This window comes from Cryptomeria japonica, chromosome 9 (assembly GCF_030272615.1).
Source record: "Cryptomeria japonica chromosome 9, Sugi_1.0, whole genome shotgun sequence".
Classification (NCBI taxonomy): domain Eukaryota; kingdom Viridiplantae; phylum Streptophyta; class Pinopsida; order Cupressales; family Cupressaceae; genus Cryptomeria; species Cryptomeria japonica.
This window is the reverse complement of record NC_081413.1, coordinates 736,961,607-737,033,695: the sequence shown is the minus strand read 5'-3', so window position 1 is coordinate 737,033,695 and position 72,089 is coordinate 736,961,607. Positions and strand designations below refer to the sequence as shown.

The window sequence follows — 72,089 nt, the reverse complement described above, 5'->3', positions numbered from 1 at the left end:
GTACAAGTTTTATTTTTAGAGAAATTAAGTCTCCTTCGGTTACATTGCAGCTATAATAAACTAAACAGGAAGATGTTATTCAATTCCGTTCTACGCCTGAGAGAGTTGAATCGAGACCCTTAATAGGAAATAAGTTGAGGAGATCTCATCTAGCTCTGAATCTTCGAAAGAGGAGGAAGAACCTCCAACTCAACTTGTTTGAAGGTCTACAAGACTTAGACAATCATCTGAAAGGTAATTCACCGGATGATTGGAGATGTATTTTTTCTTTGAATACTGATGTGGATGAACCTAGATCTATAGAAGAGGCATTATGAATGATGCAGAATACTAGAAGATTGCTATGGAAGAAGAAATAGCAACTTTGAAAAAGAATGATACATGGGATCTTGTACCATTGCCTGAAGGATGAAATCATGTTGGTTGCAAATGGGTATTCAAGAAAAAGATTGGTTTAGATGAAATCATTAAGAAGTATAAAGCAAGGTTAGTTGCAAAAGGCTACTCTTAGGTTGAGGGTGTTGATTATGGTGAGATATTTTCTCTTGTTGCAAAAATGGCATCCATTAGATTTTTGTTGTTTATTGTTGTTGCTTATGATTTAGAGGTTGAGCAAATGGATGCGAAAATTGTTTTCCTTCATGGTGATTTGGAGGATATTCATATGACACAAGTAGAGCACTATATGGTAAAAGGTAAAAGTAATTTGGTCTGTAAATTAAAGAAATCTTTGTATTGCCTCAAATAGAGTCCTAAGATGTGGTACCAGAAATTTGATACATGTGTTAAGTTTGGGATTTGAACATTCTAAATTAGATCACTATGTTTATTATAAATCTGATGGTCATCATTTCCTGTACATTGCATTAAATGTTGATGATATTTTATTCATTGGTAAAGGGAAAGGTATGATTTCATAACTAAAGTCTCAGCTTGTTGCTAAATTTGAAATGAAAGATCATGGTCCAGCAAAACACATTCTTGGGATGGAAATTAAAAGAGAGAGAGTGAACAAAAAGATATGGCTAAGCCAAAGTAAGTATGTGAATTCAATTTTACAGAGGTTCAACATGTAGGATTGTAGACTATTGTGTGTTCCTTTTATAGTTGGAACAAAATTATCTATTTCAGATTGTCCTACATCCACATCGGAGATGGAAGACATGAGCAAAGTGCCTTACCAGAGTGCAGTTGGAAGTTTGATGTATGCTATGGTCTATACTAGACTAGACATTGCCCAAGCAGTGGGAGTTCTTTCCAGATATATGTCTAATCCTAGTAGAGTTCATTGGGATGATATCAAAAGAGTCTTCAGATATTTGAAGGGTACCTGAGAGTATTCTTTGTGTTATCATGGTAATTTGGTTGGAGACGTTATTTCCATTGATATTCATGGTTATGTGGATTCGGACTGGGTAGGTGATATTGATAGTATAAGATCCATCTGTGCTTATATCTTTGCTTTATTTGGTGGTGCAATTAGTTGGATGAGTAAGCGGCAAGCTATGGTCGCTTTGTCCACTATAGAAGCAGAGTATATGCCAGCTACTCATGCTTGTAAAGAAGTCATTTGGATTAAGAGACTGTGTTCAGATATTGGAATAAAACAAGGTGCAGTGATAGTTATTGTAACAATTAGAGTGTGATATGCCTAGCTAAGAACCCGACATTTCATACCTGGACCAAGCACGTTGATGTTCAGTATCATTTTGTCAGAGATATGGTCGAAGATGGTAAGGTGAAGTTGGTTAAGGTAGAAACTTTGATGAATGTTGCACATTCTTTAACCAATGTTGTGAGCACTGAGAAGTTCAGATGGTGTTCGAAGTCTATAGGCCTCATGACCCCTAGCAATTAATTTATTGTGTTGATACTCCTTATGCTCTTGCAAGGTGTTCGATAAGTGGGAGAATTTTGCGAAAAACAATGTCTCAACCTTGCATTTACATGAGGTTACTATTTATAGTAAGTTTTCATTTGAGCACGTGCAAAATTCCCCCCAAAGCTTCTGGTTGGCTAGATGAGCATTCTGGTAAAGTTTCATCGCAAGATCACAACTAGTTTTGAAGATATGAAAGTTTCTATTTTTGGAGGCGTGCGAGTTTAAATTTAATTTTTAGGACTTTAGAGGCTCTGAAATGTCTTGAAAAGTGGGCATAAACTATTTAGTTGTTTGCGAGGTGATATAGCACTTCGCGAGCTTTATGGCGCTTCAAACAGTTCGCCAATCAAACACACAGTTCACAAGTTATGGCCTCCGAAAGTTTGTACTCTTGAAATAGGAAATATAAAATGCATCGGACACATAAATGAACTGTAAAGGGAAGGACACGTATTGATGTGTTTTTTAACATGTCATAGGGCATCTAGATAGGAGATAAGGTCGGCTCCACTTTATTGGGTGGTTTTAGCCCATGGTTTTGTAATACGATTTCTTGTATTGTATCTCCTATATGTGAGGTGCATGAGATAGAGGTTGTGTGTAAGGGTCTTATGGCTATTGAGTTACCTCTGAATCTTTGATTAGTGGTACTCTTGTGAAGATCTTGATCTACAAGTATATTGTAATTTGTTGTTGATTGCAGAATAATATATTGGGTGGCTTTTGGAGTGTGGGATTTTTCTTTCGAAAGGGTTTTCCCTATGTAAATCAATGTGTTTTGGTATGCATGTTGTTGTGTCTATTTTTGCTAAGTTTTAGTAACTGTTGTAACGATCTGTAAAAGTTTTTGCATTACCCCTCTCAAGGTTAGTGTAGGAAGTTGTTTTGCTACTTAACTTCCTTACAAGGATGACTCATTTCGTTTAAATCTTTTATTAAGGAATATTAGTTTTCTCCTCCTTATGAGGATTTTTCCATATTGCACACACATCGCATAAATGGTGGCATTCATAGAGATGGGAGTTACTTTGTAGCTCCTCTCCTTATCTCTATTTAAGAAATGCTTCTCCTCTCATTCTTCATATAAGATATCATTATAATAAGATTCTTGTTAAGCGCTCTCTCTCTCTCTCTCTCTCTCTCTCTCTCTCTCTCTCTCTCTCTCTCTCTCTCTCTCTCTCTCTCTCCTTAGGCTGTTGTCATTCATTCATTATCTATAAGAGGTTTTTTCTTTGCTTTTTCCCCTTTCAAAAGCTCTTGTGTCTCCTCTCTTTTTGGGTGCTTTCTCAACTCAAGTTGTTCTTCATCTTGATAACTTTTCTTCAATCAAAAAACTTCTTGGATTATTATTTCATTTCTTGCTCTTATTTTCCTTTCAGTATATTTTAATTATATTCATTTACAACTTATCATTTATTTCTTGATGCTTGTCAAAAGGGGGTCACAACTCCAATTTGTGCACCTACACTTTAGTTGAAGGAAGAGAGGAAATGAATGATTGAGGATAATAATCAACTTGTGAAAGTGATCGTTCACTTATATGCCATTGTATATTTCATTTTTTCTATAGTAATATGTATATTTTTTTATTGTATTAGGTAGACATATAAAAAAATTAAAGAGAAGATCAAATCACCAATTTTGAAAGCAATAAACATTGATTACATCTACATATGCTCGACATCCCAATCCATAGGGATAATATTATTATGGCTTTTTGTATGTCTATATGACATTTTTTTTACCAACATATAACATTGTATGGCTACATGACTTTGTTATAAGCCTATATAGATGGTTTTTTCATATATTATTATTTTACTGACATATAACATTGCAAGTCTATATGATTTTTTTATGTATGCATATATGTTTTACCAATGATGCTTATATTTTCTATAAAATGAGGGCTTGAGGAAGTGGTTTTCTACATACAGATCTTTGTCTTTGATTAAAATCTGTGAATAGATTCAAATTGGATAAACAGAAAGTGTTAGATCAGAATATAATTAATGTTTCAAAAAATCACAGCAAATGGTTGATATGTTTGTGGAAAACATTACTACGTACAGCAGATGGCCACGGAGCTGGCATGATTCCTTGATCAATTTTTTCTTGTCAACAATATACAGAAGAATATCCTTGTCTTTATCATGTTGTAATCAGACTTAGACAATCACAGATATTATATTTGTGATCAATGATTTGATAATGAATAACATCCATTACTTCTACCAACATAAGACAATTATAGAAAGCCAGCACAATGGGAGAATGAAAAGCCATGATGAAAAGGAAGTTGGAAGTAGTTGGTAGTTAGAGTTGTTGCAGTTTGTTGTTTGTTGCATCTTCTATATAAGAACTTTTAAATATGTGAGTCTAAAAGGAAAAAAACTTGTGAAATGTTGAAGTCCGATGAGTAAGATTTGAAAGAGTTTAAGCAAAGTTCATTATAACGAACATGGAGTGAAATACTTGATGAGGAAGACAGAGGCTTGAAAGATCATATGCAGCGTGAAAGCTTGTAGACAAGGGCATAAATTATAGACAATAAGCAACAAGTTTTAATGTCTCGAGTATTGAAGTTTCCATTAGCATTTCAGTACTAAACTCACAGTTTTATCACAGTACTGTTTCAGTTTTAAGATGTCATAGCAACTAAAGTTTTTATGAGGAATTGTGATCAGGCATTTAGTGAAATATTATTTTCAGTTTGCTTGCAGTATATTGGATGTGGTTTTGTATGTTCAGTTTGGCTGTTTGGATATATCATTTTGCAGACCTTCAAGGGCAACTTATATCTTTGCTTCAGTACATTCTTGTTTGCAGACTTTTAAAGAATATTTGACTTCCTTATCAGTATGTAATCATGCAAATTTACTTGGACATCAGATTAATCTTCAATACCTTTGATTGAGTTGGTGTTCATATAGATAGGAGTTTGGTGACTCCTTAGGGTTGGTTCCATTAAACTTTGTTATTGAAGTTTCAATCGTGAGGTTGGATTAGGACAATAGATCCTAGTAGCGTTCTCACTGTGGTTTTCTCATCTTGAGTTTCCACGTAAATCTTGTGCATTGTTATTGTGCATCTCTTTTGTTTTTCACATTGAATCTCTTTAAAATTTTAAGTTGTTTGAGAGTTAATTAGATAAGGATTGAAGTTTTATTTACTATTGATTCCCGCCCCCCCCACCTCCCCCCATCAGTAGTAAACTTGTGTTCTACAACTATGACCACATTACATAACATATATGCATCATGGGAGCATGCATGAACAAAACTAAACCTCTAATTCAAAATTTCAACATGCAACTTGTTAGCATATGTATTAGTCAACATACCATCACAAATAGGGAAGAAAAATATACACTCAATGAGGTGGGTGGGAGGATATAGGATAACCCCCCACCCAACGGCCCCTTCAAATAGTAGGGGCTCGTAACCCTTCATAACTATGCCCCGCCCATCCCCCTATTATAGTTTAGTTATAGTGGGGCCCCGCCCTACCTCTATCCTATTTTCAGGTAGTGGGGGTTCAATAGGGCCCTGGGGACCCTACCCCTACTATTATAAAGGGTAAAAGCCCTATCCTAGGTTATTCTAGCAGTCTAATTAATAACGGTGGGGCGGGGGGGTGGGGTTATAGTGGGGGTTCAATAGGGATAAACTAAAACTAAACACCAACTAGGGGGGGTTGGGGTTGGGGTGGGTGGGGAGATTAGGGCGCCGCCAGCCATAATATCAATCAAGTTGGTGAGTCGTGTGATGGGAGACCTCCCCGCACAGTTCGGAGAGCACTTACTTCAATTCGAGTGGGGTGCACCACCGCATCGACCATGGGTAACAGAGCTCGCTCGATTCGGTTCAACCCGGAATTCACTTTCAACCCTATATTTGATAGCCCGGCCATAGTGATGTTAATTATGGTTACCATACATGATGTAATCCACCACTTTACCATTTACCCACTCTTGACACCTTCACCATGCATACCATTAAAGAGCTTATAACGATTAGTAGACATGGGGAATGAACTAAGGACTCCAATAGCATTCACCCACCCACTTTGATCAGTTGGCATAGTTGATTCAGCCCCATGATGCATATGACATAAAATGTGGCATTTGGCACATCTAGATTTCTCTAAAATGATGTTGTTTAGCAAGAATGCATTCATTATTGGCATGATCGAATGGTGTTGAGAAGATAAAAATTAAGATAGGTTATTCTGGAGAGACCCCAAATCCACCTATAAGTCTAGAAGACACATTTGTAGGCTCCACAAACTCTGAGAAATGCTCCACTTGTAGAGTAGGAAAAATGAACTTCTAGAATAATAATCCCTCGAGAGCTTGAATTTTTAGTATACACTCAAATAAATCAGAGGTAACACTACCTTAAACTTTATCCTTCTTTTAATATAGAGATAATTGTAACAATGAGGTTTTAAAAAAAAATCTTATTATTATGTGAACAAAAGAAAAATTAAATTGAAATAACTACAAAAACATAACACACAAGCAACATACATTTTTTGGACAGTTGGACTAGCTCTTTTCTAGAGACGGCATGCCACACAAATGACAACACAACACACTGTCATCTAGCATGAACAAAAAATAGAACTATCACAATAAATGGTTGTGCAAACCCTGCATGAATTTTAAGGAATAACAATACTAAAATGTGACAAAATAAAGAGTAGTAATAGCTAAATATTCAAATAGACTAAATACAAAATAAAAACAAGGGAGGAGAGATCACCCAAGAACCAAAAGAGAGATTCTGCTAAATTTGCACACAAAAGACCAAATAGAAGGTTGGGGTAGTTATTTAGAGGCTTGTCTTAGTCAAACCCCCATTTTGGAGATTCCACCTTCACAGATAGCCAAATCAAATAGAGATAAAATGACATGAAAAGACACAAAAGAAATCCATATGCTTCTACAAAATACAATACAATAAGACTGTAAATATTTCTTCAAATATACAATTTACCAATCTTATATAGCAAAGGAAGATAATTTTCAAAAGAGAAAATTTATCTCCACACCCCACAATAGAGAGAGAGAGAGAGAGAGAGAGAGAGAGAGAGAGAGAGAGAGAGAGAGAGAGAGAGAGAGAGAGAGAGAGAGAGAGAGAGAGAGAGAGAGAGAGAGAGAGAGAGAGAGAGAGAGAGAGAGAGAGAGAGAGAGATGTCATTTAAAGCTTCAAGAGAGAGAAAATGGCTAACCATGCATGAGAAGTTGACAGAGAGAGAGCTATTGGAGAGAATCTTGTGTTCAAAATAAAAGTTCAAATATCAATTTAGTGGGTCTATATTCACCTATGGTGCTCAGCTTAGCTGATAGGCCGGTGAAATTGGGAAGCATAACACTCCAATGATCAATTGAGTTGCACATTTTTTAGAGACTCTAGTGCATTGTGCAGACGTCTGCACGTAGCGCATTCATTCAGGGAAAATTAGACTCACAGGCCAAGGATCATCCCACTTTGTTAGAAAGAAGTATATATGATTAAACTATTATTTAATTACATAATTATCCTTTGTAGAGCTAAGGGGAGTTTTATGTGATGTGAAATTGCAGGGTATGCAATTTACTACATCACATCATGTAGGGTTGAAAATTGCATACCCCTTTGCAAGTTCACCTACAATTTTGTATCCACTTTCTTTTTCATTCTCCTAGCATTTGAGTAGGCCCATTTTAGCCCTTGCATCAGCCTTTTCCCTCTCAAAATGCTCAAGATAACTTTTTAGCAGCCATCCTTCAACTTTTGTTTCATTTTAACAGTGTGTTTCTCTTGGCACCTGATATTTTTTAGCGTGATTCATCTAGACACTAGCATGTCGCAAGGACGTCCACGCGTTGTGCATTCATCCCGCAACATCTTAATGTTCAAATGTCGATTTTGCACATTTTGACACTTGTCACCTATCTTGGTTGGTGGAAACGACTTAGAATCTTCTAAACAGCTCACTAGCCCTCTTTTCCCTCCTCTTCTCTCATATTAAATCAATCTTTTCTTTTCATTCAAGCTGTCCAGTTCCTCCATACAATCTCTCTTGGTTCTCTTGAATCTCACCACTTTCCCTTTGTCTTGCTCTTGCTACAACAGTCTCTAGTTTGCTACATCACTCTCAAGCTCTCACAATAATCCTTTGCAATTCTCTTGGCTTTCTCAAGGCTCTTTGGTAATAGCTTTCTATCATTTTATCTATCTCATCCTTGAGCATCTTGGGATTTATCACATCCCCTATCTAATTGATCATTTTATCATTCTAGTTATTTGTCTTTTGATATATCTATCTATCTGGGTTGTCAGTGGAGGTGGAAACACCAAAATGGGGGTCTGACTAAGAAAGGCCTCTAAACACAACCCCCAACATTTTTCCTCTTCTTTATGTGTGCAAGTTTATTAGAAGCATTTGAACTCACGAGGGTTTTCTTTTGCTTTATTTATTTCAGTTATATTTATTTCTATTTGTATTTATCATCTAGTATTTGCTGCTACATTTCTAACTTTTGGATTTTGTAGGTTAATCAAAACACGGAGTCGAGTTTTAGTGTTTCTAAGTCTTTTATGTTCGCAGTATGTACGAGACTACAGCATGTCATGTAGACATATGTGCATCGCGCCGATGTCGTTGACCGAGACGCTCAAACTTAGACCAAATATTTTTTGTGTCTACTCTTTCAATTTCTCTAATTAGATATATTCACCAGTTTCACTAGTTGGAGATATTTGAATGTATGTTGTGAAATTGGCTCTCAAGGGAACATAGTTCTTCCCTTTGCAGGGTCACTTTTGCACCATTACATTTTGGTGAACCCAACGTGAACACTTCTTCTGTATTATTTTTAAATCATTCTTTATCATTCCTGCAATCATTCAATGGTTCCCCTTAAAAAAAGGACAATTTATAATCTTTCCCCTTCTTCCCAAACAAAAATCGGAGCACTAACCTAAACCCCATTCCATGTCATCAATTTTTAAATGATACGTCGACCTTCAATCAACCTCTATATGCATTGTTTCTTAATTTTAGTTTACTATTTTCAACATGCATTTGTTATCTTCTTTTATTAGTTTTATTTCTAATTTTATTGAAAGTACTAACGATGTTCCTTTTCATGCATGTGATGGTGACTTAGCTTTGTCTATGTCACTTTGTCTTTGATCCCTCTTGTAAAATTTCTTCTGTCTCAGAAGATACTTTGTTGCAAGAGAATGAAATCATTAATACCTTTCTTAATGTTACTCTACCTTTTCTTCATTCCAATGCACTTTCTTCAAGAGTTGATGCATTAATGGATGATGAATCTCATGTTACATCTAATCTCCCACAGGTCGATGTTGAGAAAGTTCCATCAATTATTTCTTCTACAAGTTATATTGATTCTATAAACCTTATTGTTGTCTCTACTACCCCTAGCAGACCTAAGAGACCAATCATTTGTATGATTGCAACTAGTCCTTCTCCAAAGAAGCTAATTTCTATTTGTGGTGTTCCTTCTAAAAGTGACCCACCGGATCTTTTAATGAGATACAAACAGTCTAAGGCTCCTTCTCATAGAATGGTAGCCCACACTTATAACACTAGTAGAAATAAGCAAAATGTTGATCACTCAAATAATTATTTACCACCTTCTCAACCAGACTTCCTCAAGCCTCTAAGCCTTCAATTAAGCAACCTAGTGATTATGATCTCATTGAGAAAATTCATGTTACTCCCGCTAAGATCTCACTTTGGGATTTTCTTCAAACTGCTCCAATTTATCAACGTATGCTTCATAAAGCTCTTCAGAAGATCATATTGCCTTCTTCTACTAGGCCTTCGGATGAAATGCGTTGATGGATCATATTCGTGTAGCTTCACTAAATATTACATTCTATCCACATGAACTCCCACCTTTAGAAATAAGAAATCACGTAGATCCATTAATGATAATCATGTATGTTAATTGTGTCAGTATTAGACGAACTCTCATTGATACTGGCTCAACACTCAATGTTTGCAATCTAGACCTATTGCCCAAAATCGAAGTGGATTTGAATTCTCTTTCAGCATCTTCTATGTTCAGTCGTGGTTTTGATAATATTGATAAAATCGCTTTGGTCACTGTTACCTTGCCTATACAAATTGGACCAAATACTATTCCAACCCTAGTTCATGTTATGTCAGAGCCTTTATCGCATAACCTTCTCTTGGGTATACCTTGGATTCATGCTTTAGGATCGGTTAGTTCTACCCTTCGTGGTTCTATTAAGTTTATTGCTAACATTCATGTAGTTACAATCAAGGTTGATCCTGACGCTATGCACTTATGTCAAATCACAGTAGTTGGTCATGCCTCGGTTAAACCTACCTTTCAAAATTATATTCCATATTTATCTTCCAATATGTCGACAACTATTCGCATGGACCCTCCTAAGAGGAAACCCATGAGAAGGTTGTCCCTAAACAAGATCTTCCTAAAGTAGAAAGTCCTAAGTCTACTTGCACCCCATCTCCTTCTTCTCAATCAAATGCATTTCTTGGTGATGATTGGGGCTTCTTAGACTTTACAAGCTCCTTCATTGGCGAATATAAAGTCAACCCTATCCACCTTAACTTTTCAAAAGTATCATTCACACCCGCTATCAAAGATAATTATTCTTTTGTATCGCAGGATCATATGAACACCATTGGCTATACCATTAAAGGTGATCCTCCCCCTTTGGAGGAGTTGCAATCACGTTATGGTCTAAGATTCAATAATGCTTCCAAGTATGGATATAGAGGACATGGTCTTTGGGCACATGGGTCAAGGAGTTAAGGTTCCTTTGGAATCAAAACTATTCTCTTTTGCGGTGGGTTTTGGTTGCAAAGCTTCTCCTTTGTCTTCATCCCCTCCATTGTCAAATGTTCCTATGTCTTCTTCTTCTTGTGAGCAATCAAACTCTTCTCCACAAGAGAAAGGATTGCTTCTGGCTCCTCATTGACTCCTCATTCTTTATCTAATCAAGAGCTTATTATTTTTAGGCTTCTTAAAACCCGCTTGATTACTCGTCCTCCTCCTACACATAAGAAGTTTAATAAGGATAATAAAACATCATTCTTTCTATGCATACCATCAAGTGCTTGGTCATTCCACTAGTGAATGTGAGGCCTTGAGAGATAAGATACAACAGCTTTATCAACCACGTGACATTAATTCTTCATCTATTGATGCACATTCTTCTTCTTCTTTTCACAACAAGTGATATTGAGGTTACCTCTATCTTGTCCTTTACATATTTCATTTATTTATGCATTCTTAGCATATCTCTTTTTCACCCATAGAGGTGCATGTCTATCTCTCGCCCACTATGGTGACTATCTTTTTGTTGCCCGATGCGGCAAGTATCTATATTTGCCCTTTGTGGCCCTTATCAAAATTGATCTTATCTATAGTGGTCTCCCTCCATAGCAAGGTTGGTCCTACATAACTTCTATTTATCTCTATCAATATTGGCTCTCTTTCATAAGCGAAGTTGGTTCTACTAGGCATCTTATCTTTTTGTAGTGGCTTTCCTTCATAGCAAGGTTTGTTCTACTTATCTTTGATCACCTAGCATCTTATCTTTGATCACCTAGCATAACACAACTTGCTAGACTGTGATCTCTCTTTTTAATCATTACTATCTACATGATCGCTAGCTATAGAGCAAGCTAGTGTCTAGTTCATGTACTATCTCTTCGACATTTATTGCTTCTCTAAATTTTGGTTGCATTCTTTCTTGAAGCAATTGATCATTTCTTTCTTCTCTCCTTTTTAGAATTCCTCTATGTGTGGTTTCTCGTATTTTGGGGACGATGCATAGTATTTAGACAACCTTTTATAATCGAGGTCTCTTTCACTTTTCTAACTCAAAACTTTTAGTTTACTTGTGTGTGTTATCCATGTTCTTATATGTATATCTATACGTTTATCATTATCTAACCCCATCATCTTTTTCACTTTCTAACCTTGTCTTGTGTAGATTTTTCTATCTAATGCATTTGTTTTGTAGGTCTTCAACTTGTGGGAATGCTTCCTTGCCTTGAAGATTTGTCTGCTTGCTCTATAGTATCCTTTTGGAATCATGGTGTTATTTATGTTCAATAGATTTTATTTAGCGTGCATATTCATGTTGATTTATAAGCTTACTAAAGGGGGGAAAATGTAGGGTCAAAAATTGCATACCCCTTTGCAAGTTCACCTACAATTTTGTATCCACTTTAGTTTTTGTTCCCCTAGAATTTGATTAGGCTCATTTCAGCCCTTGCATCAGCCTTTTCCCTCTCAGGATTCTCAGGACACCTTTTCAGCATCCATCCTTCAACTTTTGTTTCATGTTAACTGCATGTTTCTCTTGGCACCTGTCATTTTTTAGCTTGATTCGTCTAGACACTAGTGTGTCGTGCAGACGTCCATGCATCGCGCATTCGTCTCACGACATCTTAATGTTCAAATGTCGGTTCTGTGCATTTTCACACTTGTCACCTATCTTGGTCTATGGAAACAGCTTAGAATCTTCTAAACGGCTCACTAGCCCTCTTTTCCCTCCTCTTCTCTCATTTTAAATCTATCTTTTCTTTTCATTCAAGCTTTGTAGTTCCTCCATACAATCTCTCTTGGTTCTCTTGAATCTCACAACTTTCTCTCTCTCATTCTCTTGCTCTTGCTACAGTAGTCTCTAGTTTGCTACAACACTCTCAAGCTCTCACAATAAGCCTTCGCAACTATCTTGGCTTTCTCAAGCCTCTTTGGCAATATCTTTCTATCATTTTATGTATCTCATCCTTGATCATCTTTAGATTTAACGCATCCCCTATCTACTTGATCATTTTATCATTCTATCTATTTGTCTTTTGATCTATCTATCTATCTGGGTTATCTGTGGAGGTGGAAACACCTAAAGCGAGGTCTGACTGAGGTGGGCCTCTAAACACAACCCCCAACATTTTTCCTCTTCTTCATGTGTGCAGGTTTTTCTAGAAGCATTTGAATGCACGACGGTTTGAATATAATTTCTATGTGTATTTATCATATAGTATTTGTTGCTACATCTCTAACTATTGGATTTTGTAGGTTAATCAAAACATAGAGTCTGGTTTTAGTGTTTCTAAGTCTTTTTGGTTCACAATTCGTACGAGACTACACCACACCATGCAGACATTTGTGCGTCATGTTGGTGTCCTTGACCGAGACACTCAAACTTAGACCGAATACTCTTAGTGTATGCTCTTTCAATCTCTAATTAGATATCTTCACTAGTTTCACTAGTTGGAGATATCTAAATGTATGTTGCAGGGTCACTTTTGCACCATTACACACCATCGTAGATTGCTAGTTTTTTCTATAAGGGCTCTTAAGAGACTAGCCCAAAATAATGTATCCTAGAGGGATTAAGAGATCTAACGAATTAACCAAGGCATTCACTTGCCCACCCCGATATGGTGGTGTATTTAGTTTGGCCCTATGATACATGAAGCATAAAATATGCTCATTAGCACATTAAAATATTCTCAAATGATATTTTTTTGTAAGAATGGATTATTTATTGGCATGGTTGGTTAAATGGTTTCAATATGACAGATTAAGAGAGGTTCTTACAAAAAGCCAAAAATTCAACTATAGGTCTAGGCAAAACATTCAAAGGTGTCACAAACTTTAACAATCTCTCTATAATAAATTGACAATATTTTGCTCTTAAAGCTCTTAAGAGACTACCACAAAAATATATAGCTTGGAAGGATTCAGAAACCCAATGAATGAATCAAGGATTTCAATAGTTTTCTCCCACCCTTATGATAAGATTCACTCCTAAATCCTAGCACCTAGAATTGAGAATATTCCTTAAATGCGTCAATAGTCAAATATAACCAGCACCATAATGTTCAACCTCATTATGAATGCACATGACAACTAATCCTAAGATTCAAGGAGAATCTAAATAATAAATTATTTCTCTAGTTATACTCTAGGAATCCAAGTACACCCTCCAAGAGTATTGAAGATACATAAAATGTGTATAGGATCTAATACAATTAATGATACCTATGTTTACATTAGTCACTTACTAAATAGTCTATATTTGTTACTAATATGTTGAATTTGTTTAATTTAGTTGAACAATATTATCAACTTATTTTTAAGCTAAAGGAGTTATTGATGGTAGAACAAGATAATTTATGTAATGGGTCCTAGAGTTTGAAAAACACATGTGGACCTAGAGAGGGCTATGGTGTAATGTGTAGAGATTGCTTATAGGTGTGTTGAATGAAAAATATTTATTACAAGTGCATCATTCCTCAATGGAATTAATACCCCAAGAAAATGCATTGTCATCCTATTTATCATTTTCATCTATCCATCAATTTAGGGATGGAATGTGGTTTACTTCTTTAAACCAAAGTGCTTACTAAAATTTACTCATAAAATTTGTTCTCTATTAGAAATGATAATTTATAGGATTCCAAAGTGAATCTAGACATGTTGAAAGCACAGTTGAGTTGTTTCTAGTGTTGAGATTATTTTCTTGCAAGGAATCAAAATTACCATCTTTGAGAATATATCAACTTCAAAAACACAATCATTACCATGTTTGGTTGTAGGTTATTCTGAGAGGAATTTTATGGAAATGGATTCAAAAAGTCTATTTAGAGTAAGTAGACATGTGCACAAACCTTATATATTGATTGATTTGGTAATTGCATATGCAACACGAGACAATATATTTGGTTAAATATGACCTAAGGTGTGTCCAAAAGAAGTATTTCTACAACATTAAAAAGGTCTTTTCAACTAGGATTTCCTATAACCTTGTTAAAATAATCCTCCAATAGTAGCTTTTTGTCTCTATGCATCATGTAGAACACATAGGCGCCCAAACTAGTATAGAAGTCCATCATGCAAGTTGAATTTTAGAACTAATTTTCCACGTAACAACTATTGATCGATCTCTATCAAATCCTTGTTTATAAGACTATAATTTTAACCAAGCACTAACTTTGTATCTACGTGCATTAAGAACAAAAAGGATATCTTGAAATACTAAACAATTAAAACAATCTACAAATAGATTGGCACTTATATTCTTATGTTTTATGTTCAAATAGAATTTATATAGATAACAAGACCATTTAAGATGTTTCTCTTGCTTTAACCTATGTTTAACTTGAAAGAAAAGAAATTTGTGATTTGTCTTTGTGAGATTTTGCCAAGATCAAGGGCACAATGAAAAGTATTAAAATAGAGACAAAAGAATGACAACAACAAACTGTATTCTCATCAATATGAAAATTATCAACTGGATTCATCAATACAATGAATATAGGCCTGCTTATATAGGCAAGGCCATATGGATGTACGAGCACAAAATTATGACATGTGGCTCAATGAGAAACAAGGGTAGGTAAGAAATACTAGGGGTAGGTAGGAGAAATAATATAATATTCCACAAGAGGTGGATGACCCAATGTGGAGTGTAACAACAAAACAAGACCACAAAGGGTGGAATTTCTCCTACAAGCTCTATTCCTATGTGCACACTTCCCTAAGTGTCTCAAATCCAAACTACGAAGAGATGCATTATCCTAAGTTAACTTAAATAAAGTGTAATAATATCCATAATGAATATTTATTTACAGCAACAGTCTTGATTGAAGTCCCAAGCTAAGTTAATACTTCAAATGTTGGCGTGCCTAAACAACTGAATAAAGATTGTGATCGTGTGTTGGGTATTCTTATGGTTGCAATGGATGTCTTGTTGTGGTAATAAATTGGGTGACCATGTTGAGTGAACAACGTTTGGATTTCTATTCTTCAAATGATCGTGCAACTAACAAGATGAACTTTGCTTCAATGCTACCTTTAGTAACTTAGTCCAACAATAAGTCTCATGAGAAAAAACAAATGCAAATATCTTTTATAAGTTTCTAATCCCAAGAATCTATAGAGCTCCATGAGATTGTTTGCTTATGGTCATTCTTGGATGACTTGAATCTTGGTTAAGTTGACATGAAATCTCATTAATCTATAATGTATCCAAATTTTCGTAACTCCCTTTTGGAAAATAAACATTTCCCCATTTTTGCATATAACATGTTTTGACCAAGTGTCAAACACTTCTCTATATGACATATATGTCAATCTCATGTTTTGTTGAAAACTAAGATTGTCATCAATGTTGACTATAACAAATATAGCGGTGAATGGCCTAAAAATATCATCCATCATTTGCATGGATGTATTAAGCACATAAATATACTGAGAGGATGATGAATCAATATATGCCAATTCCAAATTAATACATTAATTACCGTTAATTTTTTCTTCAAGCATCACAACTTACCTCAACATCAATTCATCAATATTAGAATTTACCATTCTTTCCTTAACTATTGAGCACATTATCAAATGAAGAACATAAACATACATCCCCATAAATAAGTACCAAATTTACATGAAAACTCAGAAGGGAAAAATCACAGTGAGAATAGTTGCTTGGATCTACTACCCAAATCCAGCCTCAGAAAAGTTATAATAAAGAACTTACAATGTTTAGTGGGTACCAACCTAATGGAGACACCAATCCCCACATATGTTTGTAGGCACCAACCTACAAGCGACACCAATTCCCCAACCCAAGATCTAAGCACCAACTTAGCATTTGAGACACTAACTCAAATACAAAAAAATTTACAAAAGATATGTCATGCGGGTCTTCAAGGTTGAACCCTCAACAAATTCCTGATCTGATCTTCTTTAGAACATCCTCACATACATGAGATCTTAAATTGAGTTTGGATATTGACTTGACAGTTTGCACAAATTTTGCCAGTTAGCAATTTTTCTCATACATTCTAAATCACACACTCACATTAGAAAAAATTTGATCAACAATATATATGCATCCCGATAATGATTACCACTTCATGTTAGCCTGGAACACATTTAATAATATCCACAACTCAGCCATATGTGAATTCATCAATCAAACATGTAATCTGTTAGGTCTTAAAGCCCACATGTTACTCCAAGAGTGAGGAAATGTTGTGTCATCCAACACACACTTTAGCGGACCCAATAAACATCTACTTGCTTCTTCCAATCATATTTGTTTAGTGCAATACTTCTGCAATACTTCGAACTAAGAACAAGTCTCAATGAGGATAATGTCGACCTTAACTTTCCTTCTTGAACTCCACCTTTGAAACTTAAATAGATTTTCTTTTGCGTATAGCCTTACTTATCATCCAAACCACAAGCCACAAAACATCACTAAGGTAGAATGTGGCACAAGTTATCAGTGCATATACATAGGTTCTAGGACACTGGCCTCAAAAACATTATGCAGAAACTGTATGATCCCTACTAACAACCGAAACATGATTAAGATGATTCTACTGACATACTACAAAAGATATATCCAAAATAGTTTGACTTGTCGGCCAATAATATGATTTTTTCTCCATTGTCGACCAACTGATATCCCATCATTAGAAGTTTCTTGCTAAGAGTAGGACCACTTGAATGTGTGCCACAAATACCTTCGCGAAGCTCTTGGTTGATGGAACAAGCATGTCCTTAAGTGATAATTTTGGAACTACTTTTGTTATGTGTCATCTCCTACCACCAACATCTACAAGAGTATTTCTTGGATTTGCTTCATCGATCGTGCATTGATGGTAAAGATATAATTTCCCAAGCAAAATATCCCATACATTTAAATGGACAACACAAAGGATTGTATCTTATAAAAACATGATATTGTACACCAATTAACACTTCCAAATGAAATGTTTCTTATAGGGCACTTTGAACCATCTAATTGACTATGGTTGTGGGTGAGGCATCATTGATAAAATTCAATATTTTAAAAAATTGAAGATAAATTTTGCTACTTCGACATCTTTTGTCAATGATTGATCAAGTGTTCAGTTACTCACACATGGGGTAATCTTTATATTCCTTTGTCTACAAGAGAAGAAGAGGTGTTTACAAAACCCACCATACCACTAGGTAGAAATTATGTGATATGCTTACCCTTCTTTTGTGTTGTGAAGAAGAGGTGTTTACAAAACCCACCATACCACTAGGTACAAATTATGTGATATGCTTACCCTTCTTTTGTGTTGTGGTGCATGTACCCAGTACTAAACATTATGCAATTTGCAAGTCTTAGAGTTGTGAATTATACACCACTTTCTAATCTTGGATTACTTATTCTAGTCATTTTCTAATGGCTTTTGTTTCTTTTACGGATGGAAACGAGGTTCACCCTCTAGTTTAAATGTCACTTTGATTTTTTCGACTAGGTTTTGGTCTAGATTGAAAATCTAGCCTTCACCGTCTCCTTTGCTTTAAATTTACAAGAAAATCTATAGGCCTCCCTAGTTGAAGAAATGTATAAGAAATCTATTGCTAATTGGATATGTGATTTCAAGCATAACCTATAAATTAAAACAAGGTTTTGCTATGAATATTGAATACCTACTTTGGATGGCAGAGTATGAAACGTATGGGTGTTATGCTAAGTACAATAAACAATGAAAGCAAAGAAGACACTCGACAACCCATTTAGTGTATTATATATCTCGTCATCATACAAAATGGCGATATACAATAATATGTAAAGAGGGAAGAAGATAAAATGCCAATTGGATCCAATTCGTCTTCATCAGAAGTGCGCTGTAAATAGATGTTTAATTTGAATACTTTTGCAGAAAACATTCACACTGCCAAGGTTAACACTAACTCCAGTTTCAAACTTGCACCAAAACAAGAAAGGCATAATGGATGCACTGTGGCTTAGAGATTATAAAGGTGCCTATCACTCAATGTTTTGTAATTAAAAACAAAAAATCAAGTCAAATATAATTCACTTCCCACATCAATGCATCAGTAAATTAGCTCCAGAAAGCAGTGATTCAACAAGATGTTTGAACTTTAGCGTCATCCACGCTGCAAAACCAGGTATATACCATATATCTATATAATATAAACTGAAACCGCAAATAAGATTGATGCCACACAACTAAATAAATTTTAAATAATATGCAGATTCTACAGCACACACTCTGAAAGTCATCTTCACATGTTGTGCAAACTCAGGTACAAAAGCACTGCAAAATCTATCAACATTTGATATGGCACCGGCTTCTTAACAAAGCAAGAAAGTACAAATCGAAAAATCATAGTAAAGACCACATCTCAATTTCCATTTATAATTTAGCCCACATTTCTTTATATAGCGTACGGCCTGCAAAATTATGCAGTGCCATCATAGCAGTCATATATCATCCTGTAACACCAGAAGCAATGTCATAGTTCCCACGAAATGAATATGTCCACAAACGACAACCCAAACCCCAGATTCTGATCCAATAATAGTACATTCCCTTGTGTAAAAGTCATGGTTAGCAAACAATCAATGCTTCGAACATTATTTGACAGAAACCATCCTTGTCATGTGGGCTTTGTAATAATGATGTAATTAGGTTATAAATCACTAATTACATCATGATCAGACACTACGGAATCAACACTACTGTACTAAAGCATGCGTGCAAGTAGACTGAAAGGACTTCAACATCGCAGCGATGGCTCTCAAAATGGCCAGCAAAATCCCTACCAGTTACAAGAATACAAGGATGTACCTGAAGTTATTTTACATGCTGTCAAGTTGGGCCAAACACTCGTGCAAAGACTCCTCATCCATAAAGAGGTTAAAATTTTGAGAATGTTAGAGCACATTTCACCAGTTCAATATCTCAAGACAGGGCAAAACCCAAAATCTGAAGCCCAACAAAAATATTTTGCCACAACTGGCACCACTGGGAAGAACACTTGTAGTTTGCTTCTTTTATGTTTTAAAAAAGATCAGATACCCCCACCGCCTGAATGGTGCAGTCATACAATATAAGCAGTTGCAACCTGGCAAGTCCTGCTGCCCGAAATTGGTGAAAGCCTCATTCAGGACCACAGGCACCCTAAGAAGGCCAAACACAAAGACCAGTCGCTATTCCTTCACGACATTGCATATAAATAACATTCTACCGATGCCTCTGATTCGGAGGAACTTGTTGCTGTGCCTGCTGCTGCTGGGCTTGCTGGTTCAGTGGGTGGGCATACTGAGTAAATGGTTGTGAGTACAGATTAAGTGGCCCCTGAAAATATAGGAAAAGATGACAACCTTTCTATGTACCAAAATTATTTTGTTTATACGTTATCATATAACAATTCATAAATACAGAATGCTGACTACAACTTGAAATCAATTGCTTCTCACCTGTGACTGAAGTGGTCCAGCTAAGCCAAAGTGAGACTGTGATGACTCATCCTGTGAGCGATCATTAAAACCTACCTGAGTAAAGAGGCCCTGAGACCCATGTGGCATATAGTCCTGTACAAGATAATATCAACATTCAAACTTCTACAAAATCTCAGCATTGTGTTATACATATTTTGAAGTAGATAAACATAGTAAATCGTGACAGATGGAATAGTCCACAGCCTAATCAAAGAGTTCCTTAGTGCAAGAAATGCATGCAAACTAAAAATAGGATAATTTGAGATACAGCACGCGGCACAGAGAGTGTTTGAGAATTTAGAATCATGATAAAATGAATAATCCAAGGCTTAATCAAGGAGCTGCAAATATCAACAAAGCGCATACCCAAACTGATAATGGAACAATCATATATCAAGCAGCATCATAAGGCAAAAATAAATAGACACGTTAGCAGACCCTAAAGCTACCCAAGGCATAAATCATATACAAGAAAAGGTAGGATTCTCTCCGTACAACATCTGATGTGTTTAATATCGTGTTGAACATATGGTAGAAAAACCATTGATCTTCTTGAATGTGTAAATGCCAGGGCAAACACAAAACAAACAATACCACATCACTTTCCTTAGTTCCCAATCGTTGTGCTATTATCACTTTAATCATCTAGCATTTGCAGAAATGTTCAAAAAACATAACCTACCGGGTTTGCAAATTTCAAAGTTCAAAAACCATAGCTACCAGGTTTGAAAAATTCAAGGTTCAAAAACTATAGTTACCAGGTTTGATAAATTCAAGGTTCAAAAACTATAGTTACCAGGTTCGAAAAACTTCATTTGTTCAGGAGTTCCAAAAGAACTAGAAATCAAGAATCTTTAAAATAAAGTAAAGGCTGAATAGACAAGTGTGCCTGGTACAAAAAATCTGGATCCAATTGGATTTGAACCAAAACCATTTGGATCTGATAATTATGTAAAAAACACAACATTTGACACCTTAACATGCAGTGCCAATTGACATCAAAGACAACATGACATGAATACAACACACTTCACACCACGACATATGCCTTAATTTCATTACCTATTTAACAGTCATTTTGACCTGATGAGAGTGGGGGCAAGAGAACTTGAGCAATCTTCAAATTGTAGGTAGTAAATAGCATAGTTTGTAAGCCTATTGTGCAATCGCCTATAGAATTTCCATGTTCTAAGCCACAAAACATTAGATGCTTCCAAAAATTTAAATAGATGGTGGTTGATTTCAACCAAAGAATAATATTCCTTGGAATCAATGTCCAATAATATGGTTATCAGCTAGAAACCAAACCATTCAGCAGACAGGCAAACCATGGAAAGTATGCACTAGCTTCTAAATTTGGCCTCACCTGACTCCCTCAACACGCACAAAATACTTCCAAACATGTTACAGATGTAATATAAACAAACAACAGTGCCTAAACATTCTCCTTGAGGCATCCTATAATAAAAAAGCTACAAAAGAGAAGTCTGCAGATGCAAAATATCAGAGATAAGATATCCAATGAAAATTTAAATCTACTGATCAAGATAATGACTTGCCTGAGAAATGAAGTCATTTCCAGTATTCGATACTGAGTACCCACTCTGAGAATTCTGATTCATAAAGTCTCCAGGGAAGGCACCTTGCGTGTTTTGAGTGACATACTCAACACCATATCCACCTTGGGATGCCTATATAAAAAATATACAGTAAGATTGCAGTTTGAAAAGAATATTCAGTTACAAGCCTGTAAATTCACAAAATATTACCCAGGTAAAATCTAATAGCCATCACCTGAGTATTGAAGTCCGCTACGTTGTAAGCCACATGAGATCCTTGACTCTTGAAATCATCCCCAAGAAAATCCTGTACAAAAGTTCTTCACATCAATTTTGTAATTTTCAATTTGGCAAATATACAACACAGAAAAATCTTTCTACTTGTTTTGTTACAAATCACTTGTTGACGTCATTAGTTTAAGCCATGATAGATATGCTCAAATGGTACCTGAGACATATCCCCAAGAGAAAAGCCATCTCGTAAGCTTTGACTCAATCCTTGATTTGGCAACTATCGTAACACATTAACAAACTTCAGTAAATTTTAAAAAAATCATTTCCAATAGTTTTCTACAACCATTTCCTGCATATCAAAAGAAAGCCAGCAGGGTTTACATGATTACCTGAGTCAATAATCCAGTTTGAGACAGCGGACCTCCAACTAAAGTCTGGCTTGCTGGATTTTCAAGACCAGCAAAGTTGAAACCAGATCCTATACTTCCAATTGGTTGACGCGATCCTTGATGTGGTAAATGCCCCCCAATGGGACCACCTGCACTTCCACGCCCTGCACCAAATCCTCTGTTACCTGTCTGTGGCCCTTGAGGAACACCTATTGCTCCATGGACACCACCTCGTGAAGGAATTGCGTAAGGTTGACCAAGTGGTGCTCCAGGGTATGGTGGAACAGGAACCCGTGGAAAAGGAAAGCCTGATGGGTGCACCCCAGATTTGTGACTGCCATTGGGTAACTGCCCAAATGGCATGAATGAATTGCCTGCATAGCATAAGCACATACTTTGATATAAAGATTCAATTATTTGCAAATTTATGCAGTTTACAGGAACCAATAAATCTTTATACTAGCCACTCGCTCCCATACAAATAGCATTGCCAGGGCCATCTTCCAATTTATCCAGCAGCAATCACCTTTAGCAAATACTAGAATTGCTTAACTGACAACCTACATCTATCTTTAAAATGTTACCTCTTGCGCGAGGATTCCTTTTATCATTCACTACCCCACCAGTGAAGCTATCAGGAACATTAGTTGGCCCACCCCCAGGGAAAATTCTTCGGTCATTGTAAATCTGGCATTCATGATAAGGAGATCAGAACTAAGATTTTCAAATTTTCAAATAGTATTATTATATTAACATACCACACAATCATATCACAAACATTTGAGTGGAACCCAAATTAAGTAAACCTAACATCACTGTACTGTAAGATGCATTTCTCCAGATACATTTCTCCTCATCAGCATGCCTAATCGCTAAAACACAGACATCTTAACTAGATTGAGAGTGTTTCTATTTATCGTACAAATTATAAGCAATGGAATCAAACCCCGAAAGGAAAGATAACAAACATAGCCACATTGTACCCAACATCTAAGAGGAAAGTTCAAGCAACTAACTTTTAATCACCATTAAAACTAGGAGCATGTGAATCAACAGACACTCTGTTCATATCAACTTTCCAAAATATCAGCAATCAAAAGTAAACATCTTTTACCTTCTTTGGTTTCTGAAACTGTACCATGCTCTGCTTTAGATTGTTCAGTGGCCCTTCTACTAAGCACTCATATTCCTATAAAGAAACATAAATAGAATCACAGAACTCATATGATCTACAGGACAAAACCATTTACTTCAGCGTCATAACCATAAACATGCATAACTGACCATGACTTTGGATTGCAAAGAAATAGCAATACCTTATAATGAGAGAGTAAACCATTCCAAAGGGGTTGCTTACTTAAAACCTTGGGATTTCCCAAAACAACAATACCATAGCGAGCTCGTGTAAGTGCAACATTCAGCCTTCTGGGGTCATTCAAAAATCCAATACCCTAAAGCACCATGCAAAACAATCACTCCATCATGGCTTAAACGTAGTTAACAGTTCATAAGAATATTTCCTAGAAATATGCAATCAATCCATCAACCACAAGAAATAGAATATCTAAAGGGTATAAACCTTCATACCTGATGCTCATTGCTCCTTACGCAAGACAATATTATATAATCTTTTTCACGGCCCTGAAATGAATCTACACTTGCAACCTACAAAGAATGATATAAAAAATCAACACTCGGAAAAGTATAATCTGGTTATAAATGGAGAAGGTAGAAAACAATCATTACCTCAATTTCCTTATAAAGCTGTTGACGCAATGCGCCATGCCTGGCCATGTGATTAACAATGTATGCCCGCTGTCCTTCATATGGTGTGATCACCCCAATCTATCAAAAGTAAAGGCATGAAGATAATGCAGTAAGTACCAAATATATAAAAGAGCTTTGCAAACAAAAACTAAATCATACTGAAAATTCTTTTTGACAAAAGCAAGTAATACCTGGCCAGGAATTACACCACTTCTCAAAAAAGTTGTTACGATCTTCTCCACATTTGCAGATTCGGTTCTATTAAGATAAGATGTGCCACTTGCACTTATCTCTTCTTGCCCCATCTGAAACAAGAAATTTTCAATAAACCAAAATTATGTACTTAAAAGTTAAAACATAAACTTTGAATTCATAATGCACAAACATAAGAAAATAATAAAACATAAATTCTGTTGCCCACCTGCACATAAAAGAACATGGGTCTATTCGGCACAGGCCATGGAAAATCAATTCCAGTTAATTGTCTCTCGATTACAGTTACACCATTCTGAAGTGTGCCTTCATAGAAGTTGTTTGAAGGGAATTCAGACAAAGATGGATGCATACGATATTGAACCTGCAAAGGTTGCAAACTCAATTCATAAATGCTTTTCAAACACATTTCACTTTATTAAATAAAAAGATGCACAGAAATCCTATGAACCTAACAAACACTAAATGTACATCATTTTGTTCAGAATACTCAAACATTGTTAACAAAAAATAAAATCAAAAGAGCTCAAGTTCATGTCCGAATGGCAGTTTGGATTCTACTACGCTGCTGCATCATTACATCTTATGAAGGCAAGGAACCATGAATTTTCTGTAGATGCTAGAACAAAATCAACAAAAAGCATGCCAAGTAAAATGAACTTTGTTTGCAAGTTATAGAATTTAAAAACTTACAAATAATCTTCATGCAATTTAAAATAATGTTACATTCAATATTCTTTGACCATTAAATCAGACTATACAGCTCTTTTGTATTGTACCATACAAGCAACAACAGAAGTGTGAATTCCAAGCTCCTCTACCAGTACTTCACTAGAATAAATAATAGGTGCTGGTTAATATAATCTTCACTTCGAACAAATCAGAACACGAACAATAATCTAACCTCTAATCTGAAAGGCTTAACACCCAAGAGTACAAGTCGCTCAAACAAAGACTGTGCAAGACCAGCACGAGCTGCCTTCTTGCACATTATCACAGGACCAAGTTGACAGTGATCCCCAACTAGTACAACCTAAATTTGGAAAAAAAAAGGAAATATTAGTAGTGTGCCACCTATATCAAACAAGGAAAACAATTATTGATAAATCAAACTATATGCAACTAAAAAAACTGTTAGTATTCAATATTCTAGTTCAAATAAATGCAGGAGAAAAAGAATAGTATAAATAATATGCACATTGTAACTCTGGGCTTATTACCTGCTTTGCTCCAAGAACTAATGGAATTAGGCACTCAGGTTCAGTGGCTTGTGTGGACTCATCAATGAGGACCTGCAGAATTAGCAAATTTTCTGTTAGAGCAACCTTTGTAAGAACACAGAGTCTGCTGTATGAAAACAGAGACAACGTAGTTTAACAAATAGAAATCAATGGTGTTGAACAACCTGACGAAACCTGAAGTTTGATAGTCGAGGGTCACCAGCACCAACACAGGTAGAGCAAATGACATCAGCACTCTGAGCTATCTCTCTCTCTGTTGCTCTCTTCAATGCCTTATACTTCTTTTCATCAGCACTTGATAGTTCCCCTATTACAATAGTTATAAAGCAAGTAATATTATTCAACCTAAGGAAACAGTGTACATGGATACATATTTTAAAAAGCATCCATATCAAGAAGTGATATTAGCTACACTCGTAACTACAAGAATGCACTCTCATTATCCCCGACATTTTGAGGACAAAACATCTAGGAAATATCCCCCTTATTCCCAAATACCTCACAAAAATCTAATTAAAAAGCACAATTCAAAACCAGTCACAAACTATATAAGCTCAAGTCTAATAGTATACCATATAAAAACACTATATATGAATTTTTAACATCGAATATTCAGCTTGGAGCATGGTAATCCATATTATTATCATGCTAAATAGCATGGCCCATATAAGCAAAATTGTTTATGAGCTGCTGCTACAACTAAGAACACTAACTAACTGGACCCTATAGCAGCAGTAGTGCATTTTATTAATTCAAAGAACAAAAGATGTATCCAAATGAAATGTCCCAATTCATTTGTAGGACATACCCCCTACAAGAGATACATGGAATCTCCAAAAATCTCTGAAACATATACTTCACAAATATCACGCAAAAATACAGAGGCATACATCTCTCTAATAATAGGGTACTGAAGCTGACACCCATCCACCATTTAAGTTCAAAAGTCAGGATCATAGTATATTAAAGCCCTTCAATATCAATCTTTACCAGCTTGAATTCCTAGGCACTCTTTGATGTAGATTATATTATACTAAAGTGGACAGAATCATCAAAGTTCCCATTAAATGTTCTTAACTCTAGAATATGAACTTCTTCAATCCTATAACATCAGAATTGCATCATCTAATAGAAAGATACCAATATGTTTTATAAAGAACAATTGGCTGAATGCTACTGTGCTTGGCGTTTTGTTTTGGGATTTAAAATACACATCATAAAACTAAATGAACATCACCTTAATTTCTTAAACACTATTCATCAATTCTATACCATAAAATCTGTTATGTATTTCAAAATAAACATGAACATAATGAGCCTCCTTTAGGACGATAAGTATTCTTCTGCTTATCTATTTTAGTTTTGAATTTGTATTTTTCAATTTTTCTATAATGGTTTAAAAAAAAGGATTTTTTTGTTTTGTGAGACATTATTTTATTTAAAAAGATGCATACTTTAATGTTTCATAAAAAATTGAACAAGGATCTTACGAGCTATGTTACAAGGTTGGTGCTCATGTTCATGTTCAACAAGGATAAAATGTGATTTTTTTTTTCAAATTATTACCTTTATTTTCAAAAAAGAAATAAACGCATGAAATTGTGAAAATGAATGACAAATGTACTGCATAAATATCACAATATCTCAGAAAATATAGGATGCTGTACTGCCGACCAATATTTTCAAGAAAAATTTCAATATATGTATCTCAGAAAATATAGGATACATGGGATTCGCTAAATTTAATCAATGAGTTTGAAATTTGGCGAAATTTTAAATTAACTTTAAAAAAGCATCAGAGTTCATCTTGAATTAATATGGACTTGGGTTATTTTATAAATACATATTTTACAAAAATGATTTCAATGGAGCTTCAGTTTTTTCTTTACAGTGATACTTAGGATGAGTAAAAACACATTGTGAGTTTCTGAATGTTAGTTGTGACTTCCATCTTTGGCTTGCAACTTCACAAAGTAGTTTCATTCACTTGCTGCTCACTGCAATGTGGCAATGGTGACAGCCACTGCTCATTGTAGTTAGTTTGGGATTATTTTGTTGAGTGACAACTTCAGCACTGTGTGATACTTCTGCGGAGAGCAATAGACTAGAGTCCCTTTCTTTCAACATTGTTTCCAATATTTTTTTCTCTCCATTAATGATAGTTGTGAAGATAATTAACCAATCATTCAATAAAACTTAATGATGATGTTACTATCTGGTAATTATAATCTCATCGTAATGTTAATCACCCAATCATACAATAAAAATTGACTCTAATAATAATTAATAATCTAATGAAATAAGTGATAAATATTAAATTATTATTTTTATATTAACATTTTAATTTATTTCAATATATTAATTATTATATACTTAATATTATATTATTTAATTAAAAAATCCTGCAAAATTACATCAGTCGAATTTAATCACAAATATTTTTCACAAATTTATTTGTCAAACCTAGTTAAATTTTAATGATTGCCGAACACAAACCTTGTGACTTAGCGTAGTTCCTTTGACTTCCTTAAATATTTTAGAGCATATTCTGACGTCCTTACTGGGAAGAAGAAATTGTAATGGAGAAAAAATGTGTAATGTAACTACATTGTGTTCCTTTATAAGACATTTTGTAAAGCACTGGATTGGGATATGAAGATGGTGGTATGTTTGGTTTTCATAAGAAAAATGGCACCTTGCTCTTTCTCCTATCCATTGGTTTACAACATTAAACCATAGCGTGAGGATATAGTAAACATTTACAGACCCCTTTGTACTGGCTTTACATCAGATTGGAAGGATCAAGGCCCTTGTATTAGCAGTGACATGTGTTATAACTCTTGCATTAATTCATTATGTATAACCCATCACAGGAACAGCAAGAACTGCGGCCCATAGTTAATCATTCTTCATAGCAGCTAGCCTCATTGCAGTTTGTGGTGTGTAAATGATTTTGAGGGTTCAAATTTTGAAGTTGAACTATGCAGTGTGCAGTCAGTGATCTCATAATTGACAAGGAAAGGCCATATTTCAAGTTCATGGCATTCACTTCATTTACTTTCACGCCCTCACTCTGTACAATTAGTTTTTTCTCTCTTTTTAATTTTTCTGCACTTATTGGGCTCAAGATACTTTTGAAAAATAATTGGATAATTTATTGAACGATATACACGCGTATATATAGAGTTTACAAGACGACATTCTAAATTAAGAACCAGATGTTTAAGTTAAAACTAAAAATCTTAAAATAACAAATAAAGCTTAAAAGCTAACTATGCATCTTTAATAAAGAAGCAATAGTTTCCCTTAATAAACTAATAAAGCTAAAAAGCTAAATGACCATTAATAAAAGAATATAACTAAGTAAAATATAATTAAATATTCTAATACCCTCCCTTAATGGTCATTCTATCTACTACACAAAGTTGACCTCTAAATTTGAGAAACTTTGTCGGGCTCAGAGACTTGGTGAGGATATTTGGAGTCTGATCATCTGTAGGAATGTACTGCACTATCACTGATCCATCTTCAACATGCTTGCGGATGAAATGATAATGAAGCTCCACGTGCTCGGTCCGCTCATGGAAGACTGGATTTTTAGCTAATTTCAGAATCCATTGATTATCACAAAACAAGGGAGTAGGTCTCGGTTGAGACATTTGCATGTTTGCAAGCATCCTACATAGCCAAATTGTGTCGCATGCTGCCTTAACAGTTCCCTGATACTCTACTTCAGTCAATGAAAGAGCTATTGCCTATTGCTTTTGGCTGGTCCATGTGACTGCACCTGTGCCCAAGCTGAAAACATACCCAAAAGTTGACTTTCTATCATCAACACAACCTGCCTAATCTGAGTCTGCAAAACCAACCAGCAAAATTAGGATCTTTGCTTCTGTTGTTCAGCTTTTGGGGCTGGCATGAAGCAAGAAATATAGCTCACAGCATAACTGATGTCAGGTCTAGTGGCGGTGTGATAGATGAGGCTGCCCACTAGTTACCTGAATGAAGATTCATCTACTAAAAGTGAATCTGTTTTGGCTGATAATTTCAGCCCCATCTCCATAGGTGTAGATGCAGGTTTGCAATCTTGCATTCAAAACTTATCCAACAGGTTCTTGGTATACTTTGACTAAGAAATGAATATGTGGCTATCAGTCTGCCAAAAATCTACACCGAGACAATAATGGAGAAGTCCCAAATCTGTCATGTCAAAATTTTTGCACAAATTCTGTTTGACCTACTTGATCAAATGTGCATTGCCAATAATGATGAAACATAGATGACTAGAAATAGAATATCATCACCAATTTGCTTGACATACAAATTGGGATCAGACGGACTCCTTTGAAATCCTTGATCAATCAAGTACTTATCAATTTTTATGTACCATGCACGAGGAGCCTGTTTGAGGCCATAGAGTCCTTTGACTAGTTTACATACCTAGAGTTCTTCATCGACAACCTTGAAACCTGGAGGCCGCGTCATGTAGACTTGTTCCTGCAAATCGCCATTGGGGAAGGCACTCTTGACATCCATTTGATGGACTTTCCATCCAAACTGAGCTGAGAGAGCGAGGACAAGCCGAATGGTACTCATCTTGGTTGTGGGAGCAAATGTCTCCTCATAGTTGATGCGATCCTTCTTTGAAAACCCTTTTGCTACTAAACGAGCCTTGTATTTATCAAGGGGTTTAATGGTGTTTTTTTATCATCTACCAAACATTAGAATAAAGTACCCAAAAATAATTTATCCTCTTGAAAAATCACTGCGTACGCTAAGATTGCTAGAAGATCATATGGCAATTCCAAGGTTTCTTTAGTCAGGTCTTGACATGTGGATAAGCTCAATGGGCCTTGTGATTTGTTGGTAATAAACAAAGGGACTTACGCTTGGACGGATTGTCAACAATTTTGGGATTTAGATGGATTTGTCAATTAAAGCTCTCTCTGTCTTTTGGGATTTTCGAGATTTAAGACTTCAAAAAAGGTAAAAGATACAAGGGTTGATAGATCTACTCTAATCCTAGAAATTCAAGAGACGGTATTGATTTGGTGAACTCAGTAACCACACTTTGCTTCCCCTCACTTAGGACAACTACACAAAGTGGATGCAATCTTCAAGGGATGTGCTTATGATCGGAAATTTAAGCATAAACAAAATGAAAAGCTCAGACTAACTTTGCACAGTAAATGAAAATCATCCATTCACCAAAAGTATGAGCGGAGATACACCATAAATCAATACTTATCAGATCTTTCATTCAATCTAATAACATGAAACAAATTTTAACTATTTGGTGGAAGAAATTGAAAACCTCACCAATCATTCAAATAATAGAGATTACAAAGCCTTTAGAGAAAGTACACAAGTAATATATTATCTGAAAATGACCTTCTTGCGAAAATGCTTCAAAAACCTCACCACACTCTCCAAATGAGAGGAGGCAACCTTATATAGGAATTCAAAAATTTTGAATGGTCAAGATTGAACAGTGATCAACGGCCTAGACTGAAAGATAAAAACCCTAATTAGGGTTTCCCAAAACTAACTACTCCTCAACCAATGAGAAAATTACATTTGGGGACACTTGTCCTTCTTGTGAAATATGAACCAACAATGAAAATAGAAGGTTGTTGCATTGTGAAGTGTGCCCTCTAGAAGCTTCTGTGGATAAGTCAGGTTCATTGAACTTGAACATGTTGACTTGGAACAATCTGATTGGTTGGAAAATGATGAGACACCACCTCAGCGTATTGGATATCCTCCTGAATTCTCCAATTTGTGCGAAGAAATCGTCTAATTATGGAAATTTGTTTCTTCTTGTCACCATCTGATTCTAATTGGGAGCTTGTCTTTAATCCTTCAGGAGATGAAATCCTTCAAGAAGTTGTCCTAATTGCTTCCATAGGTCTGGGATTGTAGATGAAATTCTCCAAGAAGTCTGAAATTCTTTTCTATATTTTCACCAAGTCTGAGAACTTTTCTTTCTTGATGCCTTGAGATTCTTTCAAGTGCCTTGAATTCGGAGTAAAATTCCTCTAGGCCTTCGTCATAATAGCTCTTCCCAAACTTAGCCAAATTTTGGCCATCTTTATGCTCAGACGAACCTTGCTCGTGGATTTGTCTTCAATTCTGAATTTGGCTTGAAATTCCATTTGTGTTTTTTGCGATGATCCCGCCTTAGCTCTCATCCAAAACCTATAAAACCAAAAGAAATTTTAGAATCCTCATTTTGAGCGTGAATTTTGAAGGTTTGATGGCAAAGTGTGCTCTGATTCTCCACTTCCTCAACACTTTTAACTTTCAACAAGCTGCGAACACTTACAAATTTTAGAAACCCTTGAAATCTCAATCTGATTTAAAGGTTTGGGAGATAAATTTGTCTTTGATTAATAAAAAAAATGAATAACTTCGTCCAAAAATCTGTGAAAATCAGACTGAGTTCCTGAAAATCTCTTTCAAAGCTTTGAAAAGTAGATTGAAAACTCAATAAATCTGCCTTGAATACCCCCGTCACCTTCAGAATCTTAGAAAATTTTGAATCTGCACTTGGAATGTCTTTGAAATGCTCTTGAAAACCTTCGAAATCCTCTTGAAATTTGTGCAAAAACTCTTAAAATCTTCTCCTCCTCTTGTGTCTAGTTCGAACTATGCAATTAGAAACCCCAGTCCTTCCAAATTCAAACTAGATTTGTTTCTATTTTTCTTCCATTCATTGAACCTAGACATGTCTTGTTTCTTTGTTGAGTTTAGTCTTTTAAGAAAGTTTCTATTTTCAGTTTGAGTCCATCAATCGAACTCTATCTTTCTTTCTCCTTCCACATTCGAAACTTTCTAAAACTTTCTTCTTTCCCTTACAGGTTGAATTTTGAAACTTTCCAGGTTGGGCAGACTTTATTGATTTCATGACTTCTTATCACCTCCATGGCGGACTTTGCCACATTCATGACCCTTCTCTTTGGGTGGGGTTGAGGAGACTTGTGCACCATTCTTGTTATTGCTTCACACCCCAAGGCGGACTTTGTGATAGTCAAGAACCAAGGTGAGGGCGGACTTCACTGATCTCATGCACCTTACATTGAACCAAGGGCGGACTTCATCCATCTTAGGCACCAAGGAGGGCGGACTTGGTGAAGTTCATGCTCATATCTTAAGCAGATTTCATCATTTCTTTGCACCATTCACAAGTTACTTCTTACATTCTTGGGCGGACTTCCTTAACTTCATGCACCTTATACAAAGACGGACTTGAAGACACATGATTCAAGGCGGACTTGGTGAAGAATGTGCACCACTTATTATTTCTCTAGGGCAGACTTCATTGAAGTCATGCACCTTGATTTGAAGAAGGGCGGACTTTGGGGAATTCTTTTCCTAGCTGCAAATTAAAGTGTTTTCAAGGTAGGACAGACTTCACCAAAACATTTCCTCATTATTTCGAAGCTTGGGCGGACTTCAGCCTTCTCTCTCCTTGAACAAATGGCCAAACATATGACAGTAACCTTTTCTTCTTTAAAGACTGTTGAGGTTGAGGTTGACCTTGTCCTTTCTGCTAGAAGGACAGAGCTTTACCCTTGCTCTTATTCGAAGTTGTGGCTGTGAAGGCTTGTTCAGTGGAGGAACTAGCACTGCTTCGAAACTGCTACTTCCATCGATCTTGTTGTAGAAGCTTGTTGCAGAGATCAGGAAACTTCAAATCAACACTAGTAGGATCTGGGAAGGCTTTCCAGCGTGATCACTACCATATCCTCTTCCACCATGGTTCGGCCTATAGCTTCCAACTGGTCACAGATGTCCTTAATCTTCGTAAAGATGTGCCTGGATAGATGACTTCTCATCCATCATGATAGAAAACAGCATATTCTTCAGAAAGAAAGCTACGCTCTTGTTGAACGTTTCATGAAGATCCTTCAAGAGATCCCAAATCTCTTTAGATATTTTACCTGAAGGCACTTGAGGGAATTGATCATCTGTGACTGAGAGCTTGATAAGCATGACAACCTCTCGATTTTTCGCATCATGTTTGTCTTGATCTTCCCCTGCTGCTTTAGAACAAGATTCCTTGCCCAAAACAATCTGATCAAGGCAACGATACTCAAAAATGGTCAACATGCGGTGTTTCCAGGTGTTATAGTTGCGGCCGTCGAACTTCTAATTGTGTTCCGACATGGGATTGTCCTATAGGCTAAAAAGAAGATGTATAAATTTGACTTTTGATGACATAATTATATTTTCTCAGCTTGAATAGTTAACACCAACTGGGTGTTGGCATCAAGACTGCCTAACATGAAGGTCAAGAGCCAAAATCAAGGATGGCAAATGAAAAATTGAAAATAGAGCCTCAATTAAATGTAACAAAAACACACCAAACAGAAGAAAACAATACAAAAAAAATTAGTTATTAAAAGATGTGCAAGGAACAAGTATAAGAACTGTAAATGAAACCTTGCCACACTCTGTAAGTTTACACTAATTAAAATTTAAAAACATGAGAATGATTGCATTAAAATTTGAACATTAACAATGGCGGGCAGAGTTTTGGAACTTTGGGAGTGAGGACCAATGCCCCTTGTGGGGGTTTGGGGCAGAGCCCCCATTGGGGCAGTGCTCCTTGCAGGGATCTGGGGCAGAGCTTCCAGTAGGGACAAGAGGCAGAGCACAAATAAGGCCTCCAAAACCTTACAAACCTTCATTAAGAATGTCATTTTCACAATTTTTTCACCATTTTTTGTTTAGGGTTAGAGTTTTGAACTGGGGACAGCAAGAGACTCCTACGAGTCCTCAGGATGGTCAGGGGACTCCTGGAAGTCCCAAGGATGTCCTGCCATCCACGATGTCTCAGCAGCAGTGGTGGTGTGGCAGCGACAGTGGGGCAGGGGAGGGGAATGTTTGCCCCAAGTCCCTACGTCCCGGAAACATCCTGTCCCGAAAATTAAGAAAATTGGGAATGGAGGGGACGCATCCCTATGGTTTGATGTCAAATACAGATTTCGTTTTGATGAGATCCCTATTGTAATAAGTCCTTTACACTTATTCAATTTCTTGCCATGTGCTCTCTCTGATTCTTGAGGATAACCACTATGTAATATATTTAAACTGTTTATTTCTTGATCAAATCTTTGTGCATGGCATGATCCAGATAGGATCTACATCAAATGATATTAAAAAGTAGGTTTGCAAATTAAATTATTTTTGAACTGTTTACCTTGTTCATCTTTCAATTGCTGAAGTTTATGCAATTCACTCTTGTCTGAAGTATCTAGGTGCCTAACCTGCATAAGAGGACATGTGAAACAATATGACACAAGAAGCGTGAAATGCTGGGCAATAATCCAGTAAAAACAAACTAAATACCTTGTTCACAAATACAAACAGACCTGGTAATGAAGTGTTAGGTGTTCAACTGGAGAACTCACTGCCTCCCTTGATTTGGCACATAGCCTGACAACCTACAAAACCAAATAAATGAATATATCATAATAAGTTTGAGTACATATCTCATATTTAGGTCTTCTGCACCCTAGTTGCTGGTAACTCTAAGAACAGCAAAACATATTTTCAAAAAACAAAGGCACTTTGACATCAATAAACCCAATATCACAAAACTATAATGCCTGAGCTGAAATACTTTAACCTTTCAAATTTGACAACGGTTAGCCATATAAAATAAACAAATGTGCATGCAAATGGCACATATGAACACCTGAATCCCATAATATGGTTTTAACCTTAAATATAAGATACCAATGTACCCTCTAATACAGACAGGGAACTTTAAATTCATGTAACCAGTTAATAAACACAACTTCTGAATGAACCCTGGTATATGAGGATTTTCTCAATAGCATACCTTTAAACCTGTAGCACTAATTTTTTCAGCAAGTTGATCAACAGCCACATTACTAGGAGCACAAACCAAGACCTGTGCCACATACATCAAAAGTATGTTTGAAGTTTGAACCATTAACTGAAAATAGTAAACAAGCAACCACAAATCAAAACCATCCAAAATGCATGCCTTCTTACCTGGCCTTGACCCTGCTTTGCTAAATGATATACAATAGCAGCAGATGTAACAGTTTTTCCCGTTCCAGGAGGACCTTGAATCAAACTCACAGGTTTTTGTAAAACACTCTTGACAGCACTGACCTGCACACAAGAACTAAAGATAAGCTGCAATTCACAACACTAAAAAGTATTACACCTTGTTAATGGTGATCTTTTGCAGTCACTTGTGTTCATCTCTATGTACTGTACAATGGCGCAATTCTTGGGTTGTTGCTATTAATTATTTTTTAACACTTCACTTGTGCATATTCCAAATTGATTTATGACAAACTTCCATCTCGATTTAATCCTAATATGATTTTCAATGAGTTAAGAGAGATTTTGTCTTGCACAAAGATTAAATTTATTAACAATCCTAATATGATTGTTGACATCTGGCATTCATTGAGATTTTCATAGAAGCTTTCAGGCAAGGATTCAATCATTAAAGAACAACTGAGTACACTATAGAGAAAACTTGGAATAAAATGTATTAATTGAGTAAACTGAAAAGGAAAATTTTGGAATAGACAGCACTTCGGCATCTGATAAATGAGTTATATGTCAGCAACTTCTAATTCGGTAGGGAACGCAAAAAATCTTGCATTATAATATCTTATCATAGTTCCATGGAGTTTCCTGACAGGGGGATGGGGACCCTGATGAAAGGCCTCAAGTTTGAGTACAGCGGGGGAACAGCGGCATGGTATCCCAGTTAAGGACAGCTGAGACAGCCCTTTTTCTTTGCTACTCTTTTTTGTAAAATTTTGTTAATTATTAATATATTTCCGCAGCTATGTCTGTGCATTAGGTAGCAAAAAAGATAAATTATAAATAATGTCAAATATTGTTAAATTTAATAAAATCACCCTAGGACCAACTTGATGGCAATATTATTAATTTCTATATTTCTCCTTAGAAGCCTATCTGTCTTGATGTTGGTTTTGTTTTGAGTTGGTTTACTTTTAGCTGGCCAACTTAGCTGGAAGCAGATATATGAAGGTGTGTCCTTAGTTGATAGGAGCATGGAATAATCTCCATTTCAAACATTAAACAAATGCAAGCAGATACTTGTACGCAAACCTGAGTATCTCCATCTGGTAAGACGAAATCCCTGCCAGTTTACAGTCATCTAAGATGCCACCTTTAGGACCCAGCCAGGAACTTGATCTCTGTAGCTATAATAGCACAAGCATGTGCATTTCTAAAATCTTTGTCAAGCATAGCATGAATGGCTTTGAAAACACAAACATTTGGTGACATAAATAAAGTTTATCATAAACGCGTTAGTTTACACCAAGAATGCACCACAAAGAAGTCCTTATAACATACAACCTTATCTCTCCCTTAATTTAAAATATAAAGGTATATGCTGGAGAATTTTATAAAATAATTACCAGGATAATAGCCAATAGACTAAAAAATGTTATCAGCAAGATTATTTCAACTGAGCAAAGTGGTTTTGCCCCAGGTAGGTCTATTGTGGAAGGCATAATTGTGGCACATGAGTCTATCCATTCAGCCAGGAAGCTAAGGCTTCCAAACATGATTATCAAATTGGACATACTAAAAGCCTATGATTTAGTGGATAGGCAGTTTCTACAATCAATACTGACCAAGTTCGGATTTGGAGCTAAGTGGGTCGAGTTGATTGGTAGCTGTATTAGAACCCCCAACTTTTCAGTATTGGTCAATGGTGTCTCTCAAGGTTTCTTTGAATCTTCTAGAGGGATACGGCAAGGTGACCCCCTCTCCCCCTTCCTATTCATTAGCATGGCAGACGCCTTAGGAAAGAGCATTACACAATCTAGGATGGAAAGGAATGGATGTCACACCCGACATTGAGGCAATAACTCACCAACAATTTGCAGATAATACAATTCTTTTTAGCAGCGCCACAAGAGGTGAAGCTAGGACAATCAAAATGATGATGGATGGATACAAGGAGGCATCAAGGCAGATCATTAATTGGAAGAAGTCAGAAGTCTTTTTTCTCAATGTACAGCCTAGTCTTCAAAGGGATATTGCCAGGATTTTAGATTTGAGAGTGGCAAACTTCCTGGGAAATTTTTGAGAATGCCTCTATTTGCTGGGGTAAATAAAAAATGCTATTGGGACGGTCTCATAAGTGGATGTAAAAGGAAATTGGAAGCATGGAAACGAAAATGGCTGACTTTGGCTGGGAAAATTTTGCTAATTAAGACAGTACTCTCAGCCATCCCGGTTTACTCAATGTCTTGCATGAAGATTCTTGGAGCAGTTTGTTGAAATGTAGCTAGGTCGAAACCCTAGCATAATTAATTTTAATGTGGTCCTTGGCCTTAAAATTAATGGTATTGATATAATTAGGGCTGAGCCCCAATTTGGATAGCTCGTAATTGGGCTGGGCCCAAATAGATATCAATGTAACTTGTGTACGTTAAGGGCAGGCCTTATTTGGGCGCTCAACTTATGTAACTTATAATGGTTATGGGGCAAGACCTATTCATTGTGTAACTTGTAATTCAATAGGTCGGGACCTATTGAATATGTAACTTGTATTTAAACTAGACCTAATCTTCTTGGCGGGAATATTGACAAGGCCTACCTAAGGCAATTTGGAGGGCCAGTGTCACATATATATGTAATATAAACTTCATTGTTCTAACACACAATTCAGCGAATATCCTCTATCTTCATCAAGTAGCGAATTGCCCTCTGTAATCGGCGAATTATCTTCACTGATCAGCGAATCTCATTTAGAAGACAGCGACAATACCTAAGGACAGCAAATCAGTATTAGAAGTCAGCGAACTTGATTAGAAGATCAGCGAACATAACCTAAAGACAGTGAACTTGATTGATGGCACAGCGAACTTGATTAGATGCACAGTAGAGGCAGCGAATATCATCACTGTGACAGTGAACCAAACTTCAGTCTGTCATCCTTTGTGTGACAGCAACATCAGTACTTCAGATAAGTTTATCACTGTTGTATGTGTTAAAATAGTAGCTAGCTCGGATACCTATCTATTGTATTTTAATGTTGTCAATGGCAATTAAAATACACATGTATTATCTATTATGTAAATCTAACTTAGGGCTAGGCCCAAATACATGTAACGTGTAATTATGTCTTGCTTGGGCAAGACTTATATATAATGTAACTTGTGGATAGGACAGACCGATAAATGTAACTTGTAATTTGGTCTGACCCTAATTGGGCAATGTAACTTGTGGTCCTATATTGAATGTAACTTGTAGATAGGGTAGGCCCAATATGTATTTTGAGTGATTATGTAATTGGGCTCAGCCTAAACTCATGTAGCGTGTAGTAAAGGCAATCAAGCAATAACGTCTTAATAGGTCAAGACCTATTTGGACTATATACATAATATTATTATTAAATTAACAAGGCAGGCCGACTTGAGACTTGACACCACAAGTCAAGTATATAAGCAAGTCATTTGCACAGCATAATGAATCAATTAATATACAAGGCGAATCATTCTTAAGGCTGTCAACACATGTAATCTGCTCTCCAACATTTGGCAATCTCTATCTCTCTCTTGTGCAAACTTGCTCCTCATCCATTGTGTGAAGGCTGGCTGTTAGGTGATGCTATCAAGATCTTGCGAAGCTAATGAAGACTTGCCTTGAGCAAATTTGATGCTGATGATAAGGACTCCAATCTCCATTATCATATAAAGAGGAATTCAAATCTGCTATCTTGCTGGTTGAACAGCAATCTGAGATAAGCACACTTGCCTTGTAATTGCCTACATTTGAGATAATACACATTGTACTTTGTGGCTAGGTTTTTCACCTACAAGAGGGAGGTTTTCCCAGGGTATTGGTGTGTCTTGTTTTGTGTTTTTATTGCTGTTACTGTTCTGTTATAACCTGATTATTTAAGATTAACATCTGATTGCTTAAAATTACCATGGTATCAAAGCTTTAGGTTCATTCTAAATAATCAGATTATTAGTTGTCTTTCACTTTCAGTTTGTTGTTAGTTTTGCAAGATGGTTACAGGCCTAAAAGTCAAGGACAAACTTGAAGGTGCCCTAAATTTTACACCATGGAAGGTCTGTTACTGTTTGTGAAAGATAAGGATCTGACTGAGCCTTCGGATCTGGATGAGCTAAAGAAATTCAAAAAGTCTACCGTGAATCAAAAAGTTCAACAACAATGTCTGCTTGACAAATTCAAGGCATCGATGGGACGATAGCAAGAATAAGATTTCAGGTGCTCTCAATCCTCTATTCTCAATTATAGGGTCCACCTGGTTGGAGATTTGCATCTGATTACCTTATTGTTATTAGTGTCTTATCTAGTGCACAAGGTTCTCTTGCTTGTTAACTACTTCATCTAAGGGTGCTTTCATAAGTCGGTTTGTGCACTTGTTTTCAGATCTTAGTATTGCCTAACTTTCTTCCTAAAGTCTGGAACAATCACCCTAGTTCGAGCCTTGTTCTTGTGTTAAGAATTTGTTCTAATCCATTTTGAACAATTGAAGATAGTTATGCCCTACTCTCTATATTAAGTATGTTTAGCTCTCAACCTATTTGATGTGGTGATCCGAATTGACGCATTGATCTAAATGCATCCTTGGCACTTAAGACTTCAGTATGTGTATCCAGATATAAATCTAGGAGTATTATGATGGATATAACAAGAAGCACAAATAGAAAGATGAATAAATTTATAGGAGATTCAAAAACATGGAACATCAGTCATTGGTGTGATAGACATCCTACTTAGTATCTATGCCCAATGTTGACCTTACTATCTTCATATTATGATCTGATCCCTTATGATACTTGTTGCATAGTTTTGATGCACTGTATTCTATCCAAGTCTTGAAATGCTCAATAGTCTTGCTGCTCTGGAATTATATACTCTTATGGTGTGTCTCTTAATTTGCATCAAATCTCTTAACATCGTATGGACTGCATTTTCTGTTCTGGTTTTTTTTGTTTGGATAAGGTTGTCATGTAAGGTTGAGACTGTGTGTGTAACGCTTGGTTCTCTTCAGCTCTTCATAATAGGCTCTCATGTTCTTTGTTATGTTGTAATTATAATCTTGCTCTGCTCCTCGTGTAGAGGATTGCCTTTAGCTCTAATGCATTTTCTATCATGGCTTTCATCATCCTTACATAATATTCATTGCGACACTATCTCTTCAATTTAAGCATACTGCCTATTACATTCTTTGAAGTAAGTATTCTCTTGATGATGAAACCTTAGATGAATGAGTATCTAACTTATTGAATTTGGCTTTCGATCATACGCTTGTGCTCAACTACAATGTGTATCATTTTGAGTGGTCGATACTCATATCTAATTTTAAGCATTGGCTGGAAAGACAATTAGGCTTATATACCTTGCTTATGGATTTTGTAAAATGTTTTCTTAAGTCATACACTTGCCTTAATTTTCTAATATAAGCTAACTCTTTGTTATTCAACAATGGAAAACAATTTTAGAATGTTGTGTAGCTTTACTCTATGGTTGAAGTTGATCATAGACTGGCAATATCCTTTTGAGCAATCTTGGCATATGTTATCAATGGTGGAAGTCTAGATAAGTTACTTTACATGTTAATTCATTCTATTGGGATATTTTCTCTTCAAGAGTTTCTTGGATTATCATGCCTTCAAGCTTAAGAGAGAGCTTGGTTTCTTCACTTGAAGTAATGCCTTGATCACAATGATTGTACGTACTATAGGTCCATTTAGTAAAAGTGAAGTAGGGAAAAAGTTGGCATTTCTCATCTTTAATTTATGGCTGCCTTCCTTGATTGATTCTTAGTTTATGCAATCTTCAAGAGACTTGATTACCACAATTTTATATTAAAAATCAAAAGAGAGTTCCATATGGAAGTTTTTGAAAATATGATGCTAGATGTAGTTAGAAGGAAACATTTGCTCTTGCTGCTAGATATACTAATATTAGAACCACTATAGCTAATGCCGTAGGCTAGAAGTTAGATATAAAGACTGTTTTCTTAATGTTGTCTATATTGATCAACCTGAAGGTTATGAGATTCATAATAGAGAAACTGTGTGCAAACTGAAGAAAGCTCTCTACAGTCTCAAGCAAACTCCTAGGGCTTGGTATGACAGAATTGATAAGTACTTAGTTGGTTTAGGGTTTTATGAGAATGATGTTGATCCTAACATTTACTTTAAAGTATTTAATGGTGAAAAGCTAATTCTGGTTTTATATGTGGATGATTTATTTCTAACTGGTGAAGATAGTCTCATCATTAGGTGTAAGAAGGAATTAGCTACCGAATTTGAAATGAAGAATCTAGGTCTAATGCATTACTTTTTAGGGTTAGAAGTGTGGCAAAGACCTAATGAAATTATTCTAAGTCAAGGAAAAATATACTATTGATATGTTGAAAAGATTTGGTATGATGGAAACCAACTTGAAGAAGTTGAGTATTTTTTTCAGCTAACTCTGATTTTGCAGATCCTTCAGAGTACAGGTAGTTGATTGGATCCTAGATGTATCTAGTCAACACTAATTTGCTATGCAATGAGTGCACTTAGCCAATTCATGAACCAGCCAAAGCATGTTCACTTGGTGGCAGCCAAGCACATCCTAAGATACTTGCGTGGAACAATTGGCTATGGACTGAAGTATCCAATCAACACAGTAATCAATTTGGAAGGCTACTCTGATTCTGATTGGGTCGGAAGTGTTACTGACAGGAAAAGCACTTCAGAAAACAGTCCTCAGTTGCATTGAGTACTGCAGAAGCTGAATACATTGCTTCAAGTGTGGCAACTAAAGCTGAATACATTGCTTCAAGTGTGGCAACTAGAGAAGCAATTTGGCTTCGCAAGCTTCTTGTTGTGTCGTTTGGACAACCTTGGAAATTCACTGTTATTTATTATGATAATCAGAGTTGTATTAAAATGTCTAATAATCTCGTGTTTCATGACAGGTCAAAACACATGGAAACTCATTATCACTATATTCGTGATATGACACAAAGAGGTGCCATCCAGCTGAAATATATCAGCACTGATGAACAAGTTTCTGATGTTCTCACCAAGCCTCTAGCTCGAGTGAAGTTTGAGTACTTCAAAGAGAAGCTTGGAATTGTGGAGAACACAATATTGATTGAGAGGGAGTCTCAACCCTCGAGATGCAATTTAGATTGCATCTTCCACCCTCTGCGGGCAAGGCAAGGTGGAGTGTATCCTTCTTTGGGAGAAGGCTAAGGTGTAAGACCTCTTCCACCCTCTGTGAGCAATGCAAGGTGGATCCATCCTCTGCGGGCAATGCAAGATGGACACCATGAAATGAGTTCATTATATTTATGTGTTTTATTGCAGGTATACTCTACAGAGCTTATGCATTCATCCTTGCCGGCAATGCAAGATGAAGGTCGTGAATGGATCATGACAAGTGGCAGCTATCCTCCCTAGCTATGAGGGAGTGTTGAAATAGTAGCTAGCTCGGATACCTATCTATTGTATTTTAATATTGTCAATGGCAATTAAAATACACATGTATTATCTATTATGTAAATCGAACATAGGGCTAGGCCCAAATACATGTAACTTGTAATTATGTCTTGCTAGGGCAAGACCTATATATAATGTAACTTGTGGATAAGACAGACCCTATAAATGTAACTTGTAATTTGGTCTGACCCTAATTGGGCAATGTAACTTGCAGTCCTATATTAAATGTAACTTGTAGATAGGGTAGGCCTAATATGTATTTTGAGCGATTATGTAATTGGGCTGGGCCCAAACTCATGTTTGAGTACAGCGTGTGGTAAAGGCAATCAAGCAATAACGTCTTAATAGGTCAAGACCTATTTGGACGATATACATAATATTATTATTAAATTAACAAGGCAGGCCAACTTGAGATTTGTTGTTGGGTTTTTCACCTCCAAGAGGGAGGTTTTCCCAGAGTACTGTTGTGTTGTTCTTGTGTTGCTTATGTGTGTTATGCGTATGATTTACTTTGCATTCTGATTTTCTGTTCTATACTGCTAATCTAATTGCTAAAACTAACACAGTTGATGACATACTCTCAAACATTATGAGGAAATTCTTTTGGAACGGGACTAATGATAGTCAAAAGATCCCACTGATCTCATGGTACAAAATATGTAAACACCCAGGTGCTAAGGGGACTGGTATTAAGCAACTAAGCATCATGAATTGTGCCATGGGAGCGAAACTTGGTTGGAACATGGTTAGAGGTAATCAAAAATGGGATCAAATCTTAAGAAGAAAATACCTCAACTTTGATGACCCAACCTGCTTTCTCACCGCTAGGGACCCCCCAAGAGGCTTTGCAATTTGGAATTTCATCTTGGAGAGCAGAGATTTAATTACCAAGCATGTCACTTGGGAGATAAAAAATGGCCAAGTTGCCTCTTTCTAGGAGTACTAATGGGAAGGGTTTTTGATTCTTTGCAACAAGCCACAATTGACTGACATTATGAGGGAAACAATCAGATTGTGGGGAAGGAGCATTTGCAATTATGGATCTTTTCCTTTGTCAACAACATCCCGAAATGGGAATGTTAGTCATCCAATGAGTTGAACGTTCCTTGAGAACAAAAGGAAGAATTAACAAAAATCCTGAAGCGCAGGTGTATTCTTTCTCAAAGTGGACCGATTTTATTAGATGGTGTGCCTCTACTAATAGGGAATATAAAGTCAAGATAGGCTATAAGCTTAAGGAGACCAAAGACCTCCTTTGGGGCAATTATTGCCTTCTCCAAGCAGGGGTTTTCTCTTGGATGCCATTCAGAATAGAATTCTCACCCAGGGCAAGCTAGCAAAACTGAGTATTCCAAGTCCGAGAGATGCCCACTATGCAAGAGCAATAATGAAGACATGAATCACCTTCTTTTAACATGTGCACATGCAGAATATTGCTGCAAATATTTCACTATGAAGCTCAATCTGCAGATCCCTTTCCTGCGTAAGTTGAAAGACTGGTTTAACATGTGGTTGAAGTGGCACAAATAAAGTATTTTCAACTGTCTTTGCCAGATCATCCCCTCCTCGATTGTATGGGAGGTGGGGAAGGAGTGCAATAGAAGGATCTTTAAGGATCAATCGATGTCTAGGTATAATATAGTTAAGAAAATTGAAACATTTATTATAGAACTGGCTAACTCGGCTGCCAGAAGTAAACCTATGAAAGAGAACACTTTCACTAGTTGGGATGAGGAGAGGGTCAAACAATTTAAGGGATTGGTTGTACCCTTGGTAGTGGGCAATAAAAGAGAGACAGCATATCGTAAGGAAGTTCGATGATGCACCCCTGACCAGGCTGGATTAAAATCAATGTGGATGGAGCCTCGAAAGGCAACCCTGGCCCTAGCCGAATTGGGTATGTTGTGCACAATGAGAAGAGGTGTGTTTTAGCAGAAGTTTCTGAACATATTGGTGTCACTACAAATAATATTGCGGAGTTCAGAGCTGCACTGAGGGGATTAGAGCTTGGCAAGGAATTAGGAGCGGACAAAATCCATTTGGAAGGGGATTCTCTCACCACTATTAACACCATTAGGCAAAATCATGTGCCTAACTGAAAGCTAAACTGATGGCTAGACCCAATCAAGAAATTAATTGATAATTTGAAACAGTTTAGGATGAGCCACGTACTCAGAGAAGGAAATGAAGTGGCTGATGAGCTGGCAAAGCATGCTGCAGAGGGCATGGGTGGGCATGGGTTGGACAGACCAATCATCTCTTAATTGCCATATTGGTACAAGTTGGAGTCAGCAAGAAAGTCACAATTGGCGGCTTTTCTTGGTACAAATCAGATGTTGGGGTATTGATTAGCGTTTATGGTTAATTGGACCTCATGTCCTTTGGAGGTGGTATCATTAGATTGACATCACTCCTTGTGTGTGAGAAAACATGTAAATGGCTAGGTGGCAGTATGAAGTTGAATTGATATGGTGGCTGCAGATTATACCTATAATGAGCTTTTCCAAATATGAAACAATCATATTAGGACATTTCCTTAACTACACTGGCAAGGCTATCATTTCGGCAGGTGGTTTCGACTATAAATGGTAGACAAAGTGGCATTTTCATTCATCTGATTTTCTGTGCGCTCTGCTACTCATAGATGGAACACCGAGTTTTTGAGCTCTGCAAGTTTTTACCACTTTAACTTGCAGCAAAAACTCGTCAAGTAGTGAGTTTCTATAAAAAACTCAGCTAGAACAAAAAAAGAGGCCCAAACATGTCCAAAAATTGTCTATTTTTGTTTTTTCAAGTCAGTTTCATTCTCTTTATCAAAATATATACATGAAATATAACATTTAAGTATAAGAAAGGATTTTCCACTAATACTTTAAGTTATATTTCATGTATATATTGGCAGTATGTTTGAGAGTGGTTGCAAATTATAGGTTTTAGAAGATCTTTTAATTTTTCAGACAGTCAAATTTCAGTAATCATTATGCTCCTATCAACATTCTCTCGCTCTCTCTATCTCACTCACTTTATCTGCCTCGCATTTTAGACCTATCTATCTCCCTATCACTCTTCCTGTATCCCCCTCTCTACCACACTTCATCTCACTCTCTACTCTCTCCCCCAAGATCTAGACCTATCTCTCTACCCCTCTTTTTCTCACCCTTAGACCCCGGCGAGGGGTGCTACTCTCAACCTAATTTTAATTTGCAAATGATTGGTGGCAAAGTTGGGGTGGAAATACCCCAAATCTCCTAAATTTTGCCCTCAGAATCTTATGTCAACCTTGTAGTTCATCCAATCGTGAGCGCAATTAGAGCTTGTTTGAAGCCATCGACACGAAGAAGAGGAGCAAGTTAGCTCAAAAACGCCTCAATGACCTTGTCTTTGTGCAATATAATCTTCGATTGCGCGTAAGGTAGAGGAAGTAGCAGGCAGTCCAATTGACTTGGATGATATAGATCCTTACAGTGATTGAACATCACAGGAGCAGCCTCCATTGTTTTTCGAGGATGACATCACTGATTTGGAAAGGCAGGCTATGGAGGAGGGGGTGGATTTGGTTTCACGCTCGATGACATTGAGAAGGAAGAGGATGAGGATGAGGAGTCATTGCCAATGCCACAAGCAAGTAGAGACATAGCTTCATCCAGGATGGAGGATGAGCCAGCCATACCAAGCGAGGAGGCATAGTCACGCCCACTACAGACTTCTAGGAGTAGACCCTCTTGTTCTAGCTCTCCCCTAGTTTTTGCTAGAGCTGGGAAGAGGAAGTTGTAATTGTAATTTGTAATGATGTATTTACTTTTGGTTTTACAAAAACCATTTACTATTTTGCTTCCAGGCTTCCAGCCATCAACATTCCTCATGAGGATACGATTTTGTAGACACTTTGCATTTAAATATATCTAAAATCAGCTTGTTTTTTCTGTGTTATCATTTATTGACTCATTGGATGCATCTTCTCATTAAATTTTGCGAAAAAAAATGCATTTTTATTAAATTTAAGCATGTTTTTAAGTTACCAAGTTTTTCGCTGAGTTTTTATGAGTTTTTCCTGAGTTTTTTTCCTAGGGGCTTGGCAAGTCGAGCCGAGTCGCGAGTAGTCCAACTATGCTGCTACTAATGCTAAAGTGCTTTTGATGATGTACACACTGATTCTGTTGGAGGCCACCAAGCAGCAAATGTCCTTCCTTGGTGTAGTTTTAACAAGCGTCTACTTGTCATGTTAGCCACAGAGCAGCTCCTGGTTCTTCATGCTATAAAAATGGTGCTGGGGACAGGATTTTTCTGGGCTCACCATCTATACAGAGTGAATTCAGATGTTGCGGCCATGTTTCTTGCTATGCTTATCTACATGGGGGTGAGCAATGCACAGGAAGACAAAATTGGTTTGCATGTCTTCCTGTTTCTAACTTTGAATTTAGATCTCATCAAATACTCTTTTCAACTTTTTAAGTTTTAGGGTTTTAAGTGACCAAACACGAATTCCACAATTTTTCTTTTAAAAAAAACAGGCAAAAATACTTCCAAAAATTTCCTCGAAATTTCTAGGTAAAGAGACAAATTTTTACTATAAAAATTTACCAAAAAAGAACCTATGCTCCAATACCATGAAATGATAATTCAGTATATATTATTTACAAAGGAGACAAAGGCTCCTTATATAGAGATTACAAGAGATCTTTCCATAACGGAAATGATCAATAATAGAAACACGAAAGGAAACATACTAAAAAGAAACTAACTACGAAAGGGAAAGATCTTAACCGAATGATCATTATAGAAAGTTAGAAATATTACAAAATTACATTATTAATGATGTCTGCTCCACAAAGGAAAATAGTTTTTTTAATGACATTTTTGAGCTTGAAGATTTTGGGATCCTAGAGACCAACTTGGATAGTCATGAGGTTGAATGATTTAGGAGATGCTCTGAACTAGGAACTTCATCATCAAGACCTATAGCCCTCTAGCATAACTGTATTTGTAGTAGCAAAACTCACTGGCTACATTTAATTTTTTCAAACTTTGTACAAACTATAATGTAATTGAAATTTTGTCAAATATAAGCATATAGTTATTATATATGCACTATAAAGTATGCTTTGTGCAATGCAATGTAATCAGCGATATGAATATAAAAGACAAAATCTTGTTTTCTACAATTCATGGGTCTTACTCTCTATTTTATTTGCTCTCTATATCTCTATACTATGGAAATATCCTTAAATTTTAAAAAGAAAAAAAAAGTTAGTCTTTTTTTCTATTTATTTTTTGAAACCTGATTTTTTTTGGTTTGCCATTTTTCCCAAACAATTTCTGCTGTTATGCAGTAAACTACTTGAGTTCAATTGTTCATTGCTAATGCCTGCAAACTATGACATTGCGAATAATTAGTAAAGCCTGGAAAATCAACGATAAGATCTGTGCAACAGTCAAGCATATTACTTTTCTTCAAAATTCCAGTCGTCTATTAAACATTGCCATTTCAGCTCATAGTTCAAACCAGACCAGATCAGGGGGTGAATAAAGACCAAATGGTCGAGTGCCATAAGTGACCGTTTGCAACTACTTAATTTTAAAAAATGTATTTATTTACTATTTTTCTGAATTTGAATATTTAATTAAATATCAATTTATTTTTGTCATCTCCATTGTATTAATCTCATTTTCCAACAAATGGTATAATAGTACCCATCACTGTCTCCTGTTCCAATATTAGTACCTGTCTCCTGGCAACTACAGTAAAATCAATTGCATTTACAATTATCGTTAAGGTTTAAACCTCAAAAAAATAAAGCTAAAATATTCCATATGATAAGAGAAAGCATAATAAAGCAATTACATTAAAATATATGAGGAATATTAACTAGCCCATATGAAACAAAAAATACTACACCATTATGCCAATAAATATTATAAGAGAAACATACAAAAAATGTAAATGTCAACTACCTCCATCAAAACTGTTAATTTAATCATTAATCTCCCAAGGAATAAAAATGTAATATCAGTGTAAGCGTGAATGCACCTGAGATGCATTTAGTTCAGGCAAGCCAGGCGCCCCAAAGCGACGTGGTAAAGTATTACGAACCATAGGATCCTCAACTTCATGTCCTAGCAAGCGGTGATATATATAACTGAGAGAAATAAATACAAAATATGTTACAAAAAATGGGCCATCACTCCAGAGAAGTCGAATTAAAAAATTTTACATATCATTTTATTAATCATCATTCTAATGGAGATGGGAACTGTGGCATATTATTAGGCATTATTAAATATGCATGGAAAATAATGGTCCTCCAGAACATACTAACTTAAAACCCCACTGCATATAAAAGCACAAAATTTATTCATTGACAAAATACTTGGATGCAGAAAAATTGAATTGATGATACATCATATTTTATAGAGCATATCAAGGAACCTAAAACACCGATAAAATTTAATATTTGATGTTTATATTATTTTGTTTTGCCAAAGAGTATGTAACATTAATTAATTAATTTGAAAAGAAGCACATGATGTTCAGATCATACCCGCTAACACTAGTCTCATCTACAGCAAATGTTTTCATTGCTGTTTGCATTCGATCAAAGCTTGTACTTTTCCACACAAAATCTACACTATAATTATGGATGACATCAATAGGAACACCCTGTAAAGATGAACCAAAGACCTGTAAGTCATGTACAAAATAAAAGTATACAATTAATGAAAGTGAATAGAGATGCCCTCAAAGCAGTACAGAGTGGAATCTTCTGCAATGAATGACTTCACCTGACTGGCCCGCAGCTCAAGTGCAACCTCCTCTTGTGCAGTCAGCTTAATCTGCAAATACCAAACAAAAAATAGCATTTTTATTGGTTGGCTGTACCATAACAAGTGAGTTAGGTTCAGTAGAATGCAACTACTCTCTGAACACCAAAAACCATCTATTTATACCATTACAACTAAAATTTATCTCTTCCTCCATTAACTGATACTACCAAGCCATAATATCTCATGTTAGAATGAAAGAAAGAAATGTGCAATACCACATGCCCAACAGACTGCCAGGCAGGGTGATTTGCATCCCCGGAATAACGCAGGCGCAACTCATCGCCGGGTACCAGACGTAGTTCATTATCCTCCTGTGATAGCAAAAGATCATTAGGATCAAATGCTTCCAATTGAGAATAAAAACTTACTTTATTAGCTAAAAATAGAAATTTTAATTCATGTCCACTGTAACTTACCTTTGGAAATACAAAATATGCTATACGCTTCTTATTGAGACCAATATCCCAGCGAACAGTTATATTGTCTTTACTCTGAGATTCTTTCATCATCTGAAAATAATGTCATGTCAATAAAACTTCATTCTCCAAAGGTATCAATAAACAAAGTAATCCAAGCAAAATTGCTACTTTTTAACTGCATTATTTTAAAAACTAAAAATAGTTTTCATGTAAGGCATTCAATCTAAAATTCTACAACAAAATTAAATCTTATCCTTTTCATCAATTGTCTATGAGTTGATCATCAGATGTTTGAGCATAGTATGTATTGAAAAAAATGGTTCTCGAACAAAGTATAATGCAATGGTTTTCATGATTATTTAACATGTTTGCAGTATCAGATATGATTTCTTGGCATATGAATGTCAACTCTTAGGGCTACTAGGCAACATGCCAGTAGAGAATTATATTTTCTGTAATACGTGATTCTTTCATCATCTGAAAAATAGTCATGTCAACAAAAATTCCATTCTCTAACAGTATCAATAATCAAACTCAAAATAATCTAAACAAAGCTGCTAATATCTACGTTATTTTAATGCATTATTCTAAAAATTAATAGTAATTTTCATGTAAGGCATTCATATCAGAAATTCTAACATTAAAAAAAAATCTATCCTTCAACGGTTACCTTATTTTATCACAGTATTTATAAAATTAACAATTGTTTTTATGCAAGAGATTCAGATCAGAAATTACCAAACAAAATTTAATCTATGCTTATCAATAGTCTATGACTTGATCATTGTGATGTTTGAAAATTGAAGGAGATAATTATCGAACAAAATAGAATTATGATAATTCATGATTCCTTAACACATTCACAATATGCAATATGATTTATTGGCATAGGCATGATTTATTAGAATACACATGATGAATTAATAGCATTTCAAGTACAAAGACCATGCATCCCTATCTGTGTTCGTCATAGACCCCTGCTTATCAGGCCTTCAGTTGTCGATGAATTCTAGCAGGAAATCTTCCTAGCTATTTCTCTTGTAGGTACTGGTATACCCACTGATTGTCAGGCAGTAAAATCATGTCAAGGTATGAAAGAGAAACTCTGAAACTGTACTACAAGAGATTAACCCATTTATTCCTGATTGTTCCAAATGTATGGATGTCCTTGGAAAAATATTAATGTCATGTTTGTATTCAAAACTTCCTAATTTGTCTTAAGTGTGACCATGTTCATTGGTCTAAGTTCAAATAAAATAGATTTCCTATTATCTGTGATTTCAAAGTCCCAAATTTGTCTATAATTCTGACAGTGTTTGTCATGGAACTTTTTAGCCAAAGGATTAGTCTTCCTTTGTTTTTTTAAATGGAGTAACATGTTGTTAAACAACACAAAAGTTTTACTTTGATTAAAAATCAAGTGGTGTAATTACAGATTTAAAAGAGTATGTTGATTGTTCAAACTTCACCAATCTTTGAAAACTATTTATTTCCTTGAAAACCTGAATATTTAACAGGGTAGAATATCTTAGGTGACAGAGCAAGGTGGACAGTGGGAAACGAAGAGGCATGCAAGGTATATCCAACCAAGGATACAAGACCAATTTCAAGGAAAACAACAGAAAAATATTATCTTTCTGGAATTAATAAAACTATTTCTTTGTGAAGACTTCAATAGTCATCATTTCCATTGTTCTATTGTTTATATTATTCTTTAATGCTGTTCTAAATATTAAAACTATGTTTGGGAATATAGGTTATGACACTGTTGAGACCTAGGTTCAATATAATGGTTTTGTGTCTTACTTTGCTAACCTACATAGATTGTATGTCTCTCTATATAACAGACATATTTCAATAGATAATTATGCGCATAAAATGGTTTTATTTTCATAAAATATTGGATAGTTTTTCTCTGGCATTATTTAGCATTGCATGCCCTAACAAAGGCTTCCTCCATCTTCTCAGTGCAAAACTGATATGATTACACAGTAAACAAACAGTGGTAATTAGACAACATCCCATCTAGCAAGTAAAAAAAAATGTAACAACCAGAGCCAATCTTTAAGTAATAAGATCATCATCAGTGGTGGAACATTGAATGCAATCTTTCAGGTGAACCCTTAATTTGAAAGTTTAAAACACATTAACTACAACTAGTTAATGTTTAATCACTGTACCTTGTCATAGTCTGCCTCAAGTTTCACCAAGGGTGCAAAAACATTTTGGTACTGCAGCCAAAGAAAAGGACATTTTGTGAATATGCCATCCAAAGGAATTAAATATAACAATCACCGCAAGATGAAACATGTAAAAACATGGAATCACAATTAATACCAAGAACAGGAATATACCTGATATGCATCTTCATACTTTAAAGCAACTGACTGAGGCTCATCATCTACTCCAGGTTTCTCAAGATCTTCGAGAGTAGCTTCAGGGCTTGTTTTCCAAAGCTCTTCTAGTTTGTTAATTTGTTGTGCGGTAACATGGCGTGCTCTCAGTTGTTCCTGCTCTGAAGGGACCTGCAAACAACAAAAAGAAGCTTTTGAGGCTTCCTATTGCAACTTCCAATATAACATAATTGAAATAGAGAACAATCAAACCTAATGAAAGTTGTACATTAGGTTTTCGCAGTCAATACAAAGATAGTAAGAGCTTCTGGAAAAAACTGTGTCAATTTTGTTTAAGCAAAATAAAAATACAAGCAAGGCGAAAGCATTTTTTATGTATGCAAAACCTAAACAGTTTTTTTCCAGAAGTTCTTACTATCATAATGAAAAGTGCAAATCTTTATGAAGATGTAACCCAAAACTTGAAATGTCTGAGAAGCAAACAAGACCTTCACAAGCCACTGGAGGAAGCATCTATCATCAATCAATGGTAACCACTGGCTAAGATCCCAATTCATGTCCTTTAGAGCATTGACACTCAAGCAAGGTTCCCTGCATAATAGAACTACAACGCTCTCTGTCTTAGCAGAGATAAATCCCAATAAGAACACATTTCGGCAGCCACAATTATAGCACTCCAGAATAGTGTCCCCTAAGGGACTGTCTTTATGAAGGCAAACTTCCTTGTGTTTTGCTCGAACCTGTCAAGAACATAAAACAATTTTATAGTATCAGCAACCATAACCATCCAAAAAGAGAAGACGCATCCAGATGAAAAACCATTCCAAATGATCACACATTTGGCACAACAGTTTACACAATTCGAATTGTTTCAAATTCAAAATTACTTTTTCAAACCTTTCTAATTAAATTTTCCTACTTCCTAGATTTAAAGATCATAAATGAAGATTTAAAAATGAAACCTTCAAAGATCTTATTTAAAAATACTTGTTTAAATATCTACATTTAATTTCTCTTACTCCTTGGAGACAAAAGGTGGTAAAAATGAGCAGCATCCTAATGAAGGAAACGAAAAACAACTCCCGGATTAACAAATAAATTTTGTCCCCCTGTTTTTATATACTTATGGAGTTAACTGTTAAGTCCACTTTATATCCTCAGATGGGCATAAGTTGATCTCCACCTCTATCAGAGAGCCCCAAATTAACTTTTGATGGAGCCTCATGAGGAAACCTGCACCCCAGAACAAAGAAGGATTTTGGTGCGTGCATCATGAAGAAATTGGAGGAAGGAACTAACAATGAAGCAGATACACAGGCTCTCCTTTTGTGTCTGTAGGTATGTACAGATCTTGCATTCTTATCAATTCTATTGGAAGAAGACCCGGTAAATAGAGGCACTCACAGAATTCGAAGATTGCTAACATCTTACAAAATGTATGGATATTATTACACACCCACCCTAGAGTTCTTCACAATTCAACATTGCCACATTAAGGTTAATCAAGAAGTGGATTTTCTAGCAAAACATTCAGTCAATCATGTGGAGGATTTCATCCTTGAAAATATACCTAGCACTTGAGAAGGCTTTGTAGATTACTTCAAACCACAACCTTTCAATAATCACTAATTAAACTTCCCCTAGCATAGGGCCATTGGACAGCAAATCATCACTGACCTGGAAGCTGCTGGAGGAACATAGTGAGTGAAGCAGCAGAAGCAAAACCAGGTTAATGTGAGTTTGGCTGATTTATGATTTTCACAATTGACAATAATGGGTTGATGCACAAACTGATGTTTACAATGGGAGCAGTCCCAAAGACCACAGCTAATGCATTAATAAAACAATCAAATTGTCCAGTTTAAATAAAATCCCTAATTATATCATCTAGATTACTTTTTTATGGCCATATGAAGCTTTTGGTTTATTCAATAGCTAAGAAAGAAGCATACAAAATGAAAATACCTATGCTAGTGTATGGCTTAAAGAATTTTGTTGACAGACAAAAAAACTGGTAAGATTTATAGAAAAAAAATTAATGAAACAAGAAATCCTGCAGTAAAGTAGTTAGCACTTAAAAATGACTAAACGTATCAACACTGAATTCAACAGTTCAGCCTTAACAGGAAGTACACTTTCAACAAAATGGGGAGGAATTCTGAGTTATTTCACTGTATATTTATGTCCAAATTGGGTCAGAATTTGCAATAATCTCAGACCAAATAGAATTCCTATAAAAGTTGGTACCAAGAAAATTGCCACTAAAATTTCTCAATTCTAGGTAACCAATGGCTGCCCCATTGTTGTGATATGATGCTGAGAAGAGTTGTAGTGCCCCTACCTATATAACTGGGGTAGATCAAGATATAGCGCAAGGACAGAAAGAGTGCTAGATAGGGTGACCAAAGGAGCAAGGTCAGGTACAATTGTTGCCCCTGTCTATATCTTGTCCTGGATCCTTAGTACTTGTACAGATCGCCTGGAGGGTTATCTCCTTAAATGGAGCCTTATAAATTTGTAAAACTCATGAAACTTTTAACATTTCGAGGGAAACACAATAACTAGAGAGGAAATTTCAGCATATGAAGGTGTATAAAAGGAATTCTCAAAAGGTATAATCATACTGAGCAAGGAAATTGGGTATCAAAAATTACGGTCTGATTTCAAGCAAGAGCATATAAGAGAATCCCCAACAAAAACAAAAACAGTCTCACACAGTAAACTTGTATCTTACTTGTCTGCAACCTAAAAAACTACCTTTAGCTTTTGCTTTTTAAAAAAGACAATTGCTTGCTATAAGGAAATCAAGTAAAAACAGAAGGGCTTATTATCTGACGTCAAGGAAGTGTATACAAAAGAAAACTCTACAAGAACAAGAACAGTCTCACAAAACAAATTGATATCACTTTCTGCAACCCACAAAACTACCTTTACCTTTTTGCTTTTAAAAAAAGAGGAATTGCTTGCTATAAGTAAAACAGATAATAATTGATGTGCTTAGTAGGTGAGAAAGAAGTAAATACTAAAAATAGAATTGAGGGGCTTGTCACGAGCACCATTAGTTAGTTACCTTCTCCCATTTTCTTAAAAAAAAGAATTGATTAGTAGTAGGTAGAAACAACTAATAATGGAAGTTCTCAATAAGGGCGAAATAGATTGAAAAAGAATTGCCTGACACGGGGAAAGTAAGTAATATCATAATTGTTTAACAATGGATTAATAAGAAAAACAGAATAGCTTAATAAGGGGGAGCGCGTAGAAACAAATTTGCTTAGTAAGGGGTGAATAGATTACTTAGAATTGCTTGGTATAGGGAGAGCAAATTTTATTTCTTTTAAGAAATTGCTTATAGCAAGGGGGAAAATAAGCAAAAACAAAATTTCTTCGCAGGTGGGGAAATTAGTACAAAAAGTTGGTCAGTAAGGGGATGCAAGTTAACCCATAGTGGAAGGGCAAAGTTCAAATATTGAGTTTTCAAACCATGAAGATGCAGGTTTGCCTAAAAGGAATTGGTTGTTAGGAGATGTAAGTTAGCCCATAGCTTAAGGGCAACTGATTTGTGGATGGACTTAGACAAAACCCAAGTTCTAATCTCCAGTATCCAACACATGAGACCACGCCAAAATAATAGACATTTTGTAAACTTTGTCCCTATCAACACAACGATTGGTAATCCCAGAACAATAAGTTAAAACATAATTGCTTACTAATGGAAAAATAGACATATAAAGAATTGCTTGGCAGTGAAAAACAAGAAAAAGCATATTTGCTTGGCACTGGGAAACAAGTAAAATCAGAATAACTTAGCATGAAAAATACAGGAGAAAATATAATTGCTCGGCAGGGTGATACAAACAATATGCAGATTGCTTTAAGCAAAAGGGAATAAAAATTACTTACCAGGTGACTGACAATGTGAGAACCTGAAGTATTCCCCCTGGAGTTGCAGAACCACTTCCTGCATGACGGTACATTACAGCGAACAATACATGCGGGGTTATGAATCCCGCAATATTTACAGGCGTGTTCGGGAGTATCCCTCTTAGAATAATCATTGCCATCGTCCTCGCACCCTGCATCCTCGAAATTAAGGCTTCTCATATTATCCACAAGCGCATCGGCCCCTATACCCACCTGGTTAAGGTTGTTCCTCGGTTTACCATCGTTCGAAACATCTGTGCCGAGATTAATTCCAGAATTGACAACACCCATTAGATCATTTCCATCGGTGGGTTGCGACCCGTCGGCCCAAACGGGTGGCCTGATGGGCTGGCTGAGTTCTGTAAATTCTGGGTAATCGAAATCGTCTCCCTGCGTATTGAACTCCAGAAAAGTGTACGCGTCGCCATGACCCTGGGAAGCAGGCTCGTAGATATTCGAAACCGGCTGGTCCGCCATTGACAAACCCTTAAAACCCTAAAATGGCACCCAGATGGCAAAATAGCTGGCTTTTTTGGTTTCGATTGAGTAAAAACGAAATCCAGCAATAAATTTTAAGTGCCGGAAGGGTTTTAAGAAAAAGAGAGGGCACCAACCTGTTAGAGGGATATGTCCTGAACAGATTGGAGCGATTGAGAGCTCAAATTGTAAACCTGCTGATTTCCGTGAAGGCGGAATCGTCGTCCGCTCAGGATTTTGGAAGTAAAATTGCGTGCCGATCGCGCAAAGTGTGGGTATTTTTTTGGTTTCTTTTTGTTTCCCCTTTGCTGGAATCGCATGAGACACGCTCAGTGAAGAAGAAGAAGAAGAGAGCAGATGAACTTTTTTGTATTTATAGTTAAATGATAAAAATATGGAGTGTAGTGTTTTTTCGAGGGAAAAAACATACCGAAAATAGAGAAATTTATTTTAAGCGGTGGGAGGTGTAACTCGGGTTAAATTCGGGGTTAAAATTGATTAAAGGTGAAGAATTTGATTGGCTGAAGGGTTCTCCTGTCGCTGCCCAATATACGAGGTTTTGCCCTCACCTCCCTAGTCTTTATTAAACACCAAGGAAATATAATTGATTATAACATATTTAAATATTAATATTAATTAATAATCAAAATTGATTGCCATATTAGATCTCTTAAGTTAGAGGATCACATTTGGCATATGTTCAAGAGAATTTTAGATAGTTCAACTTCACATCCAAATTTCCATACTTCGCCAAATTTGGCATCTATATGGTGAGAATCAAAGTAAGTAATTGTGGACTTGAATTATTTATTAATATGAACATTTATTTTGTTTTATTATTAATTTGAGTTTATTTATTTATTTTAATATATTATATGTGTAATTATATATACATATATGAGAACATCTCACACATATACATGTGTAATCATATATACCTTTGTGTATATATACACTCATATAGATGATTACACATATATATGTACTACATGTGTGTATATGTGATTAATCATGTGGGTGTGTGCATGTGTGTGTGTTTGATACATATATGTAATCATGTGTGTGCGCGCGCATGCGCATGTGTTTGATAAATATATTTTTATATATTTATGTATGCTTGTATACATATATATTAGTATGCCTATCTTTAGAGGAATATGGGTGAAGTATGTCAAAAGATATCATATTTGTTCATTATTCGACTTAAAAAATAATATTAAATTTGATTGTAATTAATATTAATTTATTATATGGGGGTTGACCCCGCAATGAAATGGTTAGTTGCAAGCAACTTTAATGTTGTGATCGGAGAGATGAGGAGTGAAGCAAAGAGATAAGGAGGAAGGAGAGATAAGGAGGGGAGGATGGCAAAAGAAGATATAAGGGTATTAATGTCAAACATCTCTGAGGATGAGATTCCTCAAAATTGTGGCCTCACTGGTTCATAGCTCCAATCAAAAGCGGTTAGAGTTTTGGCCCCTTACTGATCAAAAAAATATATATTGAATTATTATTATTATTATTATTATTATTATTATTATTATTATATTATTATATTATTGTGATATTATAATTAATATTAAACTATAATTATATTATGATATGACTATTTTATTATATTTAATATATTTTTTATATATGTAGGGACACTTTTAGACCCCAAAATTAATAATATTAGATTGAGATAATTATGAAGTTAACTATTGCATGATGGAGATAAACATAATTGATTGATCATTTAAACTCAAAGTATGTGATAGTTGAAAGGTGTAAGTGAATATGTAATTATTGTTAAATAATTTAAAATAATATAAAATTAAAAAAATAATAATAAAGGGTTCACCCCATAGTGCAGCGGTACAGCTGCGAGCCTCCCGTAGTGGAGGTCATGAGTTCAAAGCTCGGGGCTTGGCCCCTCTCTGATCTCGTCGGCCCCCACCACACTACTACCCGCCCCCACCCGCCCCCGCCGCCACTGCTGACCGCCCCCGCCGACCCCCGTCGTTCCGTCCGTTGACTTGGTCAGAGAGGTTATTCGTTGTTGGTGCACGTCGAGGAGTGAGTGAATAAATTTGGAGCGTGCTCTTGGTCCCCCCGATGCTGGTTGGTCGATTACTCTCCATTCGTTGGTTAGGAAATTGACAGTTGTGCTCTCAAGTTGTGTAGGGTGCGTCAAAGAAGATGCCTTGACCCTCGACTCGGAGATGAGATCCTCCTTGTGATCTCACTGGTTCATAGCTCCAGTCAAAAACGCTATATATATATATATATATATATATATATATATATATATATATATATATATATATATATATATATATATATATATATATATATATATATATATATATATATATATATATATATATATATATATATATATATATATAATGTTTATTTTTCTTTTCATGCATTTAAGTGTCACAAACTCGTCAAATTAAAAGCTTCATCCATATATGAGTATAATACGCCTTCCATATATGAGTATAATACGCCTTCGGCATAAAAAAAATATGTATATATTTATGATACATATATGTATATAATGTATTTATATATTTATGTATACACGAGTATATGTGTATACACATATATATAAATACACAAATGTATATGTGTACATATATGAATAATTACACAAATATATTTTGTGTATATGTATATATTATAAACACGTTGATTTTGTCACATTAATTTTGTTATAATTATTTTAGTCTAGTAGTGTTTCCAAATTATTAATTCTATCATCATTTTGCTATTGAGTGATTATTTATGTTGTTGAGTTATTATTATCATCTTGTCATGCTAACATATCAACTTCTCTAGTTTGCAGTATGATATGGATGTATTATGTTTCAAGCCACCAGACTTTGAGTTTTCTTGTCTTATTGAATATGTTACCTTAAAGTACTACTAATTCATCTTTTTTAAATGTCTTGAGCCTTAAATGTTCATCATATCAAAATTTATACCTTCTACATTTGAAATTCATGTGATACAAGGTTAGGAATCTGCCTTCATCTAGTATCTGTAGGTCTTCAACGTGTTATTTCAAGGATTCATCATTTTTTAACCTAAGGGTGAGGGCGATACAGGGATTAGTAATAATAAAGTTTAGAGGAATGACAATGTCCATTATATAAACTAGTTCAAACAGAGTGTATTTTGTGGGCATTAAGGTAAGTGTTTTGCCTATTGTTCTATTAAGTGCCTTGCTAGCTTCATTAGCTTTTGGGTGGTATGGTTTACTTCAATTACGAGTTATTATAAAGTTATTCTAAGTATTTTAGAGATTGATTTGTTAACAAAATATTTCTCCTAATTGCTAGTGATACTCAGTGGGCAATCAAATCATGTGAGTAGTTTTAATAAATGAATTTGGTTGTCATTTTTACTATATAATCTTTGGTAGGTTCTACTTCTACCCATTTGGTTAATTATTCTTCCCCCGATGGTGATGAGTTTGGCCTTAAATAATTTTGTTGGTGTGATATTGGGTTCAATGAAGTCTATGTCCCATTTCTCCAATGCAACGTAAGTTAGGACTAGGTGTAGGGGCATCTCATCTCTTGTGATGGGTCTACCAACTCTTTGGAAAATGACACATTGTTTAGTGTACTCCTTGGCATCCTTTTGTGGAGCGGGCCACCATAGGCCTACTAATTTCACCTTTTTAGCAATGGCATCTTTAGAATTATGTCTACGTATTATGCCTTCATGTGCCTCTTGGAGGATATATCTCCTTGTTCATGTTCATAAACCACTCATCATATGATATCATATCTTCCTATTTTGTAGAGTTCCCCTTCAATTAGTGTAAAAGGAAGGGCCTTTTGGAAAAGTATTTGTTTATCTTGTGATGTCATCTCAAAAGGATATTGCCCCATGGAAAGTAATGAAATGTTGTACATAGAGCCAAAAGAGGCTGAGAAACCCAATGGCCCCATAACATGCTTAATAGGAATTGACAAAATAATGGTTGTGAGAGGTGACACAACAAGCCAAAAGAGGGTTTATAACTCAACTAACCATGTGTGGGGGAGAGTGACACATGTAGCTGAAGTATTTCGCTGCGTATCCTCATATTAACCACTCATAAATAACCTAAGCAAGCTTAAATAATACGTGTAGGAAAAAAAAAAACCCTGGAACATACGTAAAATAAAAAACCTACACTAACATTGGTAAATAATTATCAATGGGAAATTAAACAATTATCACTTGCTAAGGTTGTCCCCATCGAGGCACTTAAATAATGATCATTTTATGGGGTTTACCCCATTAAGATAGTGTTGGTTTAAAGGCAAGATGTTATTGCTTCTATATCATTGACTCTTTTGGTGTTGTTTCCACCTCGAGGAAACTAAAAGAAATTGAAATTATATGTTAATAGGTTGATCTGCCTATATATTTGTCAGGTTTGGGAATTAAAATAAAATAATTGTATTCCAAGATATGGTCGACCTCCTTGGGAGAACAATCCCTCTTGGATGAGAGGTGCATGTGTGGGGCATAAAAGAGGTACGTTTGTGGCATGCAATTAACAAAATATCAAAAAAAAAATATAACTTAATAAGTTACTATCAGTAGGAAATTAAATAATTATCACTTGGTAAGGTTGACCCCATCAAAGTACTTAAATTAAATTAAATAATGGTTATTTTATGTGACCGACCTTATTAATACAATGTTGGTTTAAAGACAAAATATTATCACTTCTATAAGGCTGACCCTTCTAGTGTTGTTTCCACCATGAGGAAATTAAAAGCAAATGGATTTATATGTTAATAAGTTGACCTTGCCTTGTTGGCCAACCTTGCTTATATATTTTCCAAGTTTGGGAATTAAAATAAAACAATTGTATCCAAGATGTGGTCGACCTCCTTGGGAGAGTCACCCCTCTTAATTGAAGAGGTGCATGTACGGGGTATAAAAGAAGGTAAGTTTGTGGTAAAAGAAGCATGCAATTAATGAAATATATTCCTAATAGTAACAAATTTAGAGTAGATCTAAGAACAATTTTGGCGTAGATCTAAGAGCTGTTTTAGAGCAAATCTGATGCAGAGAGTCTTGGAGCTTGGTTCAATACACCTTCTTGAGTGACTTGTCCTACTCAACCCTTCAACTACTCAAGTCCTTCCTATGGCACTTAGTAGGGGTTATGATAATGAGACATCCAAGGTCTGAACCTTCTTGACTTGCCTCCTAGGTATATCCAATGGTTTTTGGACAATCAACTCCACTCCTTTAAGTTGCCACCTCAAGCACTCACACCCTTCTTCAGGCTCCAACCACTCCTACAAGGATCTCAACACACAACCACCCTTGATGCATCTATCAGGTGTCTTTGAGGTATTTTGAGGCTTTAGGCTCACAAAACCCATCGCTTTAGCTTCCTAACCTTTCTAGGTCTCTACCGGTTCCAAAATAGGCCTAATTGCATTAGCCCTCCCTTGGCAGTTTTAGGATCTTAGTTTGAAAAAGTCTCAAACAAGGCTAAAAATAAATCATGGATTAAAGTACCCTTTTTTAAAGTTACAAACAATACTAGAAAAGTGCATCCGGCTTATCCGTACAAGTGGGATTTCCAATGCTGCACTATTTTGAAGGGTTTAGGCCTCACCGGGTGACTTGGCAAGATGGGTCTAAAACTCTTCACTAGTAAAATCTCCTGCTCTAAACAATGTGGGAATCTTCAAGGGCACTCAGAGGGCTTTCCATTCATATGACACTTGGTCCTGCACCAATCCCCATGTGCTCATAAATCACACTTTTATTGTTGTCCTAACTCACCTACTCCCAATGGTGAGCCTAGGGCTTCATTGTTTCTCCTCCTCAAGGACCTGCAAAACCACAAATCCTATCCTAAATCTATGCATAGACCCTAACCTATCATTCTTAGTGATTTCAATAGGTGTCGTCAAAGAATGCCTAGGTTAGAGTCATTTCTTGCTCTTAAACCCTACTTGCAAGGGTTTTGTACCTAATTGCAAAGAATGGAAGAAATCTCTGCAACTTTGGACAATAAAACCTGAAAAATCAACCTTAAAGAAAGAAAATACAATGAGCGCTCAAGGACAAAAATGATTTTACACCATCTAGTCCACATTGGACTGTACAAGCAATGAAAACAAGTAAAAAACTGTCAAAAACCGGTGGAAACAAGGTTGCTTCACAAACCAAAAACTTGCTCTTGCATTTCCAATCCTCCAACGCATACAATGAAGTGAATTTTGGATTTTTATGCCCCTTTTTCAATTGTTTCAACCAACTTTTAATGCCTATAACCCAAAAAAATACAACTTTTGCAAGAAATTGCAAAATGTTGCTCAACAACTTTTTACAACTTTTGGTTCCAGGATGCAATTTTGCATTCTAATATATTTTAAGACTCCTGAAGGTCCTCAAACACCCTATAAGACCTAAAAACAACACAATTGACCCCTAATACATGAATACATTCATCTAGAGTACTTTACCTGTGAACTACCTAACCATCTCACCTCTCAAGTTGTCAGCATCCTGAACACAATTGACTCAAACCAAAACTTGGACAACTCAACCATGGTTCTCCTGAGTCTTAAATGATTGTCCATTATTACATCACAAAGATATCATACAAACTTGAAAGAAAATTAAAAAAACTTTCATGTTGGAGTGATAAGTGCCCTGCACTATACTTCCCTTGGTCAAAGAATTCAAGTTCCTTGAGTTATAAGGTCTGCAATCTCCACTACATGTTGAAGTATACTTTCCTTTGACATCCACATGACATCTAAATCAGGTAACCCTTTCCACTCGACGGGATAGCTCTTGTAGACTCCTTTCCCTTACCTCTTTACTATCTTGGTGTCCAAGATACTCTCTAACTCAATCGGTTGACTAGGTGGCAAATCCTTTATCCAATCTTCATGAATCGATGTTGGCATGTCTATCTGATTTGTTGGTGACTCTCACTTGTATGGATAGAGATCACATACATTAAAAATAGGAGATATCCCCAAGGTAGGAGGAATTTCAACCTCGTATGCATTATGCCCATACTTGTGCACCACCTTGAGAGGTCCAATTTTCTTCATCATGAGCTTGATAGGCTGCCCTTTTGGAAGTCTCTCCTTCCTAAGGTATGCTAGCACTAAATCTCCTACTTTAAATTGTACCTTCCTCCTTGTTTTATCAGCTTGAGCCTTATACTGCTTGGATTTTTGTTGTAAGGACTGATTTACCTTATCATGCACCTCTTTAATATCTCCTACAAAGTTCTCCCCTTGTGCACTCTTGGGTGCCATTGAACTAAAATCTCTGAGCTCTAATATTCCCCTAAGATGGAATCCATACACTATCTCAAAAGGACTTTTACCTGTCTTACAGTTCACTGAGTCATTATATGCATATTTTGCCTGTCCAAGTACTGGATCCCAAGTCTGCCCATGTTGTTTGGTAAGACATCTTAGCAAGTTACCCGATGACCAGTTGACTACCTCTGTCTAACCATTTGATTGAGGATAATAGGCAAATGAAAAAGATAACTTGGTGCCCAACTTCCTCCAAAGTGTCCTCTAAAAGTGGCTCAAAAACTTCACATCTCTATCACAAACAATGTTGATTGGAAGACCATGAATTTTGACTATCTCCTCAAAGAAGAGGCCTACAATATAGGTGTCATCATTGGTGCTCTTGCAAGGTATGAAATGTGCCATTTTGTTGAACCTATCTACCACCACATACATTGTCAAATCCTCTTGGGGTCCTAGGCAATCCTAACACAAAATCCATGCTCAAACATTCCCAAGGCCTCTAAGGTATGACCAAAGGTTGATATAGACCTACATTACTTGAGGTTCCTTTTGCTCTTTGACAGATGGTACATTGCTCTACAAACCTTCTCACTTCTGATTGCAACTTGGGCTAATAATAAAACCTACCAACCTGCTCCAAAGTCTTATCAATGCCAAAATGACCTCTTAGACCTCCTCGATGCTTCTCTTGGATAATATTTTGCCTCATAGAACATTGAGGTATGCAAAGAAGATGACCTTTTAACAACAAACCCTCTTGTATCATGTATTTTGAATAAGAGACATGTGAGGTGTTAGAAAAATCAAAACAAATATTATATATCTCTACAAAATCCTTATCATCCTTGTAGAGGTTTTTTAACTCACTCAAACCCACACTTTGCAATTGTATCTCCTGCATAGTCATGACTCTCCTACTTAGTGCATCAGCTACTTTGTTGGTTGTCCCTTTCTTGTGTTTGATGGTGAATGTATAGGATTGTAGGTACTCGGCCCACTTTAGGTGTCTTTGGTTCAACTTCTCTTGCCCATTGAGGAAACTAAGAGCATGATTGTCAGTGAAGATTACAAATTCTTTGGGCAGCAAGTAATGACGCTACTTTTTTAGTGCTTGAACCATTGCATACAACTCCAAGTCATATGTGGAGTACCTTTTCTTAACTTCATTTAACTTTTCCGATAAGAAAGCTATAGGATGCCCCTCTTGGCTTAAAGCTACCCCTATTGCCCTTTGGTTTGCATCACATTCTACTGTAAATAACTAATTGAAATCAGGCAATCTAAGGGTTGGCAGCTCTGCTATCTTGGTTTTCAATATTTCAAACCCCTTATTGGCTTCCTCTGTCCACTTAAAGTGACATTTAATCCCTCCTTTAATGGTATTGAGAATAGGAGCACAAACATGGCTAAAGTTTCTCATAAACTTCCTATAAAAAGATGCCATTCCATCAAAGCTTCTAACTTCGCTTATGCCCCTAGGGATAGGCCAATTAAGTATTATTTCTACCTTACTTGGATCCATCTTTAAACATCCATGAGAAATAACAAAACCAAGGTATACAAGCTCTATTTTCAAACTCACATTTTTCAAAGTTAATCTTGAGTTGAGCCTCCTTCAACTTCTTCAAGACCATCTCCATATGCTTGAGGTGTTCCTCCTTGGACCTGTTGTAGATCAAAATGTCATCGAGATACAAAATAACAAATCTACCAATAAACTCAACTAAGACTTCATTCACGAGCCTTTGGAAGGTAATAGGTGCATTGGTGATGCTAAATGGCATCACCAACCACTCATATAGGCCTTCATTGGTTCTAAAGGTTGTCTTCCATTCATCTCTAGGTCTGATTCTAATATGATGATAACCAGACTTCAAGTCCACCTTTGTGAAGTAACTTGCACCTCCTAGATTGTCCAATAGGTCCTCAATCCTTCGCATGGGAAACTAGTACCTTATAGTAATCTTGTTGATTGCTCTAGAGTCTGTGCACATTCTCCATTTGCCTCCCTTTTTAGGCACTAACATAGTAGGAACAACACATGGACTCGGACTCTTCTTGATAAACCCTTTGTCCAAGAGTTATTGCACTTGTTTGGCGATCTCTTCATTTTGACTAGGTGTCATTTTATAGACAACTTTATTTGGCTGATTGGCCCCTGGTATTAAGTCTATTTGATGATTCACATCTCTCATTGGAGGCAAGAAATTAGGCACGTCATCCCCTATCACTTATGTATATTATTTGAGTGGACCTTGCACCTCTTGAGGCACTTCACTCATTGGATCTGCCTTAGCTTCATCTCTAGGCTTCAACGTTATAGCATGGCCTTGATGACCTTCTTGCTTCAATACTTTGAGAAACTCTTTTCCTCTCATCAACATCAAACTTAAGCCTATTTGTTTTTCTTCCTTTGGATCAGGTAGTGGATCCATTTGGTACTTCTTCCCATCCTCGGAGACAAGATAGTTGTTATTTTCTCCATCATGAGTAGCTCTCACATCATATTGCCATGGACGGCCCAACAACAAATGACAAGCATCCATATGCAATATGTCACATAGTAATTTGTCCTTATACTCACAAATTTCAAAATCTACCCATGCTTGTTCATCAACCAAGACATGTTGACCTCGGTTGAGCCATGATACCTTGTAAGGAGTGAGATGAGGCAATCTTTTCAGTTTGAGTTTGTCCACCATTTCAACCGAGACAATATTCTCAGTAGAACATGAATCTACAATCACTTTATAAATCTTCCCATGTGACCTACAAGTGGTCCTAAACAAACTTTTCCTCTGTGGTGGCTCTTGAGCTTGGGGTATCTCGAGCATTGTTCTCCTCATCATCAAGTTTTCTCCATCTGTCACCGGCCCTGCCTTTTTGATTGAATAAGTTATACTCTGAGTGTCCTCCTCTTGTAACAATTAAGTTCTTCTTTCCCCCATGTATGAGCTTGTGGAGCTTGAGGCTTTTCTCGGGCACTTGCTCATTATATGCCCAACTTGATTGCAATGATAACACCTACCGGTGAAGGTTGTGTTTCATCTTCTCGAGTTTCCAAACTTGCCCCTAAAATTGCTCCTTCCTCTATAAGATCCTCTAAATGATCCTCTTTGAGAGTCCCCACTGCCTTCTTGGCCTTGCTGCTCTTCATTTCTTGGTGATTGTTGTTCTCTACCAAAGTTTCCTCTACCTCTAAAATTCTTACCTCCCCTATGTTTCTGATTTTGTTCACTCCTCCTTTTGATCTTCTCTTATACCCTTAGGGCCAACTAAAAACACTTATGGACAGTTTTTGGTGTGAGGATACTTATCTCATCTTGGATATTTTGTCGAAGGCCATTCGTGTACTTGGCCAACTTCTCCACTCCATTCTCATGCTTCCTAGTCTCAAACTGAGTTTGTGGAATTCCTCAGTGTATGCTTTGACATCTAACTCCCTTTGTTTCATATTTTGCAGTCCCTTATGGATTTGAACTTCATAATCTCCTGGAAGGAATTGTGCCTTAAGTCTGATCTTCATACGCTCCCATGAAGTTATCTTCTTCTTGCCTTCTTGTATCCTTTCTTCTTGCATCGTATTCCACCAAACCAATGTTGATCCTCTCAATCTTGATTTGTCCACATTGACTCTTTTCTCTTCTGCTACCTCTTTGTAATCAGAGTGATTATTGAGAGCCTCTATCCAATCTAGAAACTCTTCTCCATTGAGGTTTCCTCCATAGATGGGTAATCCATCCAAGTTGTCCTTGGAAATGGATTTGACTACATCGAAGAATAACTTTTGGTCTTGAGGCATGGCTACTATTGTTGGTTCCTCTCCATCTTCCACTTCTTCATCAGTCTCGTCACCCTGTTATGTCTTAACCTTCCCCTTCTCCTTCTTAACTTCTCTGGTTCCTCTACTTCCTTCTGCATCCTTCAACCCTTCTATCATCTCTGCCACCATCTGTCGGATGGCTTCTAGAGTCATTGCCTCTGGAGGCATTGAACTTGCTTCCGATTCTTCACAATCTGACATGCACCAAATATTTGAAAGAATGGCTTTGATACCACTCCGATGCAAAGAGTCCTGAAGCTTGGTTCAATACACCTTCTTGAGTGACTTGTCCTACTCAAGTCCTTCCTATGGAACTTGGTAGAGGTTATGATAATGAGACCTCCAAGGTTTGAACCTTCTTGGCTTGCCTCCTAGGTATAGCCAATGGTTTATGGACAATCAACTCCACTCCTTGAGGTTGCCACCTCAAGCACTCACACTCTTCTTCAGGCTCCAACCACTCCTACAAGGATCTCAACACAAAACCACCCCCAATGGGTTCCCAATGCATCTATTAGGTGTCTTTGATGTATTTTGAGGCTTTAGGCTCACAAAACCCATCGCTTTAGCTTCCTAACCTTTCTAGGTCTCTACCGGTTCCAAAATAGGCCTAATTGCATTAGCTCTCCCTTGGTGGTTTTAGGGTCTTAGTTTGCAAAAGTCCCAAACAAGGCTAAAAATAAATAATGGATTCGAGTACCCTTTTGGAATTTAAAGACAATACTAGAAAAGTGCATCTGGGTTATCCGTACAAGTGGGATTTCCAATGCTGCACTATTTTGAAGGGTTTAGGCCTCACCGGGTGACTTGGCAAGATGGGTCTAAAAATCTTCACCAGTAAAATCTCCTACTCTAAAAAATGTAGGAATATTCAAGGGAACTCAGAGGGATTTCCATTCATATGACACTTGGTCATGCACCAATCCCCATGTGCTCATAAATCACACTTTTCTTGTTGTCCTAACTCACCTACTCCCAGCGGTGAGCCTAGGGCTTCATTGTTTCTCCTCCTCGAGGACCTGCAAAACCACAAATCATATCCTAAATCCATGTACATACCCTAACCTATCATTCTTAGTGATTTCAATAGGTTCCATCAAATAATGCCTAGGTTAGAGCCATGTCTTGCGCTTAAACCCTACTTGCAAGGGTTTTGTACCTAGTTGCAAAGAATGGAAGAAATCTCTACAACTTTGGAGAATCAAACCTGCAATTCAACCTTAAAGAAATATAATACAATGAACACCCAAGGATGGCAATGATTTTACACCATCTAGTCTGTACTGGACCGTACAAGCAATGAAAACAAGTAAAAAACTGTCAAAAACCGGTGGAAACAAGGTTGCTTCACAAACCAAAAACTTGCTCTTGCATTTCCAATCCTCCAACGCATACAATGAAGTTAATTTTGGATTTTTATGCCCCTATTTCAATCGGTTCAACCAACTTTTAATTCCTATAACAAAAAAAAAAGCAAGTTTTGCAAGAAATTGCAAAATGTTGCTCAACAACTTTTTACAACTTTTGGCTCCAGGATGCAATTTTGCATTCTAATGTACTTTAAGAATATTGAAGGTCCTCAAACACCCTAGAAGAACTAAACACAACACAATTGACCCCTAATACATGAATACATTCATCTGGAGTACTTTACCTGTGCACTACCTAAGCATCTCACTTCTCAGGTTGTCAACATCATGAACACTATTGACTCAAACCAAAACTTGGACAACTCAACCATGGCTCTACTAAGTCCTAAATGGTTTGTCCATTATTACATCACAAAGATAACACACAAACTTGAAATAAAACAAAAAAAAAATTCAACTTGGAGTGCTAGGTGCCTTGCACCAAAATCTAAGAGTAGTTTTAGAGTAGATATAAGAGATTTTGGAGAAGATCTAAGAGCAAACTTGGAGCATTTATCTAGGAGTAGACTTGGAGTATATGTAAGAGCATTTTTGAAGAATATCTAAGAGTAGTCTTAGAGCATATCTAAAAGTGGTTTTAGAACAAATATAAGAGCAGTTTTGGAGCATATTTAAGAAAAGATTTGTAGGAGGTCTTCAAGGTGATCTATAACATATTTATAATATATCTTCAAGGTAATTTAAAAAAGACTTGTAGTGGACCTTAAAGGTGATTTATGGAAAATTTGTGAAGGGAAGTGCATGCAAATTTGAGAAGAAAATAGAGTGAAGGCGATTGTATCATCCAAGAGCAAATTTATGAGAAAAATATTATGTACAATTAGATTTTATGAAGGGTTTCCCATCCATCAAATAAGCAATATTTGTTGAAAATATGTGTAGCATGGTGTTGTCATTGATACATCAACTCAATGTGTGTTTCCATTGATGTCAACTTGTGGTCATTGGTGAAGTTGAAGAGACTAACAAATTTTATGTGATAAGACATTTGATAGACATGGTTTGAGATTTGGGAAAGATGGTCTGACATTTGAAAGAGATGGTTTGATATGTGATCAATGTGATTGAAGATAGTCTAGAATTTCATCATATGTATCTATATCAGAATATCAATCCTGATGCATGGTAACTAGATGGTAACACATTGTTACATATGATTTATGCTTCAGATTCTAGGATTCAACAATATTTGTTGATGGCTACATGCTCAAGGAGATTAGTGGGTTAACAATTAATTTACACTCATACTTATGTTGCCAAGGAAATTTGGCTAAGGGCTGAACAATCTATTTTTCCTAAGTCCATCAGTTTGTATTTTGGTCTACATTTTATGGCATTGCATGTTCTAGTTGTGCGGCTTTGAAATTAATCTTAGTAGCGTATCAGGTGCCTAATTCATGGATTTCAAGTCATACACATTTGTGCAACAAGAGTTTTTGATATTAGAAGCAGCCAAAAAACAAGGGGGTTGACCCATAGGAACAATCAAGGAGAACAATGACAGAACAACTGTCTGCATATAATCAACGGAGCTACAACCTTTTACCTCTATCAAAAACTATTATCATTCTACAAGAGTTTAGCAAGAAAAAGCAGTAATAAGCAAAGTTTTAGACACATGGAAAACAGGGAAATAGACATAGATTCAAACAAAAAGATAGGCTAACGCTATCCACCCACAGGCTACTAAACGTAAACAAAAAATTAGCTTTCCGCTGCATTCAAAGAATGTACTTCTTTTTCCCATGGCTCCTCTTGGGGATGAGCTTTCTTGCCCATTCCTCGGTGAGTAATTTAAACAAGGCCTTGTAGTCATCATCATCATTTCCTTTACCCTTGGACGCACTTTCCTACATGAGGCACAGAGTGGTAGCCAAGCAGCGCATCACATTCAACGTGAATTTAGAAACATCATACATTTTGGAATCTATCGCCTCTAGTTTGCTGGTGATATCCTGCACATTATCAGAAAGGGCCACCATTTTTTCTCCAGCTCCGCCAAGTTGTTATCCTCCTCCTCTTTTATGCTACTTGCCTCCTCCACAACCATCATTTTTTCCAGTCTGAAAGTTGGGGAGGGGGAATTTGCAGGCTCCAGACTCTTTGAAGAAGTGGGGCTTTTAGAAGCCTAGGTGGAACTGATAGAGTGAGGGGTCGGGTTATGGTGGAGCAAAACCACATTATCAGTTAGGATAGAATTTCCAGTGTCATGCGAAGAGGAGGGGTCTCTCAAAGATTTTTTCGAGGGTTTAGAGGCAAGTCTGCTAGAGCGGCAGGGGGTATTGGCCTCGTTGGTGATATCCATGTCAGAATCAATCTCCTATATTCTGACTTTCTTGGGAGTTTTGACCTCTTCGGGGGAGTATTTTTTAGTTTTCTTGCTACAAGAGCTAATTTTTGGGAGTCGAGGGGGGCTAGCATCAT

At 36.3% G+C, this 72,089-nt stretch overlaps 1 protein-coding gene across 2 annotated transcripts; it reads right to left on the bottom strand.

Annotated features, from left to right (window-relative positions):
• Positions 1-19,090: 19,090 nt before the first annotated feature.
• Positions 19,091-57,477, bottom strand: LOC131038656 (regulator of nonsense transcripts 1 homolog). Of its 2 annotated transcripts, XM_057971152.2 has the most exons (30): positions 57,252-57,477; positions 56,617-57,132; positions 53,205-53,456; positions 52,717-52,887; positions 52,543-52,593; positions 50,360-50,452; positions 50,159-50,254; positions 49,902-49,952; positions 49,661-49,800; positions 49,150-49,258; positions 35,638-35,760; positions 35,462-35,533; positions 34,989-35,060; positions 34,817-34,883; positions 25,776-25,918; positions 25,591-25,662; positions 25,275-25,403; positions 24,579-24,734; positions 24,349-24,462; positions 24,137-24,235; positions 23,978-24,055; positions 23,707-23,841; positions 23,505-23,579; positions 22,975-23,077; positions 22,391-22,764; positions 22,216-22,278; positions 22,003-22,074; positions 21,768-21,899; positions 20,188-20,301; positions 19,091-20,065 (listed from the first exon to the last, which is right to left on the bottom strand). In XM_057971152.2, the coding sequence occupies exons 2-30, from the start codon at positions 57,112-57,114 to the stop codon at positions 19,952-19,954; spliced, it is 3,768 nt and encodes a 1,255-aa protein (XP_057827135.1). In that variant the 5' UTR covers positions 57,115-57,132; positions 57,252-57,477; the 3' UTR covers positions 19,091-19,951. The 2 variants fall into 2 exon arrangements, with proteins under 2 accessions (XP_057827135.1, XP_057827136.1); XM_057971153.2 differs by having other exon boundaries at positions 49,661-49,779; positions 56,617-57,476.
• Positions 57,478-72,089: the final 14,612 nt, after the last annotated feature.

Bases quoted from the DNA above. Each gene is read 5' to 3' on its own strand.
- LOC131038656 (XM_057971152.2), bottom strand. From the start codon at position 57,114: ATGGCGGACCAGCCGGTTTCGAATATCTACGAGCCTGCTTCCCAGGGT. The intron at 25,404-25,590 runs GTAATAAGCCCA...TTCCAAATTTAG, and splicing joins TAGTTCTTGGAGCAAAGCAG to GTTGTACTAGTTGGGGATCA. The intron at 21,900-22,002 runs GTGATGGCTATT...TTTTTTATATAG, and splicing joins TAGCGGACTTCAATACTCAG to GCATCCCAAGGTGGATATGG.